The sequence below is a fragment of the Gossypium hirsutum genome, chromosome D03 (genome assembly GCF_007990345.1).
Source record: "Gossypium hirsutum isolate 1008001.06 chromosome D03, Gossypium_hirsutum_v2.1, whole genome shotgun sequence".
Lineage (NCBI taxonomy): Eukaryota > Viridiplantae > Streptophyta > Magnoliopsida > Malvales > Malvaceae > Gossypium > Gossypium hirsutum.
The window spans coordinates 37,581,566-37,642,513 of record NC_053439.1 but is presented as its reverse complement, the minus strand read 5'-3'; the positions used below and the strand labels follow the sequence as shown (position 1 = coordinate 37,642,513).

Here is a 60,948-nt window from a genome sequence, read left to right as displayed (position 1 = left end):
GGTTAAGAGCAAGATTCCTTTCCCATTAACCCAAGTTTGAGCCACACTCTTCCCTTTTCATTTATTTTTTATTCTGGCCAAAATTGGTTAAATTGCCATGCCGCCCCTAGGGTTTCCAAAACCCTAGGTATTTAGCCATATTTTCCTAATTAGATTTGGCTTCTTGTTTTATCTTTAATCCCTATTAGAATTTCTGTTCTCTCCCCCTATTCCTTATTTCTTTTCTTTTCCTTTTCTTTTCATCATATTTTTATTCCATTGTTGTTAATTATTTTTGGTTGCCTCGAAATCAAAACATTCTTTGTTTACTCATGTTTTTATTGGTTGTCAAATTTATCATCATTAGTATCCGTAATTTCTCCAAAGTTCGGTAAGTGCATTTGTTTCAATTATTAGAATTTGTAAATACCGCAATAGCACCGATCCACATAAATCTTTCAATTCGATTACTAAATATTTTTCGGTTTTTACCGAATATTTCGAAAATCTTTGACAAATCTTGAAACCAATCGTTAACTCATGTATAAATTTCATTTGAAGGACATGTTTTAGGTGCATTGAATCAGATTTGACCGTAAAGAACGTCGATCGGGCTCTCAGTGAAATGTGTGTGTTCTTTTACAAGTGAATCGGGGCAACCGTGCCTAGTATTAGGGCCACATGGTCTCTCATATGGGCATGTGGACAACATAGGTAGACCACATGGCCCCCACACGGCCATGTGCCCTAGAAACCTTAGGTTAATTCATGAACCACATGGCCAAAACCCTTCCACACGGCTTGCCACACAGCCGTGTCTCCCTTGTAGGTTAATTTTTACACTTGTCACACTGCCACAGTCTGTTACACAGTCTGGACACACGGCTGTGTAACCCTCTCATACGGCCTATAGCCTCTCACACGGTTGTGTAACCCCTGTTTTACAGTTTTGCCCAAAATTTTGTGAACCATCCAGTTTAGTCCCTGTATAATCCCCGAACTGTTTCTAAAAATTTTATTCACTCGATTGAGTCCCTGATATTATGAACATGCTAATATATGTTATTTGATGATTGAACTGCTACTGTTTAGTGATTATATGTGAATATTTCATATCTATTGTCATTGTTTTTCTGATGAACTGATAGTGTTATTCTTACCACTGTATTACTAGTTGCATGTCTACTGTCACTATTGAACCGAATACATGTTAAACATGCCTACTGTTACTATTGAACCGAATACATATTAGCATGTCTACTGGTTCTGTATTGTCTTGTTACTAGCATGTCACACTGAATTGCATTGGGTGGGATGATTGAAATGAGGAAGTACTAGCAGTTTAATAATCTGCAAACACTGATGGTTTATCCACGAATTTACTAGCATCTTTTATCTACAAATACGTTGTGTATTCATAACCTACTGGCAGTTTATTTGCAAACACTGATGGTTTATCCATAAACTTATTGCCAGCTCTTATTTGCAAATATGTTGTGCATCCATAACCTACTGGCAGTTCATCTGCAAACACTGGTGGTTCATCCACAAATTAGAGTGTCGGGATAAAAGAGTTTTGGGGAACTCTTACTTTGGAGTGTAATGGTGGGGTAGGATCTTTTCTAATAAACTGAAATTGCATTGCATTGACACTCATAAGCATGCTTGAATGAACTATCAATTCCTGTTATACTATACGTATGCTATTGAACTGAAAACTATTATTATTGGTTTATTAATCTACACTAGTTTACTTGTGATCGGACTCACACTGAGCTTCATAGCTCACTCCCCTTTTAATTTCCATCCTTACAGATAACCCACCAGGTTAGGACGCGGACACAACATACAGAGGGCTCGAAATCGTTTTATTTATATAAAAGTATTATTAAGTTTATTTATATAATTCTTGTTATTTCGAAACTGTATTGTTTTATTTATATTGTGGCATAGAACTTATGTTTAGGGATTGTTTAACATGCGTGATTTTTAATTTGAATTTAGAACATGGAATTAGATTTGGTTATGCATTAAATAATTTTGATTTAACTTATTTAAAACTAAATTGAATATCACTTTTTCGCTAATGGTTAATAACTAGATTTTAAGTAATAAATAAATTAGGAATTAGTTAAGTTTTCAAAGGTAATCACGGTTACAAGAAAAATGCTAAACTTAATCAGTTTTTAGTTAACTCATGGATTTTTCTGAAAATAGGCTCAGTTTTCTTCTAAGATAAACAAATGTTTTAAAATGACTATTTTATAAACACCGTTAGCTTACCGAGTCATTTCGGTGGCCAATGTAGTCTTCCGAATTCGAGCCTAATGTGTAGGTCGGGTTGAGGAGGTTACAAGCTTTTCTTGTGATAGATTAGGATTTTTATGCAACATTTAGTTTTTAATTTATTGAATGATTTTCTGATATTGATTTTGTCTAAAATTCCTAAGATTGTAATTAGGTAATAGTTTTTAGAAGTTAATTAATACAAATCATTAAAGAAATTAGGATTGATTGTATTTATAATCTTTAATTTTTTGAATATTGATTAAAAAAATTAGCATTTTTATTTAGAATTTGTTGTTGCTAGTATGATTATTGTAAATCTTGTATTTGAAAATTGATATATTGCATTCTCATGGCACCAAAAAACACTTAAATGATTTTTATTTTTGTGAGCAAAAATTACTAATTGTATGTTGGCTTCATGAACACCTTTATGTATTTAAGGCTGAGGTTTATTTGTTCTAAATGTTTAACAAAAATGAAAAAAAAGATTAAAGAAACTCTACTAGTGAAGTAGAGGAAAAACAAGAAAAAAATTATACATTAGTTAAATGACTTTAATAAATATTTTAATTTAAAAAAAATTTAACTTACAATCTAAATTTCCTGACTCCTCCACGGTTAACACATATCATAATATATGTTTTTAAATAACACCACGCAACAAAAGAAATATTTAATAACTTATAATAGTTATTGTTATATTTAATAAAATTTAATCATTTATAAATTTTTGAACAATTATATTCAAATAATTCTAACTTTATGTCACAAAGTAAAAATGTTATTAATTTAAAGATTAAAAGATCTAATCTATTAAAATAATTAATTGTTCAAAATTTCCAATAAATATTCTAGCTTGTAATGTATGCAAATATAATAGATGTTTATGATATATATAACATTCATCAAGAATATATTGACCAAAAATCTAAAATAAAAAGCACAAGTGAGAGTGTAGTTCTAGAGTCACAGAAAAAATAGAAAATATTTATATAATTTTTAAAAATTATAAAATTTTTATATTTAAAAATATATATATTTTTCATAATTTTCTATTTTAAAAGTTTTTTTTAACTTTTTAATTTTAAAAATTAAGACTAAATTGATATAAGATAAATTTATTGTTTTTTTTTAATTAAGACTCAATTGGTAAAATCTATAAAGTTGGAAAATTAAATTTATTATTATGCTAATAAAAATTACAAGGTCAGCTTCCAGTTAATCAATTAACAAATGAGTGACAAAAAATAAATAAATGTCAATATCGTTAGTGACTAAATTTTGGAGTTGGGTGATAAAAAAAAACACAGTAATATATATATATTTTTTTTTACAAAGAAAACCTTAGCGCAGGGTTAGAAGGAGTAGCAAATGTTGGGAGTTCAATCCCACATCTTTTCGACACTATCTCTAAAATCAAATAAACTAAGCTTCAAGTTTTGTTACAGAAAATTATGGATCACCTGAACAACAACACAAATCTTATCTTCAACCCCATTCCTTTAGAAACCTTCTGTAAGTGCAAAAACTCGGCCAGCCAGAGGTGAAGGCAGCGCCGCAATTGCTTCCTGGATAGTCTGTCAGGACAGCAATGACAAATTAGCTTCTTAAGCCCACCAGGTAACACATACTAAGGTATCATTTAAGACTATGATTTGAGTCCCTTCGAATTATTATCAAAGGTCGCAGATAAAATGAACCACATACACCAGAACTGGATCAGCCTGGACATACCTCTAATGCATACCGAGCTGAGAAGTGAATCAAAAGAATTGCTCTGTTTTTGAACTTGTCCGCGTAATTAATTATCTAAAGTCCAATCCGTTAAAAAGACAAGAAAAAAAAAAACAGGGTTAGGAATCGAAACCTGAACAGATACAGTTTTCGTATGCATAAAATAAAAGACGATTTCTAGAGTGGGGAAGTTTTACCTCAGACAGATGAACGTGTCCATAATCTCTGGCATGCTCAACCGATACTGAGTTATCTACAAATGTGCTCTGCAAAAGAAAACCTAGTAATAATCATTCCCGAAATCTTTGAAACTAAAATACATCTCCTATTTGGCTCAAAAGCTAAACTGCATTTTGTTTTGGACTTCTGTCTTTGAGCTAACATGAAAATTTCAAGAGTCCAAGGCATTTAATGACTATATTGCGGGTGGGGAGGGGGTTAACTAACTCTTGAAAACTACTGCCAGGTTTGCTATCACTGCGAATCAGCACACCCAACAAAAGGGATGGAAATGATTGAAGTCATCACTATCCACAAAGTCAAACTAAAAATCTAAAACCATTTAATACATGCAGGATTCTGAACAGGATATCATTGAAATAAGAATCATGAATTGCATAATTACGATAAACTTGCAGCCTATGCTTAATATTTATACAATTCAATGTTGCTTTTATGAAAGTGGTTTTCCAATAGAAATCTATGTTTGAGTACCCTATGGCTATTGAGGAGACTTCATAAGAATAAAGCAAACCAACATTTCTAACACAACAAAAGAATTTTAGTAACTCACCTCCACAACAAGAATCTTTGCCCTCAAAACATCTAAATTAGCTTCATCAACTATGAAGTCAGACATTGTATCTCCAGTAAAGGCAACTTCTGGTGTCGTAGTAGTGTAAGTAATCTGCCAGTGCATGACGTCAACCAAGTTATATGCAAGCTTTATAAGAGAACTTTTGACTACAATAACGAGTAAAAACACTAGTTAAAACCCCTTTGAAAAAACCACTTTGGTTATTTTACCCATTATTATCATATATAAAGTTCTGGAGAAGAAAACGTACTGCAAATCTTATAAAGAAAAATGAATAAAATTAACAGGTTTTTTCCTTCTTGAAAGCACATTCAACTTAATATGAAACCTACGGGAGATAATAAATTACTAAACTCTTCAGCAGGTTCTTGTAAATACAGAGAAGAAAAAGGAAACAAGTTTTCGGTTAAGGAGAAAATATATAAAAAGGAAAGCATCAGGTATAGCAGTAAAAGAAGCAAAAGGCCATCAACCAGCAGTGGAATTTTAAAAAGGTTGTACTCATGATAATCAAGACAGACCTCCACACCTGATGACTTCAAGTTCTTGATCTCATTTCCAGAAAGCCCCATGTACTCGTCTTTAAGTTTTTGTTTTACAGAATAAACTACATAACCCTGCAACAGTTACACTATGCAAATGTCAAGCGTAAAGACAAGTAGGAAGCCAGGAAAAAGAATACGAAAACAAAAAATACTAGGGCCGCATTTATTCACCTGGCTCGGTATGACATGGTAAGTTCTAAAAGCTCTTACTTTTAGATCCCTTCTCAAGAAAAACTCTTCTCCTGCAAATACAAATGATATGCATTTGACAAGAAAATATATACAAAAGGAAGTGATTAAAAAGGATAAGCTCTTAAAAGTTAAATAAAAGTTGCACATTACCCACATCCAAGCCGATTAAATTATGCTTAAGCTCTGATTGATCCATCTTTCTATGCACCTCAAAGAGTTTCTCTACATCTTCTTTTATACAAGTAGGTACAACAATTGTTGGGGGCTTCATGCCATATAAACCCCGTGTTGCGACATACATTGGCAGGCCACCCTGTTAAACAAATAGACAGTATATCGTTATTCTTCATACCAAAGCTTATCGGTTTAGGATCCCTGCGATTATTTTCATGTTCATTACTTTTCAAAACAACTTTAGTCACCCTTCATATGTATGAGTTTCACAATCGATAAGTGGTTCTCATAAATATAAGTGGTTGACGAATGTATTCAAAAGTAATACACAAAAAATAAGGGGCGAGAGCCTAATATGAAGAAAATAGCACATTGAAAAAAAAAACGTAAACATCTACACAATTTGAAGTACCTAAGAACAGAGATTCATAAGAAGAAACTTCCAATTCTACCTTCAAACAATAAATTCTTTAAGCAGAGTACATTTCTTCAGTAATCACCTGATTTTCTAATATTATTATCAATTCAGCATCCAATAAAAGAAAAAGAGGAAAACCAATAATTAGACTACCAAAAGCAAGAACAGGAACACAAGAAAGAGAAAGAGAGAAAGGAAAAAACTAACAATATGGTCCATATGGCCATGAGAAATAAAAAGGAAATCTTGAGAAAGGGCACGTTGTGGGCATCGACCGATATCAAATGCTAAGTTAAGAGTGGGGAAAATAATGCAAGTTTCATGCCCTCCTATTGACAACCCTTCCACTCGGTACCCTTCAATTTCCAATCCCTTTTTGCTCTTTTTCTCATCGTTTCCTTGGTTTCCTGGTTCTGGGCTCTTTGATTTTGCACCCCTTTTATCCATTTGAAAGTTTTAAGACGAAGAACAAACAAGAACTGGCTTGGCTTCAGTTGGGAAGAAACGCAAAGCTGAATAAGCTTTTGGGTTTTTTTTTTTTTTTCTTTTTATGGTATTGAATAATTTTATATTGTTTTTCTGAAAAGTATAAAAAAATAGTAATGTGAAATTCTTTTAAATGGATTAAAATAGAAATTATATTTTTAAAATTATCGTTAAAAATGTTTTTATTACGAGTAAATTCAACCAATAATCCCTAATTTTATTTAAAATTACATTTCAAATCACTCAACTCAAATATATAGTTAAATTTAATTTTAAAAATTACTTAATTATTATTTTTAGCTATTAAAATAAATTTTAAAAGTATTTTTCAATTTAATTTTATCTTCATTTTTTTAAAATTAAAATTAAATCAAATTTTAATAGCAAAATTCAATCAAATAAAAAAATGTAAAACCAAATATATAGTTAGAGTGTAATAATAAATTTACTTTAACTTAAAAGTACGGTAACAAATACTAATCAAAGTAAAATATAGGGTAAATTACACCAACAGTCACTTAATTTTGAGTAGTTGACAAAACAGTCACTTGGATTTCATTTCAGTAACTCAACTTTGAAAAAATAACAGAATAGTCCTTTTAATGACATGGCATTTAACGGTAGACTAGTTGTCATTTAAACAATCCTTTTTAACCCTAAACCCATTTAAGAGTCTTGGACAGTAGAAGAAGAATAAGAGAAGAAATAGAGGAGAAGAGGAAAAGAAGAAGAGAAAATGGAAGGAGCTTTGTTCTGCGATAGAACTTGAAGACCGTAAACTAAGAATTGTTAAACACTTTGCATCACAACTGTAGGTAGGAGCACATACCGAGATAAAACTTGAAGACCATAAACTAAGAATTAAAGATGCAAAGAATGCAACATTTGCTGCCATGGATGAAGGTGGTGCAAACCCGGTCGCATCATGTTTTGATACAACTCGCCGACATCAGAATTGGCCTAAACTTGAAGGGCCCAAGTGCAAGATGAAACATCTCATAGGCCTGATTGATTATTGGGTCAATATTTTTAAGGACTTTTTAATTTAATATAGTTTTATTTAAATTAATAAGTTTGCATATTTTTAGTTTTAGACTTGCACTTTGTGTGTTCTGTATTTAATAAAGTCATGCATTATGTAACTCACATGTTAGTTTAAGTCTGCATCATTAAATTAAGTCTTGCATAAAGGAACTCATTTAGTTTGCATTTCAAACAATGCATTTAAGCATCTTAGTTTAATAAATTAGTTGCTGGACATTTATTCAACTCATCTTAGTTTAATTAATAAGTGTTTTTGTTGAACTTTATTTAATAAGTGTTGCTCTTAATTAATCTAGTTACTAGGATTATTTATTGATGCATGAGTTTAAGTTTATGCTTCTTTAATTAACTAGTTGCTGGAATAATTGATGCATATGTTTAGCTCATTTATTTAAGTTAAGTATTTATCTTTGATATGTTTAATTAGTGTTTAAATATGTTTAATAAGTTCATTCTAATGTGTTTATTGCAAGTGTCTCTTCAGCTTATAACCGTTACAATTCAAGACTGTTACAAATTAAATAAAGTGGTTGTTCAAGTCATTTTCAGTTACAAAGTAAAGGGGCTGTTATAAAGGAGGTTTATACATCATTTAAGGAGGTCTTAAGGAGCATTATATCATCTATTTAATTTTGGTAGCAACCTTTTAAACTACCAGCCCGTTTTTGCCATTTCAAAAGTTAATTCAAGCATTCAGACACCATTAAGGAGCTGGTTAATAAGTTGGTGTCTATTCGGCTGGCCAATGGCTAACTCAAGAGTCATTTTTCAAGCAATTAAAGTCATTCATTCAGCTGAATTGAAGTGAATTCAAGAATGGAGTTATTTGGCTCAAGAATGTGAAAAGACTTGAGTTTTATTTTAGTTTTTAAATGGCACATTAAGTTGAATGTTTGTGACCATTCGACTAGCCTATTTTAGCACTATAAATAGATGAAATCAACCTTTGTAAAGGACTTTTAGACTTTTGCTAAATTTTTTGTCAATTTGTTTAATGAAACTTTGTTTCTGTGAGGTTAACTTCCTCTCCAATTTCGTACGAGTCTCGAGTGACTTATCTAGCGAGCTAGTGGCGTCATCCTGAACTTGTTTCTAAACTTATCACCAACTCTGGTGTAGCGTTCATCCATCTAAATATACCTTCGGTTCCTACTCTGCTAAGTAACGGGTCGAGGTCCATCAACCTATTCCCAACTGTAACCTTAAACTATATAAGATTTGGGGCGATACTCGTTATAATATCGAATCTTTCTTGATGTTTAAGTTCTATTATTCATCTCCATCACTTATTTTTTCTATCCTACTTATTTGTCAAACCGAGCCCATCCAAAGTTATTCCATCTAAAATTCATCTATCTTTTTAGCCACCTTGAACTTATTCCAACATACAATTCCATACTTAACCAAAATTCATCCATTTTCGAAACTGAACGAAACTGAACGAAACTTCCTCGTCGACGATCGAGCAACTCAAATACGACACGACTCAATACCGAGGCGGATCGTATCAGAAGGGATAGTACCTAGTGGTGGTGCAACTTATATACATTTGTCAAAGTAGATTCACACAATAAACAATTCAATGGAAGATTCAGATGAACAGATTAGTGCTGATATTATAGCAAAAGTATGTGATTCCTTGAGACAACTTTATTTTGGAGTCAACCATCTATTTGTATGTATTGAGAAGTTATTGTCTATTGATTTTTCATTATCTTTTTGGTCTTATTAGATTGATCACTGGATTAAATTTTGACATTTTTGTCTGATGGACTGTAAGCACTCCTTGCAACTTCAAAAGTAATTGCAACTAATGCATGTGTTGACAGAGAAATTATAGTGGAGAAGACTAGAAAGCTCGATTAGAAAATTGGCTACAATGCAATGTCAGGAAGATATGAAGATCTAATCAATGCGAGAATTATAGATCCTTGTCGAGTCTCAAGGTGTGCCTTACAAAGTTCTGTCTCTGTTGTTGGGGTAGTTCTAACCACTCAAGCTATAATGGTAGAGAAAATAAAGACACCCAAGCCTGTTGTCCCTCTTGTCCCAGGAATTAGTCCTTGAAAAAAAAAGGTGTAAAAGAAGATATTGGTAGGTTAAAGCTGAAGAAGAAGCCAGCAAAAGTTGTATTTGCAATGGTTGAAACCAAGCTGAAAACTGGTTGGCTTGGTTCTCGAGAACCAAAATGGATTCCATCATGTGAGCCTCAAATACCCTGGTACATGAGTGCCTACTGAATTGCTTTCTTGTAGCTGCAGTACATTGTATTCTTCCTGCATCCCCAGCAGCCAGTAGCTCAATTTTTTTAGCTGTTTGTAAATTTTATCATAATGTAATAGAAAGGTCCTGAAATGAGATGATTGTGAATTTTCATTCCACTGGCGTTGTGGGTGGCATTGTTGTTATTGAATGCTTTGCAGGGAACATGAAAAGCCGATGGGTCCCTTGGTAGCCTTTCTCATGCCATTTTTCATTACAATGTCTTCTGGTTTTACATAGCTGTGTTTCACTGTTTTATTAGTTAAACACCTTGCATCACAACTGTAGGTAGGAGCACATTCAGATTGAAAGAAAGAGACCCAAATTTAGGAGATGGTAAAAGACGAGGTTGAGGGAGAAAGAAGATGAAGAGAAAGGAGAGAAGAACAAGAAAAAAGAAGAAGAAAGTATTAGAAGAAAGAAGTTGAGGGAGAAGAAGATGAAGAGAAGGATGAGAAGAAAAAGAAAAAAGAGACAGAAGGACTAATCATCTTTTCTTTTCTTTTTGACAGAGAAGGACTAATCATCTTTTCTTTTCTTTTTTACCCTTTGACTACTAGTTTATCGTGGCAAGTTAACGTTAATTGGCTACATCAGCTAGTTAACTGGCCACCTCAGCTATCCCGTTGAGCCTGTGACGGAAAATGTTAATGAGCGATTGATTTGTCACTTTTCAATAACGTTAGTGCACTGTTTTTTTATTTTTTCAAAGTTGAGTGACTAAAATGAAACTTAGGTGATTATTTTGTCAGCTACCCAAAATTGAGTGACTGTTGGTGTAATTTATTTTAAAATATATTGATAAATTTTAAATCATTTCAAGTATAGCGACAAATTTACACATTATCCTTAATTATTTCTATCTCGGATCTACATTTAAAGTCATGTGTTATATTAAATGAATGTAGTAAGATACATTTTGCTTTTAAGAGAATTTATAATTTTTTGTTCAACACAATATTATTGAAAAAAAACAGTCCAGAAATGGATAACTAAAATACCCATAGGATTGGGTGTCTTAGTTGGAGATTGTTGGGGGACTTGAGAATTTCAATAAATGTAGTATGTTGTTGATTTTCACTGCTATGTGGTCGTACTTTGGCTTTCACTTCAATAAAATATCAATGGCTTACAAAAAAAAAAATACATATTCTTCTCTGTTTTTGGAAATTTTTTTTGCACGAAAGCAACCCTAAATTTAAGCATAAGACTACAATGATGAGGACACTTCCTCTCTGACGCTACAATTTATGTCTCTATACAGTAATGCAGAATTGCTGATCAACAGGGTTTGTGTTCGACGCAGTTGAGAGCCCCTGCAAAGCGTGTTAGCCTGCCTGCAGAAGCTCCTGTCTTTGCATTGATCACGTCTTTCTCGTTTCCCCTACTAATTGGTCCCCCAGATTCAACAAAGAAGGCCCCATTCATCATCAGATCATTCACAGATTTCCACTTCCATGACTTCCATACACTCTCTGGTGAATACTCCCTCTTGGTAATCTACACAATACAAATACCATATCACATGCATTTCTAGATCTGAAACTGGGTTTCATCCTATTTTACTTGGAACTTAAAAGTGAGTGTTGACACACACTGCATTCCCAAAGAGAAAACAAGGGGTAGCCATGAACTTGAACATGGACACTAAGACAAACATGGAAGATTTAAGAAAAAGGTGAGTGTTGGGCAGGGATTTTTTTACCTCTTTAGCGCGTTTGTCTGGAGGAGCAATGAATCGGTTGCCCTCACTTAGGATGGTAGGGTTTTTGCTACCACCAATGGCATACATTAGCCAATGAGTGTAGTCATTGTTGACGACATGAACGAATCCCCATCGGACCCTTGGCATCCTTTGCACCAATCCTTTGCCAAAATGGTTGAAAGCAACCGTTACTTGCATGATTTGATCATCTGAGAAGCTATCACTACTTCCAAACAGGAAGACCTGTAACATTTTAATTTTAGATTTTCCAGTTATGTTGTTCTGATTGTTGATTTGAAAATGTAGAAACTTACATCGTTATGATTAGTAAAATGGCAGTTAGAGATGGTAATGGCCGTAGACGCCATAAGAATATCGATTAATCCATCGTAGCACTTGGACATAGAAAGGTGATCGATCCAAATATTGTGGGATCCAAATATCGTGATTCCATCACCGTCACTCATCGTACGTTGACCGTAATGATCAACGGAGTCTCGTATCATGCCACCATGAGCTTGTACCGAATTACGAATGTGAAGGCCATGGATGATAACATTATTAATGAACTGCAATGTGATTTGAGCACCACCCACAATGTGAATTTGAAATCCTCGACCGTCTATGGTCTTGTCACCAGCCATAATCAGCTCTTGGTTTAACCTAATCACCATGTGATGAGCAAATATGATCCAAAGAGGTTCTTTTTGGATCACTGCATGCCGTAAGGTTCCGGGTTTAGGGTTTACCATATCGTTGTCCGACGGATCTGTTACAACATAATATCGACCTGCCTTGCCTCCGGTGGTTTTGCGGCCGAATCCTAGGACACAGTTAACTAGCTTCTTGCGGTCTTTAGCCCAGTTTGGATCACATCTCCAGCATCTGTCAATAGGGTTAGTGGCTAGGCATGGACCATGGTGTTTATATAGTCCTCTCCTTGTGTTATTCTGACCTTCCAACACCCTGCATCATAAATTAATCTTTCATATTTTGTATGTTCTTTACAAATATTTTTTATTTTAATGGAAAAAAGAAGTATCTATACTGTACTTTTGAACCGTGTTTGACATGTTCAACTAATGATTTATTAGACGTGATAATAATTTAACATCTTGGTTGGATTTTTTAATAAAAACGAAATCACAACGACTTATTTGTTCTTCAACTATAAAAAGGAAATTTTATTTTAGCCCTTTATATATTTTTCGCCTTTTTTAACCTTTAAACTTATGTTATTTATCAAACCACCCCAAAATGAATATAAAAATTAACACTTGTTAACTTTACTGACGTGACATATATGTGGATCACCACTTGGATGCCACATCAATAATTAATTAATTAAATTTTTAAAATTTAAAAATTCAAAAAATTTATAAAAAGTGTTTAAAATTTAAAAATTAATAAAAAAGGTATAAAAATATAAAAATTATTTTTTTAAAAAAATTAATTAATTATTAACATTAACTCTTTTTTTCCACAATAAACACCCAAAAAATCATCCTTAAAAATCAAACATGAAGGACAACCCAAAAATAACTTCAAGCACCAAAAAAACGAAGAAAGAAAAGAATGGGAAACACCAAAAAACCATAGAACATCAACCTTCACCAAACAAAACAATGCAAGTTCAAGGGTTAAAATAGGTGAAAAACTAAATGAGAGATAAAAATGAATTTTGTTTTATAAAGTTAGCGGGCCAAATAAGTCATAATCCAAAGGGAATACAAAGAAATCATATGTTTATTGGATAATATGTAAATGAAGAATAACTTATTTCTTATGGTTGAATAATAAAAAAATAATGGAAGATTTATAAAATAAAGTCTATCACTAGTTTTCTTCTTTTACTCATTAGTAATCACATATTAAGAAATGAAGAAATTATTTTAGAAAGAACTTACTTCTCAGTTTCGCGGTTGAAATCACTGGTTACATTTTCGGGATTAGGATTGTAGGCTTTGAAGGCACCTTTCTTTGCATTTTCAGCTCGTTCTTGCCACACTTCATCAAAATGACCAATGTTACCTTTAACTATGGGACTATATACAATTAGCCCCAGAAACAATACAATCTTAACAACTTTCATAGTCATCGTTTTTTTTTTAATAACCTACTTTTCACTCTCTTTTTTATTTTTTATTTTTTGGGAAATTTCAAGGTATATTTTTTTAACCCTACGTAAAGAAGAATGGAGTGGGTTTGCACGTAGGGTCTTGTTGTTGTTGTTGTTTTTTTTTTGTTTCTAAGGATTGAAGACAATTAGAGGTTTGGAATTCATATTCCAAGGGTTTGTTTTAAATACAAGTGAATGAGATCCCAAAATGAGACGTTGTGAGGGAAATAATGGAAACCACTTCCCATTCTTGGTCAGATTTTGGTCTCTTTCTTACATTTCTCCCCCTTTTGTGGTATTTACAACTTTTGAGGTTTCTACTCACATTCTCAACTTATGCCATGCATATTACCATTTTATTTTACCAAAACAGAAAACTAATGATTTTACATTTTCATTGTTTCTTTCAAAATCTAATTCATTTTACTTTTGCTTCGTTTATCTATTATTTTTATAAAAATATTTATTAAAAAATTTCTATTTCGTAGATCTTTTAAGGTTTAATCCACAAATTAGTACTTAAATTATATTCTCTTTTTTTTCATCTTGGTACTTAAAGTTTTTTTTTTTTTGTTACGAGTGATACTTAAACTACTTTTTTCCCCCTAAATTGGTACCTCCATTAATCAAATAGTTAAATTCATTTAAAAAAAAGGCTTAACCCACAAATTAGTACTCAAATTATTCATATTTTCTTAAGTTAATACCTAAACTTCTTTTTGTCTTAAGTGGTACCTTATTCTTATGTCACCCATTTTACACTAAAATTTTATATATGTTAAAAAAATTACAGCTAATAATAAATTTTCATATCATATAAACTTAAAAAATATAATTTTTTTAAATTTTCCTTTCTTTTTCCTTTTATAATGTCTGAAAATATTAACGATGCTCGAAATTTGCCCTCTCGAGATTTAGGCGCTTGTGACTTATCTTGCTTTTAAGCTTCACTGTCTGCTTGCTCTACCTAATGAGATCAAAAAAAATTATTTCATTGATCAAAACCAATGTTTTTAGAATTGTACCAACTGGACCAGGAACTAATTAGAGTACTAGTCCAAAGATAGAGGTTGAATTGATTGATTCGCGAACTGATATAGATCGATTGAATCAAGCTAAAAAAACCAATTGAACTGATTTTCTTTATTTTTAAATATTTTTTTATTTTATGAATTTTTAATAATTTATATGATCAAACTTGAAGCTGGTCAAACCAAGAATTGGTGGCCAAACCAGTTCAACCATCGATCTAGTTTTGAAGAAAGAAAAAATAATATAAAAGAGAAGATTTTTTTTAAAAATATACGTAACGGTTTAAGTAATGATTGAACAAATAGAGGTATCAATTTGAGAAAATATAGTTTAGGTATCACTTGCAACCAAAAAAACTTTAGGTACTAATATGAGAAAAAATGATATAATTTAAGTACCGATTTATGTGTTAAGTTATATATCAAAAAAAAAAAACTTAAAATATTGTAAAAGGTAAAGAAACACATGCAAAGATGGTTGTAAGACTGAATGAAAGCATGCACAGTTAAGTGAAGAGAATCCATACAAATTCTGGGTTTCCAAAAAGAAGAGATTCAATGCAAATTTGAGTCAGTCCTTTACATATTTTAAATAAAAATAAATGAAAAAAAGCAAGTCTTGATAGAGAAATAATCCAGACAAAAGTGGATAAATAATTCTTCTTTTATTTTTCATTTACAGTAACTTATTTAATTGAATAGTCTATAGCTTAAATATAAAATAATTTCTTACACAATATATTTGGAATATGCATGGGATTACTCAATTTGAATGTATGAGTAAAAATAAATTTTGTGACTTATAATGTTAATTTTTGTGACAACAATAAATTTAAATGCATTTTTCTTCTATTTTCTGAATTCGGGAAGATTTTATGATATAAAAAAATCTTATTGGTACCAATAATAAATATTTACTTTTGAGTGTATCTAGTTTATGAAAAGATATTTTATAGGTAAAATAAGAATAAATAGCTTGAGTCTTTGTTTGAATGGAGCAGTTCAAATAGTTTGTGAAACTAAAAGATGATTTTATTTTATTGGAATTTTGTATTGAATTTTTCATTTACATTGTTATCAAAATACTACATTTTTTGAACTTTTTAGAAAACCATTAAGTTAACGTTTGTGTTTACAAAAGTTCACAATAGATAGCTTCCTACGCATAATCACTTATGTTTATATTTTTCTATTAATTTGATTTTAATTTTTTACTTGAATTTAGTCTTCGCACTATTAAAAAGAATTAAATTTGACCATCAACATCTAAAAAAGAGTCTATTTGCTATTTTTTTAAATTGAAATACTTATTAAAACATTAAATTTTTAAACATGACAGGAGCGAATCTAGAAAATTTTAAATCGTTTTCTACTTTTAATTTCAGGAATTTAATCCCCTCACTTGCTTCTCATTTCAAGAATGTAGGAAAGAAGGTGAGAAAAAGGGTTTAATTATATTTCAATCCCTGTACTTTTCAAGAATATGATGAATGTTTAAAACAAAAAATATTTAAATAATTAATTTTATTTTTAATATGAATCAAGTATAAAAATGATTTTTCGATTTGCTTTCAAATTATTTTATTATATATTTTTAGGATTATTATCCTATCAACGGTGACTTAGGCTGTACTTGAGAGGGAGTGAAAGAAAAATAAGCTTTCAGTATGTTTGGTTGGGAAGAAAAGTGAAAAGAAAGAAAATAAGAGAGATGAGAAAGATGTGTATGTTAGTTCAAAATTATGCATTTTTAGGATTAATGTCTAAATTTAACAAATTTGAAAAAAAAACTCTTTATGAACCCCATGTGATGATTTGATGGTCAAAGGTGTTTACCGCCCCAGGTGTGGCCTGGATTTGAATTGTGTTAGTCGCGTTGATTATTCAGATTTTGTCCGGTTATTGTAATTCACCAAAAAAAAAGTATTTTACTTTAAATTATGTATTTAAAATGATTGCGAACTCGCAAATTGATTTAATAAAATTAGGGAGTCCTAAACTATTATATAAATATAAGTATCATAATTTAAAAAAAGAAAATAAAATATCATAAATGAGTAGTAAGTATAAATGGAAGAAACTGAGAAGATCAAAACTTTGATTAATGAAAAAAAATTATAACTTACAATAAGGTGCAATAATATGTAATTATGGGTAGTCAATTATAGCTATTTGACCTGCCTTATTCCAATTTACATTCTTAAAAGCTATTTTTAGCTTCGAGCTTTGATTTAATATCAAACATTCCTAGGCATCTTCCGAGGCTTGGATTCCCTGAAACAAACCATTTCTTTTAAACAATATCCACCATTAATTAAACTCTATTAATCTATACCCATTAAAAAAAACATAAAATTGTTGATTGAGTCTTAATTCGATTATCAGTATTGTTGTCAATGCAAGAGGGCGTTGAAATGTATTATTCTCTTATTTAAGGGTTGAGGAGGAGCTATGAGTAGATTTGTCCATGGTTTGGGTCGGGTCTTGTCAAAATTTTAGGCCTCTTTGCTAGGCCTAGGCCCGCCTGACCCGAAAAATAGGCTTAAAATTTTGTCCAAACCCGACTTGGATAAAAACGCTAAAACCTGGACCCGCCCGAATTAGTTTTTTCATATTGTTTTTTATATAAAAAATTAAAATATAATACATAAAAAAATATTTAAAACATTAAAATAAATGTTTCTCAACAAATTGAAAATAAATTAAAAAATATTTATACTTAAATAACAATAAAATAAGTGTAACTTAACAAACAAAATTAACAATAAAACAAGAGTAATACAATATCCAAACAATAACAACATAATAATAGTAACATAATAGTAATATAGTAGCAAAGCAGTGAGAAAACAACAAGAAAAGAGCATCAAAACAACAAAAAAGAAAGAGAGAAAAGAAAATAACAAATTTGTTTTGTCCTTTTGCTAATTTAGGTCGGGTCGTGCCTGAGCAAAAAAGCCTTACCCGAGGCCTGATCTATTTTTTAAACGAGCCTTATTTTTTTGTCTAAACCCATTTTTCGGACCTATATTTTTGTCCAAGCCCTCCCACTTTTCAGGCGGAGACCTAACTATTGGTAATTCTAGGCATTGTATCAAAATGAGCAGATATGATAAGAGTTTAATGTTAAAAAAAACCAATCATTCAAATTTTAATTAAAAACTAAAAATAAATGCAATACGCTCAACAAATATATTAATAAATTGGCATAATTACTTATTTGATCTTTCAAAATTTTTTTTTAAAAAAATTTTAATTTTCTATTTAAAATTTTCCTCAAACCACTCTAAAAATAGATAAAGAAAATTAAGTAGCAAAATATATATTGTTTTAATTTATGAAAAAGGATCCTATTATTACAATCATATATATTATACATTACAACCATATATATGGTTGGTGAATAAGGTAATTACTTATTATTATGGTTGTTAAATGTTCCTTAATTTTTGCACATTGTTTTCATATGTCTAACCATTATTTTAGGGTTTATTGATTTACTGTCAACTACAGGGAAATAATTTTTATACTTACTTCTTTTTATTTTCTCCCTGCTTCTTCAAATCTCTCCTACACAAAAAAATCACAATACGTTATTCCTAAATTTCAAAAAACATATTATAATTTTTTTTAATAAAAATTCAATATATATATAAAATACTCGTAGATAGTCATACATGCTATCATGTTTAAAATCAGGACAGATACATGCCTCTCAAAAATTGGAAAATTACAATTCTAACTCCCTATAAATGATTAAATTATAAATTAATATAAGGGAGATTTATGCTTTGCGTCCTCCAAAATGAAAAGTATTATATTTAATTTTTTTAAAAATGATAATACATGATACAATCTATATTTCACATATAAAAAAATTAGTAATTCAATTTTGCCGCCCTAAAAAGATTTTCGGATTCACCCTTCTTTAAAACCTAACATTTTAGTAGCATTTTCATTAAAAAAACAATAAATCAACTTTTTAAAAAAATTAATTGTCAATTTTTAAAAGATTAAAAGCCAAATTTATCTTTTAAAAAAAAAGAAAAAAGAAAGGGTAAAAAAATATAAAAGTGAATAAAAAAGAAGTTACTTGTGAGCTTTATGAGCTTGGTGGGTTTTGTGGTTGAGATGATTGGCTACATGATGAGGATTGGGATCGTAGGCTTTCTCAGCAATTTGCTTTGCTCTCTGAGCTCGTTTTGCCCATACTTCATCGAAATGAGCAATGTTAGCCATCACTATCCCACTATTTGCTATCACAATCAGCCCCAACGCCAATATTATCTTCACTACTTTCATTTTGGGCAATTGTCTTCTTCAACCCTACGTAACCAAGAAATGAGTATTGCACGCAGGGCTTTCCTTTTATTCTATTTTAATTTAGTTTTTTGTTTGATATTCCTCAAATGTTTCAAATTCCCATTCTTCTTTAAATACAAGTGAAATGAGATCCAAATTTCATGCAAACCACTACCCATTAATGGTCAGATTTTTGGTCTCCCTCTTCAATTTCTCCTCATCTTTTGGGTATTCGCTTACTAGTTTTAGTGATATTCTCTATAAATAAATATATTTATAATGTCTTATGTATTTAACAATAACGTAATTATAATGTGTTTTGATTTATAATTATCCAAGATTTAATTTGAGAAAATGTATATTATTTTTTAAAAGTTGGCATAAGATTGGGATAGTAGCCTTCTTCTATAATTTTATTTGATTTTTTAACTCGTTTTTTTCTTTTGCCACACTTCATCGGAGTCACTGATAATTAGGAGATTTTTTTTATTAAAGTAGTCAATACAATATCGGTAGATATATCGTTTTTATGTTGGTACTGATACTTATTGGTACGAACTTGTTTTGATGTATATTTCAAGTTTATTGATATTAAATATTTTTCATATTATACATACATGCAAACATATATTCATTGCATACATATTTAAATGAAAATTTAGAATTATTAATTAATTTCAATAATTTAATAAAACATTTTAATTATAAAAATAGTTAAGATAAAAAAAATTAAAAATAAACTTGTTGAATTACAATCAATTACTGTCACAAATTCTTCTAAATAGTTACTTAAAAAGTTCTTCAAATAATCAGCATACTGTTTTGAATATCATGAAACTTTGATTTCATTTTATCCCTATTCTCACAATTTTCTAAGTTCTCAATCAAATGAGATAACTAGAGTTAATCATATTCAATTAATAATAAATTTATGTCAATTAAATGCTTAATGTTTCTTAAAAAAAATTCATGTCTATCGCTTCAAGAATAATCAAATTATATCATATTGAATTCAAGATTAAATTTCAAATTGCAGTATAGGTAATAATTAAATCCACAAAAATCCAACATAAAGATGTCTTAAAATCTACTTTATAGAAAACTATGCACCCAATGTTCTTCACAACCCCTTTCAGGGCCATACCATATATACAAAAAAATATAAAAAAAAGAAGAAGCAACCACAGCTAAACAAAATGGCACCAATAACTAAACAGACAAATACCAAAACTAACTAGTGTCCGGAAAAAAGAAAAACAAAGCATGCTGGCCTTAAGCAAAACCCAGTATAAGTGTATTAGTTACTGATGTGCAGCCTGGAGGAGTCCCTCGCGAATCTGAGTGGCGACATCACGAACAGCTCCAGGACCATGAGGGATGAACACAGCCGAAGATTTAGAAGCAGCACCGATTTCTTTCATGGTGTCAAAGTACTGGGTGACCAGGACCATGTCCATGACATCCTTTGCAGTAGTCCCAGGGACGTTAACAGAGAATCCAAGCACACTATCTCGTAGCCCATCAACAATAGCTTGTCGCTGGCGAGCAATACCCAGCCCTGACAAGTACTTAGATTCGGCCTCACCTTCAGCTCGTTTGATTTGCAGAATTTTCTCTGCCTCTGCCTTCTCGTTAGCTGCCACCCTCATCCTTGCAGCTACAAATACAACACAATCAGAAAATTATATTCAAGGGGAGGCATTATTAAAACCCAATTGATAGATATTCATCCTAGTAATATACTCTAATGAATCTAAAGCTAAAACGATTAAGAAAATAACAGACGGCAAGAAAGTTGAACATGGCTGTCAAAAGGCAAATTCATGAGTTCCAGCAGTTTTTACTTTTTGGGGCTGAAAATTTCATTATGCCAAATGTTACTCTCATATTTCTGTAGTGGCTTGATTTATTTGATGCATATATGGGGAATATAGCTAGGCAATCCGGTATACAGTTAGCCTGTCCTAAACAACATCAAGTTTGAAAGAGTAAGAACCAAGTAAGAGGTACTAAATTTTACCAGCATTGATTTCATTCATTGCGCGCTTCACATGCACATCAGGTTCTATGTCCACAATAAGTGTTTGAGCAATCTCATACCCATACGCAGACATAGCCTGTAAGAGAAATAAGAGTCAACAGAAATAGAAAAACATATTTACATATCAATGTACGTGTAATCAAGTTGAATACCTTCTCAAGTTCTTCCTCAACAGCTTTAGCAATTTCAGTTTTTTGTTCAAAAACATCATCCAAATTTAGCTTTGGAACGCTTGCCCTAATAACTAAAAATTCAAAAATGTTAGTTTCTGTCCTTCATTTGGAACAACTAACTGAATATCAGAACATGAAAAATGTTAAAACATGTCCCATATAACTTTGGATTTATGTACATAAATAAAAGTGTGCAGCATGTGTTCATATATTAGCGTGCAATGTGAATATATACTCTTCATATCATACCATCAAAAACATAGGCTTGAATCTGCTTCCTTGTATCGGTGAGTTTGTAGAAGGCATCACTTGCCTTATCTGCCAGTGCCCGGTATTGAATAGATGCAACAACATTGACAAATACATTATCCTGATATGATGGCCATAAAGACCAGTTAGTTTCTGCTGCACAAGGGAGGCATAATATTGTATGCTACGTGTGATATGAAGTTCCTTGACAATTTATTAATTCATGATTATGCACTCGGTCCCGCCCTACACCTTTACCTTCCCTTGCAAACTGATGAAAGACAAACATGGCTGCATATGCTATAGTTGGAGAAAAGAATAAAAATACAAGAACAAAATGGTGATCTTTTGGGATGAATTCTTCATCCTAAAGTCTAAAGAGTTATACAAGAAAGAAGAGTCATAAACTGGAAAACTACAACATAAAAAAGCAATTGATAGACCTTAGTCTTTGTCTCACAACGAACATCCAACTGCTGCAATCTTAGTGACAGGTGGCCGGCAAGCTGACTTCCAAGAAACCATGGTAGGCAATGGCATCCTGGCTCAAGAACATCCTCAAACCTGCCAAATCTCTCCTTGATGGCTACTGTAGACTGGCCAACTTGTACGCAACAGAAAAGATTACCCATTTTCTCTTAGCTCTGAGAACCCAACAGGTTATATATCAGTTTAAAAGAACTCAAACAAATACCAGCGCTATCTCTGATCTACTAGCACATATCAGCATCAACAAGTACCATAACTGATGATTTAGACAATCTATAGGACACCAATATTACCCTTGAAACATGAAAACTGATATCAAATGGTAAAACTCAAGAATGAAAGAACACAAAACAGGAAATACATTATCAGTAGAAAATGTAAAATAACTAATCTCACAACCTTCCCAAAAAAACCCAATTAACTTCAAGTGCCAAATAAAAGACTAGCTTAGCAGATTATCACCCCAGGTTTATAAAACCAGTCTAACTTTCAAATCATCTTCAGGATATCATAGAGGCAAAAGATAAGAACATATAAAAGAACTAAGAAATCTTACAAATTGATGAACAGAAGGATTAAAAAGCAGAAGAAAACAAAGAAAACTAATAAAACATAGAGATAAAAACTCAACTAGACATGAAATATATAAATATACTATCACAAGTTGGCTTGGAAAACAATTTCAGAATAATTGCTACAACTTCCCCAAAACACATTAATTCCTTTTGCAATTTCATTGAAATAGTATGGCAATACAGAATATTAACATTGACCCACAAAAGTCAACAGATAATGTGACCCACCTACATTATTTTCTAGTATATGATAACAAAGAAGTCTTAATGTTTAATATGCCCGGCAAAATTTCCCAAGAGGGTTCACCAATATGAAAAAGAAAAAAAAAACCCATCAAACTTTGCGAACCACGAATAGTTGTCCTTATTTGAATGGAAAATCTATGTTACCATATAACACACTTAACAACTTTAAAACCTTGAAATTCTAGTCATGGGTTGCAGCTATGAACACAAATTCATGGAAAATGAAAAACAAGGAATCAATAAGTTCTCCAAATAATATTAAACTAAGAAAAACTTATAAATATTGGATTGTTACAGCTAATCTCTTCTTTGCCAGCTTAAACAGATAAAACTACAAAATGGGTTTCTTGAATTTGGTCAATTTTCATTAGTTTCATTGATAAAATCAATTATAAAACCTTATATTATGATTTAATTGACAGATAAATAAGAGGCGCGAGAATGCCAAAAAAAAAAAAAAAAGAAGAAAAAAGGATTTTGTAAAGAAAACGGAAAATTCAAAGAAAACATATGTAAATTGGAGATCGTTAAGAATAAGGGGAAAAACAAGAACGGTAAATTCCCCTGACTTAATTGCAATTTTCTTTCGAAGGAGAAAAGTTGTAGTTCTTACTTTTTTGGTATCAAGAAAGAAGATGAAGAAGAATCCCACAATGCGTGGATTTTCAAAGAAATATATTTTCCCCTAACTTAATTATCAAGCAACTTTTCTTACCAAAGATAATTACCCTAAACTTTAATTTATCCCAATTTTGTCCTTCAACCATTACATTTAATATTTAATTAACTTTTTAATATTAATATTATAATTTACTTCCACTAATTAGCATAAAATAATAATTTTATTTGAATTATTAAATATAATTAAAATATATTAATTTATTAATCTAAATATTATAAAAAAATTAAATAATAATTAAAATATTTTGAACTTATATATTCAACACACCCTTTATCTAATTAATATAAAATAACATTATTTAAAATAATTATTGTTAACATAAATTAACTCTAATATTAATCAAGTGATAATTAATATGCTTAAAATTCTATTTGAATAATAATTCTATTTTACATCAATAAAATTAGTACTTGTTTACCTCAGTATTTTTTAAATTAATAATTATAAATTATAATTATCACAATTTTTTTTCTATATTTTATACTTGAAATTCTATTCAAATAATAACTTTATTTTAAGATTAGCACAATTATTTAAGGAATAATTGTAATTTAAATTTTAATTATTTATAAATGTATAATTATTAATTAAATTGTGATTATTTTTAAATGTGTAATTATCATAACTTCTATTTTATTTCAACCTTTTAACTAATGATTCTAAATTAAATATTATAATTATTTTTAAATGTGAACTTAGTAATAAGATGAAAAATAAATGTATTCTCGTTAGCTCAAAATTTTTTCCAAACTTGTGCTTAGGTGTGTTCAAATTTTGATTAAAACTGAATTAACCTACTAAACCAGTTTAATTTGGTTAATCGATCGGTTAACCGATCTAATTCGTTTAGAGATCAGTTAATGTATTTTTGGAAGTTCAGTTATAGGTTAATTCGGTTCGAAATCGGGTAATTAACTGAACTTAATAACTAATAATACAAATTATATGTAGTTTTAATCCAGTTAATTCGATCAAATGAACATTATTAATTTTTTTTGATATGTTTTATATTTTTTTAACCAAAAAATAAAAAAAAATATAAATTTCAGTTAATCGATCGAATTAATCGAAATATTACGGTTCTGTTAATTTTTTTTGAAAAAAATTCGGTTTGGTTAACAGTTAAAGGATTAAAAGGTTCGGTTAATTCGATTAATACTAGTTTGGTTCGGTTAACTATTTGAACACCCCTACTTGTGCTTATATATATTGTAATACCCTTAATCCAATCCAATTATCTGAATTCGGATTTTGGGTATTACCAAACAAATACAGACACAAGCTTGGTTTACTTATTTGATTCATAGATAATAGCAACTTACTTAACTTACAAAATTACAAACTAAAATACATAAATAAATACAATGAGTAAATACAGATACAACACGAGGTAATTAAACTACAATGGTATCCAATCGAAACCCTAGTTTATTACAGATACCCTAAGTGAATTTCTAAGGAGTATTTTAGTCTTTGATCACGCCACCAAACTTACTTTGTATGCATAATAGCCTAATATGCCACTTCTTTGATGTAGTCTTGGCATCGTCCCTCTTGGAGCAGATTCAGGTCAACTCACCTGTAACAAAACACACCCAGATAAGTTCATAAGAACTTGGTGAGGAAAACATCATTTACCTGTGTCATTTGCACATTTCAACTTATAGTTTATTTAGATGATCTCACTGAACCTTCAACTTAATCACTGGCGAATAACCCCCCCAATTTCTATTCTCTTTTACACATCGGATACCATACCTTGCTTAGAACTTATTTCTCCCCCTCAATGCATTTGATACACCACTTACACTCTTCAATTTGAACTTTCATTAACCTTTATTCATTTCCTTAACAGAGGTCCATACCATCGAAACATCATTACTCTTGCACACATAACTCCAAACCATCGTTCCATCACAATTCTTGAATCATTACGTACTTGGGTAGCAATTACCTTCTTCGAATGTAAAATGTAGGTTCCTTATTCAGAATACACTTTTCTAAATTTCTTCAATCTTCATAATTGTGAATTGAATTATAGTCTTGTATAATACTTTACCGTAGTCTATTGAAACACTGTGCCTTACTGATCACAACATACGAACCATGCTATGTAACATCCCATTTTTCAGTGGTTCCGGGACTACAATTTTGATTAGTAAGTCAATGTTTTATTGATTATTTAATATTTATAGGAATTCTATAATGTTTTATTCGAGTTAGATTAAGAAATTTTAGCGTTTAGTTTGGTAATTAAGTAAAAATGACTAAATAATAAAATTTGCAAAAGTTAGTGGTTATTAGTTAAAAGTATTAAATGAATTTAAAAACTTTAATTGATGGCCTTATATGGTAATTAGACCATTACAATTATAGTGCGATCTAAGGGTATTAAATTAAGAAATTTTAGTTAATTTTTAAGGGTAAAAAGGTAATTAAAGTAAAAACAAATTAAACAAAAGAAAGAGGTTGTCGTCTTCCTTTTGTAATTGCCGAATTCTAAGGAGAAAAGAAACCATTGAAAAAGCTTGGATTTCGGCTAGGTTTTTCTTCATTGCATGGTAGGTATTTTGCATCTCTTTTAAATAATTTTTACGTTTTTGATATCGTTATAATTAGGCTCAGCTAACCCAGGTATTGTTTCACAAAATTTTTGAATGTTTTGACTTGTGCCATTGTTGAATTTATGAGATTTTTGAAGTTCTGAGATGGTTTTGTAAACTTGATATTTAAATCATATTGTTTTGTAAAGTAATTTTGGTGATTTTGTTGATTAGGGACTTACATGTTAAATTGTAAAAGTTCATGGAATTTTTATGAAATTGAGAAAATTTATGGGTTGCTATAGAGTTATAGGAAATTCGATTAGTTGGGAATTTGTCTTAGGGATGTCAATTGATTAAATTTTGAGGTAAGGATTAAATTGTATAAAAGTTCATTGTTGAGGGTAAATGTGTAAAATATAATTAAAGGGTGAATGATTTGAACTCAAGTATTTTATGGTGTTTGAATTAGTTAATTGAATTAATTTATTACATTTAGCTCAAGAAACGAGTGGATCGGTTATTAATCGTGGGAAAGAGAAGGTCGTCGAGTAATCGTCTTCGGTTCTTGGTAGCTATCGCAATTCAGTAAGTTTCTACGATTATTTTGGTTATAATTCATTATTAAATATTGTTATTGATGTTTATATATTTTTGTAATTGCTGAAACAAATTGTTCTATGTTAATTATATTGAATTTATGAAATAATTCTGATGGATCGAGTAAAAGTTTCTTACATGAGATTTCTGATCTGGACCGAGTTCCTACATGTGTTGCATATTCAGATGTACATGTGACTTATATTTAGCCTGGACTAATAATCCATTGTCATTTTACATGTATACATAGCCCTAGCCAGACTAGTTTATCTATGTTATCATTGGTTTAGCCCGGACGGGTAACCTGACATATATAATCTGTATCTAATTTGCTCTTACGAGCATTATCTGCTTTGGACTCATGTATTTGAATACTTTTACAAAGGTCCATCGGAAGAACAAAGACTAATTGGTATGAAACTATACCAATGAAATAAGTAAATTACTAATCCTAATTATCTGTACATTTAAGTGTTGTTGATATGAAATTGTTGGATTGTGTTGTAATAAGGTTGAGGTTTATTTGGTATGTGCAAATATCATTTAAATGAGTTTGGTAAGTTAATAAGTTAAATTGTGAAAACTTACTAAGTAATTTATATACTTACTTTGTTATTATTTCTATAGATTTAGAACTTTTGGAGTGTGTTGATCGGATCATCGGAGCTCACACATATCATCGATTATCATCAATAGATTTTGAAGTCTTGGTTGGTGGTTATATGTGGCATGTATATAGGATGCTTATTATGTGAATGTTGGACATTTTTTGTATTAGGTTGCAAAGGCTTGTATGTATCAAGTAGATATATGTGTTATAAGTTGGTTCTTTTGGTAGTGTGTTATAGGTCATGTTGATTTAATACTTAGGTTGATATATGGCATGAAGTTGTGATTATAAAGTGAATAGTTCTTGATGTTTGAATGGATGACATGTATGAATTTGTTAAGTTTGAATGCCAATTTTATTTGATGATTGAATTGTGGTGTCCATGAGGGCACATTGGTTAGGCACATAGGTTGTGTGTTTTTGACATGTTTTAGACTTGTTTAAAGGTGTTTCTAATAGTACATGTAACACCCTTAACCTGTATCCACTGCTGGAATAGGGTTACAGAGCATTACCATACAAACTGAACATAAATATACATTTCATATATTGACGTAAACATGATATAAATCATTCAATCACATACATATCATCCCTAAATCGAGCTCTCAAGGCCCAAGAAATACATTAGAAATAATTCGGGACCAAATTAGAAACAATTGGAAAGTTTAAGAAAAAGTTAGAAAAATTGGATTGTAGGGGTCCCTATCTCGTGTAACTCTCTAAGTAGGTCATACGGTCGTGTCACACGTCTGTGTGCCAGGCCGTGTAACTCTCGAAATAGCCCCACACGCTTGTGTGCCAGGCCATGTGTTAGGCTGTGTAACAGCCTGACTTGTATGCAATAAAACCTATAGGGGACACACAGTTGTTTCGTTGTGTGTCACACATGACTGAGTCACACGCCCGTGTCTTGGGCTATGTGGACATGAATTTGGCCAAAAATCAAGCCATTTACAACATCAACTCATGCAACCGCCTAAAGGCCTTTAATACACATAATAAAATCATCAAAACATGACAAAAACCTACATGAGATAACCAATTCAATAGTTCAAAATCAATCAACCAATATGCCATACAAGGCACCTCAAATGCATTCATCCACAACTTACCTAAACATGCATATTATACCACTTTTCATTATTCAACTACAAATTCCAATGCCTTTCAATACATACCATAATCTTACCATATTCAAACATGCAACATGAAATAACGCAATGAAACAAACCATCAATATTACTAATAAATCATTCTCATCCATTACACAAAGTGACCAAAGGTACCTTCTAAAACAAGCATTATAGCCTATTATGCATATATGTTACCAAAACACAAACACATTTAGTTATTTTATACATGTTCATCAAACACCACTTTCAAAACATCCTAAATACATTTCAACCATAAATTCTACTACCTATGTTTATACATGCCACTACCCTAGGAGATTCAAAAACTACCAATATCGTTAGATAGTGTGAGCTGAAGATTTGATCAGTCCAAAATGTCAGCAACAACGATTTACAAAACAATTCACAAGAACGAATAAGCTTATAGAACTTAATAAGAATGTAGCATATCATTTAATCTAACAATAAATTGAATACAATTCATATATTATTCAGTTTAGAATTACCGAATCTAAACAGGGTACAAAAGTACATCCAAGGGTACTGAAGTATAAACAGAGGCACGTATGTGCAATTCAGGGGTACCGAAGTACAAACGGGGGCACGTATGTGCAATTTAAGGGTACCGAAGTACAAACAGGGGCACGTATGTGCAATCTAGGGGTACTGAAGTACAAACAAGGGCATGTATGTGCAATTCATGGGTATCAAAGTACAAATAGGGGCACGTATGTGCAATTATGGGGTACCAAAGTACAAAATAATTAAAGCATTATAATATAAATACACAAATAAAAATTCATTTACATATTAAAACACTACAAACTTACCTTAATGACTAAGGCGTAAAACGAAGTCGAACTAGTCTAAGGCTTTAGCTTTTCCTCGATCTAAATTCGTACGCGGTCTATCTTGATCTAAATAGACAAATTCAATCCATTTAATAAATTTATTATTCAATTCAGCCCATATTTCATATTTTTGCAAAATTTACTATTTTGTCCCTAACATTTTAAGTTTTCACAATTTAGTCCTTAAACTTATAAATTGAAATTTAAACATTTTAATCTCTTCTCATGCTAGTCGAATTCTTTAGGGACCTAAATCAATCCATATAAATCATCATTTCATATATTCACCATGAACTTTTACCATTTTTCAAAATAAGTCCCTAAATACAATTTCCATAAAAAATTACTCTACAAAACTTGTTTATTTATCAAAAAGGACTCATAATCTACCATTAAACATCAAGAATCACACAAGAGCATTCATGGTAAAACCCTAATTCTTTAACAGTTTTACAAATTAATCCCAAGGCTAACTAGATTAAGCTACAACAACTTCAAAAACTTAGAAATCATTAAAAACGAAGTTAAAATTCATACCTATTTTCGGTGGAGAAGAAAACTCATGAAAATGAGCACTAAAATTTTCTTTTATTTGTTTTATGATGATTTTACTAATTACCTTATTAACCTTTATTTTTAACCTTTAAAAATTAACTAAACCATGCCCATTTTTGTCTGTTATCCTTATGAATGATATAATTACCATTTAAATCCATTCAGTTTAAAGTTTCATATCCATTTGACCCCTTTAACAAGTAGAACTCTACTTTTACACCTTTTTCGATTTAGTCCTTTTTCCTTAGTTAAGCATGCAAATGTCAAAATTTCTTAACGAAATTTTAATACGACCTTACTAACATCCCATAGACTTTAAAATAATAATAAAATAATAATTTACTCATCGTATTTGTGATCTTGAAACTACTGTTCTGGTTTAACTGAAAACGGGTTGTTACAGTACATAAGGGTTGGTTTTAAGCTTAGCTTGGTACCGAAGTAATGTGTGAAATTTGTCTTATTTTAGAAGAAATTTTAAGTGCACACAGTCTGGGATATGGGCTATCACACGATCGTGTGCCACACATGGCCTCCTCACACGGTTGTGTGTTATTTAAATTTTAAGTGCAGGATTGTTCACATGGTCTTAGAGAGTTACACGGTCTGGCACATGGTCTGTGACACGGATGTGTGACCATATTTCAAATACACACATGGTCTGGCACACGGCCTGCGACACGTCCGTGTGACCCCCTTTTGAATACCCACACGGGTGGACACATGGGCTAGGACACAACCGTATGTCCCATACTTCGAATTTTACACAGTTGGCCACACGACCATGTTTTCGAGCCACACGGTCTGGGCTATGTCACATGGCCTGGCCACACACCCATGTGACCCCTGTTTCCAAAATTTTACAATTTTTCTAAAATTTTCTGTTTTGTTTCAAATTAGCCCCTGAATGTTCCCAAATCATTTTAGAGCCCCGTAGGCTCGGTTTAAGGCCCGTAAGTGTATTTATGCTATAAATGAAATATGTATTTTTATTTTAGTAATTAATTTGAATAATTATTTATGTTTGAAGTTAAATGTTTTTAAATGTATTGTAATGCTCTGTAACCCTAATCTGATGATGGAGACGAGTTAGGGGTGTTACATGCAAAATACGCCAAAAAATTCGACACAGGATTCGCCACAAAGGACATCCTTTATAGTTCGCCATTAAGAGTCTTATCATTACACGCCAAGAGCATTTCCTTTCAGAATTCGCCACGGAAATAGTTCTATTAATGTGCGCCACAAGGGAGATCGCCACAAAGGCTTTCGTTTCGTGATTTGCCACAAAGACTTTCTTTTCATGGTTTTCCACAAAGGCTTTCATTTCATATTTTGCCACAAAGGCTATTCTTTCATATTACATCACAAAGGCTATTATTTCATATTACGCTACAAAGGCTTTTCTTTCATATTACGCTACAAAGGTTATTATTTCATATTATGTCACAAAGGCTTTTCATACATATTATGCCACAAAGGTTTTTCTTTCATATTACGTCACAAAGGCTATTATTTCATATTACGCCACAAATGCTTTTCTTACATATTATGCCACAAATGATTTTCTTACATATTACGCCACAAAGACTTTTCTTTCATATTACGCCATAAAGGCTATTCTTATCTGTCGTGTTTTTGCGATATGGATTTGCCTAAACTCACGTTATATAAGGTTTGCCCATCATCGTCTTAGGACACGCGGAGAACCCCATTAAGTAATCACCATTAAGTAATCATTGTCTTTTAGTTCCTTTTGGAAGGTTCCATGGCCATGGGCTTTTCGTTTAATATTCATATCAGAGATCGTGTTTTTAGTCCTCAAGGACCCTTTTAGACTCTACTGCGGTGAACAGACACAAACTTTCTTGACAGACCCTTCATGCACTAACACAAGTCACATTCATCTTTAGCTCTACAACTTACTCTTAGTAGAGCATGCCCATAGCATACATCTATGACGCACATATATGACCAAACCTAAACTTCTCAGATTCTATACCATAACATGCATTCTATCCTTAGCATTCATTCATATAGTTGCATGACACTCATACGATACTTTTCTAGCTTCGATTTCATTGTTCAATTGGTTTCTACAAAGATATCTCATGTGAACAATATACATGCAAGATTCAATATAGAGAATCACCTTATTCTCACTTACAACAGCTTAAAACTCCAGATCCAGACTTCCATCGCATAAATCAACAACAATTACTACTGCAAAACATGGAAACCCATTAAGATCTATTCATATACCTATTTTTCCATCATTTATAACGTTGGAAATCCCCTAGTAAGACCTTATATCTTTATCTTACTGATTTACTAGATCCAACATACTTACTCTTAACAATATAACAGGTAGAGTCATAAATCTTACCTTGACATGGAGTAATCACTGGTGAATATCCAGATTTACAACTCCAGCTTGAAGGAGAGAGAAGTATTGTAAGTTCTTTAAGATTCAGGTAACAATACTTCTTGATGAGGGAAGAAGAAAAACTTCCCCTTTTTCTAACATGAATATCTATATAAGCAACGTAATCCTTTATTGGAACTTGACACGTGTCTTAAACTTTCAAGACTGCTTTAATAAAAATGGTTTATAGTTGCAAATGGAAATTTAACATTTTATATTTTTGGCCCAACCCTTCATTCTATCCTTACTACCTCGTTAGTACATAACTAACTCGATATCCCAATAAACTGGGTGTACAATACCTTTGGCGATAATCCAATTCACCTAAAAATCCTCATAATTCTTACCAATCTCTTCTTCTTTACAACTCAACACATTCAGAGATCAATCCTTGTATAATACTCTAATATCAACTATGCGCTCGACCTATATGCCAAAAGTGTCTACTAGGCAAATAAGACTTCGCCACTCAAACTACTTTTGGGTTACCAGCCAAACTCAAGACCGGCCAAAACTGGGTGTTACATATATAATACGTAAAAATATTTGGTACATTGCCAATAAAGTTTTTAAACTTCACAAATAGAGTTAGAGGGTTGACTAGTGTCTTATAGGAGTATAGTAAAATATTAAAAATAAATATTTAAAAACAAAAGAGACACATAACAATTTTTTAAGGCTGCTTGTGGAATAAAAAAAGTACATTGCCACTGTACCAAATACTAACTCATATAATATATTATAGATTTAGCTATCAATTTTTTTTTGTTAAATTTGTCCATCAACCTTTTAAAAGAAATCAAATTTGACCATCAACCTTTCAAAAGAGTTAAATTGATATTTTTTAAATGGAAATACTAATTAAAACGTTAAATCTTTAAACATTTCAACCCACATGGTAATCAACATGTACTCTATGCTATTTTTTTTAATTTTACTAAACAATTTTATTTTTATTTTTTGAAATTTTTAATAATTTTTAAATTATTTGTTGACATGGTACATAAGAAATAGTGTCATGACAGCGTGTAGAATACGTAGATTGCCACACAAATTGCCATGCCAATGTCGTTAAAAAATTAAATTTTTAGTCAGCATTTTTGTTAAAAATGATTTCACTCTTTTTAAAATACTAATGGCCAAATTTATCTAAAAATAAATAAATGTCAATTTGACAAAAGATATAAATGTCAAGGACTAAAGTTAGCATTATACCTTAATTAATCTCATAAGTTTATTGCATGAACTTTATTAATAAAATACTAAAATTTTATTTTAAAAGAAAATAACAAATATTTTAAGGTACTTTTATTTAGTGGTGTGTTTGGTTCGGTTTGATCTAATTTTTAATAAAAATTAAATTTAATTGTTGTATTTAATTTTTTACTTTTGAAATTGAAACTGCATTAGCTAAAAGCCGAAATATATGAAAATGATAATTTTGGCTCAATTCAACCAAATGAGTTTTGGTAAATTTGAACTTTGTTTGTCAAGTTAGACATTTATAAAATCAAACATTGTTTTGAGCCCAAAATAAATCATATAAAATTGAAAAATAATATATTTATTTTTGAATTTCACATTTATAAAGAAAATTAAATAATTAAGTCAATCTCATAATATTTTACAAGACGGTTCAAATAATTTATGTTAAACTTCAAATTTGAAAAGTTAATAATAAATAAGTCATTCACATACATAAATTTAATCATTCAAATGTTCAACTATCTTATATAAACATACAAAAACTATCTTCTAATATCCACCACCATAATCCTGAACAAACAAAAAATTTATTGTCAGGAAGCATCATGCATTAAGAAACTACAAGAAAAGAAAAACAAGCACTAACCTTAGTTTAAAATAATGAAAAACAAGTAACAACATCATTTAAGGACATCTACTATGTTTAGTTAAATTGATTGACCAAAAAGTAATTTCATCCACCACCATCCTAATCCAATAATTATTTATCAAACTACAATTTCTTTCTTTTGGTAAATTTGCATTTTAGTCTTCAAATTTTTATAATTTTTTTATTTAGTCCTTACTAAAATACATCTATTCATACTTTCTCTTCCAATGTAACATCCTTGACATTTCTCAAGAAGAGAACAATGTCAATTCAAGTTAACACGTGGTTGAAATCTTCAAAGAAGACAAAAATGGAATAGAAATTCTCTCTCCTGAGTATTTAAAGAAATTCTCTTACTTTTACTATCAATCATCACTCCATGTTCTAACAACCAATCCATTCCAAGTATCACATCAAATTCACGAAATAGAAATGCCATGAGATTGGCCAAAAATCGGTGGTTTTGGATCTCTAAAAAACACATTTTATATACCTTATTCATTCTATCACTCTGCCCAAAAGGATTAGTAACTATGACATCATTATCAATAAACTCTATTAGTAACTCCCTCTCTTTTACGAATGCAGTACAAAGCTATGAATGTGTGGATCTGGGATCAATGAATGCAAAAACAGGAAAGTCAAGTAAAGAGAAAGTACCAATGATCCCATCTAGGGCATCCACTTTTTCTCTAGTTTTGATTGCGTAAGCTCTAGGTGTCTGAGATTCAGGTCAGATGGTAGTTTCTCTTTCTGACCCCTGATCACTCATTGCTTGCATCGTTGATCGTCCCTGGTCTTCTACCTCTTTGCTGAGTCAAAATATTTTTCATTGGTTGACCAAGTGCATTTTCTACCGCTTTCGGACAATCTCAGACTAGATGATCTTTGGAACCACACTTGAAGCAAGCCCCAAAAATCAACTAACATTCACCTAAATGGTTCTTACCACAATGTTCACATGGTGGTATCAGTCTCCTTCTCGTACCCTCAGTACTAGCAATTGAGCTAGTCTGCTGAGATGGTCTCTCTTGACTTTTTGGTTTCTGCTTCATAGGCGGAGATGAGTATCTAGAACCTCTGATATCTTTAGCATTTTTTGCAGATGGTAAAGACATGGAACTAGCTGTCACCTTTTTTCCCAAGCTATTGTCTTTCTGTTTGCTTATTCCTTCTTCAATTCGTTGGGCTCTTTCGACTAAAGTAGAGAAACCTTGTAAGTTCTGAGCTATGACAATGATAAATAGTTCTTCATTTAGTTCGCACTAAAATCTTCTGCATGTCTCTACTTCAGTAGCTACCAACTCTTGAGCTTACTTGTTCAGCTTGACAAACTCTTTCTTATACTCGACCACTATCATATTGTTTTGCTTCAGGTTTCTAAACTCTCTCTTCTTTCATTTAATATATAGTTGACCAACATATTTATTCCTAAATTCAGCAAGGAAGAAGTTCCAAGTAATCATTCCAATAGGATTCACTCTTCTAACGATGGTCCACCATTGGTATGCTCCATCCTTTAATAAAGATACAACACACCTTAACTTATCATCGTCGGTGCATTGTAGTTCTTCAAACACTCGTTGGTTATTCTCTAACCAATACTCAGCTTTAGTGAGATCATCCTTTTTATTTCTCTTGAATTCTTCAGCCCCATGTTTTCTTATTTTCTCAAAGGGAGATCAATGACTAGAAGTAGGTGAAGGAGGCTGAGGTACCGATATAGGTGTTGGTTGAACCGGAGGTAGAGGCAGAGCTGGAGATACAGTAAAAGCTCTCATGAACTGTTAAAGTAACTGGTTTAAGGTTTGGAAGACTGCCTCATGCTTTGGTATTTCTTCCCTAGATGGCACTTGTTCTAGCTCAACTCCTAGGTTCCTTTCAGGTTCCAATCTCTACTCTTGCCTACCTTCACTAGCAAGCCCCAAGTTTACAGGCTCTCTTAGATTATTTTGAGCTCAGGGCAATGGTCTATTGCCTCCTTGATTTGCATTAGAGGCTTTACTTTCAACCTCTTCATTATTTGCTTTTCGAGAATTGTTCAACATTCTTCAATTTCTATAATTCACAATTTTAAATTTCATTAGCAAAATATCATCTCACCACATTAATATATCATATATGGCATGTACTTCTAGATTCGTTTTTGAACCAAGAATCATAAATCCTAGCTCTAATACCACTTGTAACACCCATAACCCATTTTCATCGCCACAATAGGGTTACGAAATATTACCGTATGAAATGGAACATTTTATAACAAATATCATTTAATTTTCAATTCAGTTAATACATAAGTAATTCAAAAATAAAATAAATCTTACATTTATGGACCTTAATCGAGCCTACAATGACTTAAAAATTTTTCTTCAAAGTTTTGGACAAATAAACATTTAAAAAAGCCTTGAATTAATTTAATTTTTAACGAGTTTTTGAAAGTATGAAGGATTTCTACCGATACTTAGGTAGACAAGTACTGGTAGAACTCAAAATGGAAAGACCTTGAAAAGGCTACAAAATTCTACCGTAGAACTAGGAGTTCTACCGATACAACTTTGGGTTCTATCGATATTACATGGAATTATATTGGTCTAACGCACTCCAGTGAGCAAGGTAGTTTTGGCTTGGGACTTCTATCTATACCTTGAGGACTTCTACCGAAACAAGTCAAGACAATAACCAAAGTTCAGCGTTGTAACACCCTAAAACACATCAAGGACAACCAAAACATGCCAATTAGGCTCACCTAAACTTAACTAAGTTGTCTTTCAAAATTTATATAACATAGTACTTATAATCTTCATCTCTTAACTCAAACATACAAACCACCATACACACATTGAATTTGCTAACCTTGACCTCAAACACTATGCCTAGATCCAAACCAATTACTACCATTCATGATCAAACATTGACCACAACTTAAGAATTAACATGGCATACTATAGGAATTTCTAAACTTTATATCATCCAAAGCATACCAACCAACCAACACATAGCTATAAACTTATAACAAGTTCATTAGCCCTACTATAGCAGTTCGTATTCAGTGAAATCAGAATAGTGGTTTCAGGACCACAAATTCGAGTCCGTAAGAAAAATTATTTTAAAATTATTTTATGGTCTACCATATAATAGGAATATCGTATAAAAATTTTGTTAAGAAAATTTTACCAATTACATGATTAATTGATAAAAGGACGAAATTGCATAAAATGCAAAAGTTAAATTCTAGTAGCTAAAAGGATCAAATAGCTATGGAATTCAAAATTGGAGGTTTTTAAATGGAAAATAGACTATTAAGAGGAGTTAGTAGATAAGCTTGATTATTCATTCATGGAAAATTAGAAAAAGAAATGGATAAAATTGGAAAGATGAAAAATAATGATAAATAATAAAATAAAGAAAATATCCTCATTTTATCATCATCTTCCCCAAATAAAATATGGAAACCCTAGCCATGGAGAATTGAAGAAAGAGAATACTTATTTGGCCTAATTAGGTGAGTATTCAAGTTATGTTTTAGTAATTTTTATATTTTCGAGATCATAATAGCTTAATTTAGCTATCTCGGGGATTAATTTGCAAAGTAATTAAAGTAATAGGGTTTTTACATGGATTAATATACATGAATTATGAAATTTATGGTAGAAAATGAAAGGTTATTGATAGATAAACAACTTTTGTAAAGTGAATTTTCATGAAATTGTGATTTAGGGACTAAATTGTAAAGATGTAAAATTCATGGAAAAATTTTAAATTTTATGAATTAGACGGGCTGAAAATGTTATATGTAAAATTGGTTAGGCTTGGAATAAGGATTAAATTGCATGAATTTCATTTTCTGAGCCTAGGGAGGAAATTGTCATTAATTAAAAGTATAGGGGCAAAATGGTAATTTTTCCTAGGATGAGAATTGAATTGAATTGAATAGGATTGAATTGAATTGAATTGAATAGGAATTGTACTAAAGAAAAAGTAACGAATTATAGCATACAAGGTCATGAACATTGTCGTGGTGAGTTCGTGTAACTAAATTGTGTATATTTATATTTTTGAATTAGATGTTGTATATATGAAATTTATAAATGCTATATATATGAAATGGATCTCATATCCGACAATGTTTGATAAATATTAAATCCCGTTTAAAATAAATGAGATTTAATGGATATAGGGTTCCCAAATTGGTTGTGGTCTTGTATATGTTGCGGACACACCATAGCTTGAAAGAGTGTCCCGATATTATCCCTCTCAAGCTTCCCGTTATGTGGTTCTTGCAAGCTTCCCGTTGTATGGTTCTTGCGTGCTTCCTTTTAATAGCTCTTCGGAGCATCACGATCGATTATGACTCTGCATATGTTGTGGGCACACCGCAGCTCTTATGAGCATCCCATTATATGGCTCTTCGTGAGCTTCCCGATTAAAGGCTCTTTGTGAGCTTCCCAATATAGCTAGCTTGAACTTCCCAATAAATGGCTATCCAGAGCTTCCCGTTAATGACTCTTCAGAGCTACCTGTTATTGGCTCTCATGATCTTCCTGATTATGGCTCTTATGAGCTTCACGTTATACAACCCGAGTAAGCTTCCGTTACATGGCTTATGTGAGCTTCCTGTTATATCGCTCGAGAGAGGATTTATCGTTTATGTACTCGTATGAGCATTCTCGAATATGAATTGACGAAGTATAGACTTGTACACTTTATGTGTACTACCCGAGTATCCATCAATATTTTAAATTATTCAACGGGTAAAACCCTGATATGAGAAAATAAATGAATTTAAAGTGAATTGTTACTTGTATATTCATGAAATACATAAAAATTTGGTATTGATGATCTCATACACAATTCTTGAAATTCATGTGAATTAAATAACTAACATGTTTGATGAAGTTGTGTGTTTTAGGCTATTAGCCAAATTGCTTGGATGCATCTTATATGTTTATTTTAATGAAAATGAATGGTAAGTTAATTTCCTGTTATACGAACTTATTAAATAGTAAGGAGCACCTTGTTTATTTCTTCAGTTTTATAGTATTCGAAAGCTTATAAAGGTTGGACGCGGATTGGAGCAACATCACACTATCCTTCAGCTTTTTTTGGTATAAAGAGCAAAATTTATTTTGGATATAATGGCATGTATAGGTTAAATTGGCCAAATAATGACATATAAATATTTAGTTGAAACTAGCCATTGGTGTGGCTTGTGTTTGGTATATTTTGATATGTAAATATATGGCCTAAACATGTTTGATGTGTGTGTTTGAAATGGTTAAATGGTGGAAAGTTTAGAGATCTATTGATGATTAGGTTTGAGATGACATAATTAGTAAAATATGCCTATATGCACATATGTGTATTTGGTAAGTTTGAACACTTGAACATATGTGATAATATGTTATGCATAAGACTTAGTTTTGGCCTGATTTTAATGTCTTGAATTGGTTGGTGAACGTATTAAAGTGTTGATGTAGGTGGAAGACAAATTGGGTGAGAAATGTGTCCTTGGAAGGGGATTATTTTCGTCCACACGGGCAGAGAGACGGGCGTGTGTCTCAGCCGTGTATGACACACGACCTAGCACATTGCCGTGTGTCTTGGCCATGTGACCCCTACACCTACACACGGCCTAGCACACGGGCGTGTGACTTGGCCGTGTGACCCAAGTCAGAGAGTTACACGGGTACAGACACGGGTTGGGACACGGCCATATGCCCTAATTGGAATGCCCAAGCTACTGGACCACACAGGCGTGTGTTCCCTGCACCAAGGTAAAATTTTAAAATTTTGTGAAAAGTTTTCTGAGTACCCGGTTTAGTCCTGACTTATTTTTATTGTGTGTTTTGGGCCTCAAGGGTTCATATAAGGGACTTATTGAATAATTTCTGACATAATTGTCATATAATCTGAAATGTTTGTATTTGATCTGTATATTCTAGTAATGCTCCGTAACCCTGTCCTGGCGACGGATATGGGTTAGGGGTGCTATATTTATTGGTATCAGAGCTATGGTTTAGCCAATTCTTGGACTAACGTAGCATTTACGAGTCTAGCTATACATGCCATTATATAATTTGTAATAGTGTGATATCTCTTGACCATTTTAAACATGTTTTTCATATAGTAATGTCATCCAATCGAGCTAAATCCAAAGAAGGTGAGAGCAATGCTCAAGATTCAGTACAAAGAGTAGCCTCGAGTAGTAGAAGTCCCGTATCTGAGGGCCGAGGAGAAGAGGCTAAAGAAGCCTTCTTTCAAATGATAAACGAGTGGTTTACAGATTTTGTAAGAACAAACCCGGATATACAACAACCTCCACCCCCTCCTGTTTCTCAACTAGTTCCTGATATGCCACAAGGTACAAAACTTGTTAGAGCCGGTAAGCCTCCTGTTAATAAAATTCGTAAATATAGGGCAGAAGAATTCTGAGCTACAACCGAATATGATCCTGAAAGAGCTAGGTTCTCGTTAGAAAACATATTAGGGTTTTAGATGAATTATCTTGTACACCAGTCGAATGTTTGAAATGTTCTATATCTTTGTTAAAAGATTCGACTTACCAATGGTGGAATACATTAATTTCTGTTGTATCGAAGGAGGTGGTCACATGAGAATTTTTTTCAAACTGAATTCAGAAAGAGGTATATCAGTCAGAGGTTTCTTGATCAGAATTGAAAAGAATTTTTGGAACTCAAACAGGGGCACATGACTGTATTTGAGTATGAACGAGAATTTGTCAGACTGAGTAAATATGCTGAAGAATGTGTCCCGACTGAAATCGCAATGTGCAAGCAGTTTGAAGAAGGATTAAACGAAGACATAAAATTGTTAGTTGCGATTCTTGAATTAAAAGAAATTTTGGCACTGGTTGACCGAGCTCATAAAGCTGATATTGAAGCCCAAAATTCAAGTAAAAGATTTATGGAAAAGTCACAATAGTCAGCTTCAAAGAAATTAAAGAAATATCATGACCGTTTTACCACTTCTATGGGGTATTCTAGGAAAGACAGAAGTATTCAATGCTTTAATTCGAGATCTTAGGCTACATCTGTAGCGAGTGCAAATAGTTTTAGAAACACCAAACCCTGGTGCAAACACTGCAATAAATTTCATTTTGGTGAGTGTCGCATGAGAAGCGGAGCATGTTTTAAATGTGGTTCTTTTAACCACTATCTCAGAGATTGCCCAGAAAAGCCTGAAAAAGATATTGTACAAACTTCAAAGCCAAGTAACTCCGCTCCAAGAGGTAGACCACCTCGTAACTCGGATAATATTAGTGGTAGTCGAGGTACGACAAAAGATTCAACTATCAAATTTGAAGCACGATCACCGGCAAGGACATATGCTATTCGTGCATGTGAGGATGCCTCTACACCCGATGTTATTACTGGAACTTTTTCTCTTTTTGATACTGATATAATTGCTTTAATTGATTCTAGTTCAACTCATTCATATATCTACACGAATTTAATGTCTATTAAAAATTTAGCTGTCGAGTCCACTGAATTTGTGGTTAAAGTATCAAACCCCCTAGGCCAGTATATGATGGTGGTTAAAATTTGTAAGAACTATCCGTTAATGATACGAGGTTTTTGTTTTCCGACCGATTTGATGTTATTACCATTTGATGAGTTTGATGTAATTCTGGGTATGGATTGGTTAACTCAGCATGATGCCCTGGTAAATTGTAAACAAAGTATATTGTACTGAAATGTCTGAATGGTGAATTGCTCTGTATTGAATTTGATAATTTGGATGAGTTGTCTAATGTGATATCAGCTATGTCAGCACAGAAATATGTTAGAAAAGCCTAAGTGTTGGATACTAAAATATCTGAATCAAAGATTAAATCGGTGCCAGTAGTCTGTGAGTATCCTGATGTGTTTCTAGAAGATTTACTCGGATTACCACTAGTCAGAGAAGTGAAATTTTCTATAGATCTTATTCCGAGTAAAACACTGATATCTATAGCACCATACAAAATTGCCCCTATGAAATTAAAAGAGTTGAAAGCACAGTTACAAGAACTGACTGACAAAGGTTTTTCTCAACCTAGTTCTTCACCTTGAGGTGCACCGGTTCTATTTGTTAAGAAGAAAGATGGATCTTTGAGATTATGTATTAACTATTGTCAGCTCAACAAAGTTACCATTAAGAATAAATATCCACTGCCTCGCATTGATGATTTGTTTGATTAGTTGAAAGGCGCCACAATGTTTTCAAAGATTAATCTTCGTTTTAGTTACTATCAGTTACGAGTGAAAGACGCAGATGTACCAAAAACAGCCTTCAGAACTAGGTATGGACATTATGAATTTTTTGTGATGCCATTTGGCTTAACAAATGCACCTGCGGTATTTATGGATCTGATGAATAGAATTTTTAGACTGTATCTAGATAAATTTGTGGTAGTATTTATTGATGATATTCTGATATATTCCTGAGATAAAATCGAGCATGTTGATCATTTGAGAATTATTCTGCAAACACTGCATGAGAAACAGTTGTATGCTAAATTTAGTATATGTGAATTCTGGCTTCGAGAAGTTGGTTTTCTTGGACATATAGTATTTGCTGAAGGCATCAGGGTGGATCTGATTAAAATTTCAGCAATTGTTAACTGGAAACCACCAAAAAATGTATCTAAAGTCAGAAGTTTTTTGGGATTAGCCGGTTACTATCGGAGATTTGTACAAGGGTTTTCGATGATAGCTTCGCCGATGACAAGACTATTGCAAAAAGATGTGTAATTTGAATGGTCTGATAAATGTCAGAAGAGATTTGACAAATTGAAAGCCTTGTTGACTGAAGCCCAGTTCTAGTTTAGCCTGAACCGGGTAAGGAATTTGTAATTTACAGTGATGCATTATTGAATGGTTTACGTTGTGTTTTGATGCAAGAAGATAAAGTGATAGCCTATGCTTCTAGACAACTTAAACCACATGAAAAGAATTACCTGATACATGATTTTGAATTAGTAGCTATCGTATTTGCATTGAAAATCTAGCGACACTATCTGTTTGGTGAAAAATGTCATATATTCACTGATCGCAAAAGTTTAAAATATCTGATGTCACAGAAAGATTTGAATTTGAGACAGCGTAGGTGGCTTGAGCTATTGAAAGATTATGATTTGGTAATTGATTATCATCCAGGAAAAGCAAATGTAGTTGCAGATGCTCTGAGTAGAAAGTCTCTGTTTTCTTTGCGAGCAATGAATACTCGATTATCATTGTCTGATGATGGTTCAATCTTAGTTGAGTTAAAAGCTAAGCTGACATTTTTACAGTAGATCTGTGAAGCTCAGAAAAGTGATAATGAGTTGCAAGCTAAATGGGTACAGTATGAATAAACTTTTGATTCAGATATTCAAATTGGATCCAATGATTGTTTGTTGTCCAGATACAGAATTTGTGGTCCAAAGAATTCAAATCTTGTACAAAATATTTTATATGAAACTTATAGTGGTACTATGTCTGTGCATCCGGGGAGTAATAAAATGTACAATGATTTAAAACAAATGTACTAGTGGCTGGGAATGAAGTGTGATATTTTTGAATTCGTATCTAGATGTTTGATATGTCAGTAAGTTAAAGTTGAACATCAGGTACCTCCGAGATTGTTACAGCCAGTCACGATACCGGAATGAAATTGGGAAAGAGTTACCATGGATTTTGTATCAGGATTATCCCTATCACCGAAAAAGAAAGATGTCATTTGGGTAATCGTCGACCGTTTAATGAAGTCTGCACATTTTATTCCGGTACGTATGGATTTCTCTCTGGATAGATTGGTTGAATTATATATTTCTGAGATTGTCAAATTACATGGAGTGTCGGTCTCTATTATTTCCGATAAAGATCCTCAGTTCATATTTTAATTCTGGAACAAGTTACAAGAGGCCCTAGGTACACAATTACTGCATTTCATCTACAGACTGATGGTCGTCCAAGCCTGTTATTTAGATTCTTGAAGATATGTTTCGGTGTTGTGTTTTAGAATTCAAAGGTAATTGGGAAAAATATCTGCCATTAGTCGAATTTGCATATAATAACAGTTATTAGTCAAGTATTAAGATGGCACCGTATGATGCTCTTTATGGTCGTAAATGTAGAACTCCATTGTATTGGATTGAGCTCAGTGAGAAAAAGGTACATGGAGTTGATCTGATCCGTGAAACCGAAGAGAAAGTGAAGGTGATCCGAGACAGTTTAAAAGCAGCTTCTGATCATCAGAAATCTTATGTGGATATTAAATGAAAAGAAATAGAATTCCAAATTGGTGATAAGGTATTCTTGAAAGTTTCGCCTAGGAAGAAAGTTCTTCGATTTGGTCGTAAAGGAAAATTGAATCCGCGGTTTATTGGACCGTATGAGGTTATTGAAAGAATCAGACCTATCGCATACCGATTGGCCCTACCGCCAGAGCTTGACAGAATTCACAATGTCTTTTACGTGTCTATGTTATGGCGATATTGGTCAGATTCTTCACATGTTTTCTCCCCGACCGAGGTTGAGATTCAGTCTGACATGACTTACAGTGAGGAACCGGTCAAAATTTTGGCACGTGATACAAAAGAGCTAAGAAATAAAAAGGTAGCTTTCGTAAAAGTTCTTTGGCAACGACACGGATTACAAGAAGCTACCTGGGAACTGGAAGAAACAATGAGGAAGCAATATCCAAACCTCTTTACTGGTCAGATTTTCAAGGATGAAAATTCTTTAAGGGGGAGAGTTGTAACAACCTGTTTTTAGTGAAATCGGAACAATGATTTTGAGACCACAAATTTGAGTTCGTAAAAAAATTATTTTAAAATTATTTTATGGTCTACCGAATAATAAGAATATCGTATAAAAATTTTGTTAAGAAAATTTTATCAATTACATGATTAATTGATAAAAGGACCAAATTGCATAAAATGTAAAAGTTAAATTCTAGTAGCTAAAAGGATCAAATAGCTATGGAATTCAAAATTGGAGGTCCTTAAATGGAAAATAGACCATTAAGAGGAGTTGGTAGATAATTTTGATGATTCATTCATGGAAAATTAGAAAAAGAAAAGGATAAAATTGGAAAGATGAAAAATAAAGATGATAAATAATAAAATAAAGAAAATATCGTCATTTTATCATCATCTTCCCCAAATAAAATATGGAAACCCTAGCCATGGAGAATTGAGGAAAGAGAAAACTTATTTGGCTTATTTAGGTGAGTATTCAAGTCCTGTTTTTAGTAATTTTTATATTTCCGAGATCGTAATAGCATAATTTAGCTATCTCGAGGATGAATTTGCAAATTTATTAAAGTAATAGGGCTTTTCCATGGATTAATATGCATGAATTATGAAATTTATGGTAGAAAATGAAAGGTTATTGATAGATAAACAACTTTTGTAAAGTGAATTATAATGAAATTGTGATTTAGGGACTAAATTGTAAGGATGTAAAATTCATGGAAAAATCTAAATTTTATGAATTAGATGGGCTGAAAATGTTATATGTAAAATCAGTTAGGCTTGAAATAAGGATTAAATTGTATGAATTTCATTTTCCGAGCATAGGGAGGAAATTGTCATTAATTAAAAGTATAGAGCCAGAATGGTAATTTTTCCTAGGATGGGAATTGAATTAAATTGAATAGGAATTGTATTAAATTTAGCTAAATTTATTCGTATAGATCCGAATAGATTAAATACGGAGCTAGATCGAGGTAAAGAAAAAGTAACGAATTAGTAGCATACGAGTTCACGAACATTGTCGAGGTAAGTTCGTGTAACTAAATTGTGTATATTTATATGTTTGAATTAGATGTTGTATATGTGAAATGTATAAATGCTATATATATGAAATTGATCTCATATCCGACAATGTTTTATAAATATTAAATCCCGTTTAAAATAAATGAGATTCGATGGATATAGGGTTCCCGAATTGGTTGTGGTCCTGCATATGTTGAGGACACATCATAGCTTAAAAGAGCGTCTCGATATTAGCCCTCTTGAGCTTCCCGTTATATGGTTCTTGTGAGCTTCCCGTTAATAGCTCTTCGGAGTATCCCGATCGATTGTGGTTCTGCATATGTTGTGGGCACACTGCAGCTCTTATGAGCATCCCATTATATGGCTCTTTGTGAGCTTCCCAATATGGATCGCTTGAACTTCCCGATATATGGCTATCCAGAGCTTCCCGTTAATGGCTCTTCAGAGCTACCCGTTATTGGCTCGCATGAGCTTCCCGTTATACAGCCTGGATAAGCTTCTCGTTACATGGCTCATATGAGCTTCCCATTATATGGCTTGAGAGAGGACATCCCGTTTATGTTCTCGTACAGGCTTTCCCGAATATGAATTGACGAAGTATAGACTTGTACACTTTATGTGTACTACTCGGGTATCCGTTGATATTTTAAATGATTCAATGGGTAAAAAGCTAATACAAGAAAATAAATGAATTTAAAGTGAATTGTTAGTTGTATATACATGAAATACATGGAAATTTGGTATTGATGAGCTCATACTTAATTCTTGAAATTCATGTGAAGTAAATAACTAACATGTTTGATGAAGTTGTGTGTTTTAGTCTATTAGCCAAATTGTTGGATGCATCTTATATGTTTATTTTAATGAAAATGAATGGTAAGCTAATTTCTCGTTATACGAACTTACTAAGCATTAAATGCTTACCTTGTTTATTTCCTTTGTTTTATAGTATTCAAAAGCTCGTAAAGGTTGGACACGGGTCAGAGCAATATCACACTATCCTTCAGCTCGTTTTGGTATAAATAACAAAATTACTTTTGGATATAGTGGCATGTATAAGTTAAATTGGCCAAATGATGACATATAAATATTTAGTTGAAACTAGCCATTGGTATGACTTGTATTTGGTATATTTTGATATATAAATATATATGGCCTAAACATGTTTGATGTGTGTGTTTGAAATGGTTAAATGGTGGAAAGTTTATATATCTATTGATGATTAGGTTTGAGATAGCATAATTAGTAAAATATGTCTATATGCACATGTGTGTATTTGGTAAGTTTGAACACTTGAACATATGTGATAATATGTTATGCATAAGACTTAGTTTTGGCTTGGTTTTAATGTCTTGAATTGGTTGGTGAATGTATTAAAGTGTTGATGTAGGTGGAAGACAAATTGGGTAAGAAATGTGGCCTTGGAAAGGGCCTTGAAAATGTGTGTCTTGGCCGTGTGTTCCTTGCATCTTAAAATTTCAAAACAGAATGCTTAGGATTTTTCACACGGTCTGGCACACGGGCGTGTGGCTTGGCCGTGTGACTCCTTCACCTACACACGGCTTAGCACATGGGCGTGTGACTTAGCCGTGTGACCCTAGTCAAAAAGTTACATGGGTACGGACACGGTCGTGTGCCCTAATTCGAATGCCCACACAGCTTGACCACATGGATGTGTGTTCCCTGCACTAAGGAAAAATTTTAAAATTTCATGAAAAATTCTTTGAGTACCCGGTTTAGTCCCGACTTGTTTCTAATGTATGTTTTGGGCCTCTAGGGTTCATATAAGGGACTTTTTGAATAATTTTGACATGATTTTTAAATAATCTAAAATGTTCGTATTTGATCTGTATATTTTGATAATACTCCGTAACCCTGTTCCGACGACGGGTATGGATTAGGGGTGTTACACCTACTACATGCCATATAAGCCTAGATGTTTACAAAATCTACCAAAAGAGTTCCTGGGATAGTGTGAATCTTCGAGTTGATCTGATCGCCTGATTGTCTACGAAATTCTATATACAAGAAAGCACAACAAAACACGAGTAAGCTTTTATAAGGCTTAGTAAGTTCGTCGATTAAATGATAAGGCTGACCAAAATAACATAATAATTCAAACAATTAGTTTAACGAACAAACTCCCTGTCACAACCCAATATCAAAATTCCTGTCAACACAGTTCACAGCCAGTAAGAAATACTCAAACATTAATACAATTCAATAACCAATGCCCAATGAACAATATACATATACGAGTACACGGTTAACCATCCAAGAACACGCCAAATGATCATATGAGCTAATCCAATCGATAACATGCCTCCGTACCAAGTGCATAGCCCGTCGGCTAACAACCACCCCTGAGAACATGTTAGAAAACACTGAAGTATAGCATAATAGTCTGCAACAAATGCCAGACTTCGGTATATTCAGTGAACAGGAAATAAACAAGAATCATCATTTTATCTCAAATTAATCTCATACAACGCGTACTTTAACCTATTGGCATGTCAATCGTACTATATTCTACATTCATCGGTTCAGGAGATTTCAATGATAATCAATGCTATAATGATTTTTCATCTAGTTCTCATATGCATACATAACAGTAATATCCAAGCCACATCAAATTAATTCATCAAATAATGTAATTAAAAGTATTAGAATTAAACCGAGCGAACTTACAGGACTAATTTGCAGTGACAACAAATGTATAATGACTATTTTGCTATTTTCTCTTTTTCGCGGTTCTCAACGCGTTCTTGATCTAGAATAATAATTTCATTCAACTAACTATATCAACAACAAAATTAAATCATTTCATGCAATTAAGTCCTTTTTGACATTTTACAAATTTACGCTCACATTTTACTTTTATTTTATTTAGTCCCTAGGCCTTAAACATACAAATTAACCATTTTTAATTTAAACCCACCTTGACCGAACCTCTTAGGGCCTCTCTAAAGCTCCTATTTGTTGTTATTTCACAACAAATCCTTGTAACTATTCACTTTAACAATTTAGCCATTAAATGTTAAAATCATAAATACTTTAAAATATAATTCAATCTAACAACAAAGCTTACTAATCATCCATAAACATTCAAGAAACAACTCAACTCTTCAATATCAAAAGTTATAACGTTTGACAATTTTACGAGTTGGTCCTCGAATTAGCTAGATTAAGCTAATATGAGATCAAAAACAAAAAAAAATACTAAAAATGGACGAAGTTTTACTTACCTATTGAGGAATCAAAGTTGGTCGAATGGTGTTCTCTTCTTCTCTCTAGGGTTTCGACTAAGAAAGAAAAATAATAGAAAGAAGATGGTGGAATTTCCATTTCATTTTAATTTAATTTAATTTAAGCTTTTTTAAATAATTACAAATTTACCCTTTTAATTCCACATGAAATTTTAGATAAATGAAAGCCAAACAGTCCATTCACCTTCCTAATGGTGTAATTAACAACTAAGCACCTTCCCTTACTTATCAATTATCATCCTGAACCTTTAATTAATGGAACTCAACTTTTGCAGCTTTTACAATTTAGTCATTTTACTTAATTAACTATCAAAACGATAAAATTTCTTAACCAAACTTTAATACGACACTAATGACGTTATAAATATTATATAATTAATAGTTACAAACTGACACATTGGAACCACTATTTCTGACAGCATTAGAAAACGGGCTGTTACACCACCAAATATAACACCCCTTACCCAATCTGATTATCGGGTCAAAGTATTGGGATGTCACATTCGTTGCTGGAGCAAATTTAATATTACCCTACCAAAAAAACATTCATAATGCATCAAACATATGATTATCTAGCTTAATTGAGCTTAAAACGAGCTTTAGAAAACTTTCGAAGAAACCAAAACTCAATTCGAGACAAAAGCATAAAAACTCAAGCGTTCAAGAGCTCATCGCGACGTTAAGGAGATCCCTCATCATGATGTGACTTACTGACTTGAGCTCATCATGACTACAACATCTTGTCATCACAACATCGATTGCTCATCACAACGTTAAAAGCCCCTCGTCGCGATGTCGATTCTGTAACATTCAAACCTGCACACTTTCACTTTCAAATCACCATTAACTAATTCCGAATGCCTTAACCCTTCCAAATAACAAATAATACACTACAAGTACACTTTTATTAAACTTTAACCTTACCCAAATTATCATGAACAACTTTAAATATATCCAAAATGAAAAGTTTACAAATTAACCATGACATCTATGTTTTTCATAACATGCATCCAAAATAAATCTAACATTATCCAATTGTACATGCCATAACAAATGCCTAAAATTTAGTTCATGCTCTCTTCAAACTTGACTTGTGATGAGATGAGTTGAGAATGCCCTTCAACTTCTAGCTTCAAAACAAACTTTACCTATGCATTTAAAAGAAAACGCGTTAAGCTCACGAATGCTTAGTAAATATATCAAGTATTATACAATATAATCAAATTTTAATCTATACAAATTCCTGAATAAATATATATACATGATCATGTGTATAATACTAGCATTAATCTCTAACCTCATGCACAAGTTTGTTTTAAAAAATAACTACAACCAGGTGCCAATTCACACCATACAAGCCACTTACAATTACTCACTTAATGTAAACTTATATATTTTTTTAATACAATTTCCCACTTGTAGACTTAATAGAACATGATAGGATATACAAAAATGTTGGTAAGATGCACCGAAGTGCCACTATTCTTCACACGGACGTGTGGACATCAATTTGCACCGAAGTGCCACTCACTTGTACTATAGTGTTACTTTCACTTGCACCATAGTGCCGCTATAACTTGCGCACTTAGTCACTTTTCTAATGGCATGCCATTTATATTGTAATAGCGTGTTTTCAGTGGTGTTAGAAATAGCGGTTTCGAGATCATAATTCTGACAAGAGATTCAGTATTTTATTATTTATTTAATGTTTATGAGCATTTATTAGTCATATTAAAATTTGGTTAAGAAATTTTAACATTTAAATAGTTAATTAAGTGAAAAGGACTAAATCGTAAAAGTTGCAAAAGTAAGTTTTTATTAGTTAAAGTTGTCAAATGGCTAGAGAAAGATAAAAAAGTGGACTTAAATTGTAAATATCCCATACCATTAGATAATGGACAGTTGAGGCTTGGCATTTGGTGAAATTTTGTTTAATTTGAAAGGTTAATTTTGTAATTAGATAGTTTGGAAATTTAAAACAAAAGATGAAAAAATCTATTGTCATCTTCTTCCTTTAATTTACCATAGTTAAATCCTCTATTAGAGAAACTAGAGAGCTTCGGTCAATACTTTTTCATGCATGGTAAGTGATTTTGACCCCGTTTTTAATGAATTTTATGTTTTTGTGAATGTTTTAGCTTAATCTAGCTAACCGGAGGTCAATTCATAAAATTGTTAAAAGTTTAAGGATTTACCATGAATGATTTTTAGGTGGTTGTGAACTTAGTTGATAGATTCAATAGTTTGATTACTAAAAAATAAGTATTTTGTTAAGTGATTTTTGGTAATTTTCATGTTTAGGGATTTATTTGTGAATGTAGTAAAATTTCATATAAACATTATGATATGAAGATAAATATGGGTTGTAATGAATATATGTTTTTGGTTACTTGTGTATGCCTTGTGAATATAGATGGCTTATGGTTTATTGGAATGTGAATGAAATGGTTAAATGTTGTATGTAAAGTATGTTTAAGATAGGGATTTATGATATTAAGTTGAATTGTTTTGGTATATGAATTGTGGTGCCAATTGATGGCATATTGGTTAGACATATAGGATAATTATTTTTACATGTTTTAGGTATGTTTGAATGTGTTTTAACCATTTGAATGTGATTGGAAATGGTTTGGTTTGTTGCATAAGAAATGGAAGTTGAGATGGCTTACATTAAGGGTCATTTTGGTAGCACACGGCTTGAGACATGAGTTGTTACATGGCACACACGACCACGTTTCCTATTTATTTTAAGTGCAGGTTGGTCCACACGGTCTTAGAGAGTTACACGACTTGGCGATACAGTCGTGTGATCTTAGTTCGAATATTCACACAGGTAGGCACACTGGCTGGGACACGACCGTGTGACCCATACTTCGAATTGAACACGATTAGCCACACGACCATGTTTCTAAGTCACACGACTGTGTAATCCTTGTTTTCAAAATTTTTAAATTTTTCTAGAATTTTTTATTTTGTTTCAAATTAGGCCCTAATTGTTTCCAAACTATTTTTAAGGCCCCATAGGCTTGGTTTAAGGAATGTTAATTTTTTAAAAAGTAGAGGAGTTTTCCAGGAAAATCCCCCCACTCCACTCTCACATCTCTCACTCCATTATTCCTTTGTGATTTTGAAATTTATTTCACGTGGGTTTCATTTTCTTCCATTTACCTTTTTTTTTTGGTTTTTTTTTGCTTTGTTACTTCTTTATGAATTCTATCCACTTCGCTAGTTTTCGCCAAATCAAATTCTATTCACAAGATTGCTTGTGCTTTTGTGTTTCGAACCTTGAGGGTGGTGAGAATCTTTTTGCTCGTGTCTTCGTGGGTATTCTAATTTTGTTTGGGTAAGAGATCGATTCATCTTTTTTACTTTTGGTATTTTTTTCTTTTATTGATTGTTATGCTCAATCTAACAAGTGGTTGTTATATTGGATTTGCTTTTAATTGTATTGATGTGCTTTTAGGAGAGGATCAATGGACGTTTGGCGCTCCTCCAGCAACTCAGGATTCGCGTAGTGCTGTTCGTTTAAAGGTAAGTGTATGGATGGGTTTAGGGAGGGTTGTTTAAGCACAGTTGTGGTTAATTCTTAGGTTCTGGAATTCTCATGAGTGATTTCACATCAAAATTAGACCAGGTGTGTAACGAAAAACTTAAAAAACAACGAATAGTGAAAGCTGAAAAAGTGGACTGTTGACGTTACATGATCGTGTGCCCGGTCGTGTGGTGGGCCGTTTGTGACACACGACCTTGTGACAGGCTATGTACTGGACTGTGTGAGACACACAGTCTAGGCCAATCGGGCCATGTCGGCCATACAGGTGTGTGGGTCACACGGGCGTCTGTGAGATCATGTGGACAACACGGGCTGGCCATTTAGGCCGTATGGGACACAGGAGCACGTGGGCCCAAAATTCTAAATTTTTTCTTAAGATCGTAAACATTGTTTGGATCGATCGTAGGCTTTCCATAAGGTTAGTATGTTATAAATTAAGCTATAAAACACGAATTTTGACCATCTGTTTGTGTAAAATTAGATATAAATACACATGTTTGAAATGATATAAGATAAGTAAAATATGTAATATGCTATGTATGAACTAAAAAATGTTATGTATGGCCTGATATTCGATAAACATGACTTGAGTTTGATTTTGAACATGTATGACATATACATATCTGACATTTGGTATATTTGTATTTGCATTTGGGATGAGATTTGTGTATATGGAGGAAGTTTGGGTAGTATAATAACCTGCAGTATTTGGTGGCTCAGCCACACATATTTCTGTAAACGGCAATAAATCGCCTAATGATCTGGCAGCTAAGCTATAAATATTTTGAAAAATATCATACAGACACTAAGCAGTGTGTAGGGTTGGATGGGTATTTAATACCCTATATGATGTGTAGGGATGGTCAGAGATGGTGTGTAGCGGATGGGGGTAGGATTGTAAATTTGCATCTGTTTCTGTTTTTGTATGTGATATATGTTTTGTATCTTCTCTATTACGAATTATGTCTGAAATTTAATTTGTGATACTGATTTAAAAAGTTACACACTAAGTTTCGAAAACTCACTCTCTGTTTGTTTATCACTTTCAAGTAACTCTCAGACTTAGGCGAATCGGTGTGACGGGAGCTTGGTTATAATATTTTGCTACGTTTGATTTAATTAAATATGGAATTAAGGTGTTTTGTAAATTTTGGACTATTTGGACACTTGGGACTGTTTTGGTTTTGGACTTTATTATCGTTTTTTTTTCGCTCAAAATTGATTAACCGTTTTTATTGACGACGCTTGATTTTCCTACAAAATAATGGATTTTCAAACAATAAGTGGTGTTTTCCAAAATCTAACGCGCTGAAGATTTCCGTTGCAAACTTATATGTTTTAGAAAATGTAAACAGACAACCGTTTCACAAATCGGTTAAGAAAGATATGTTCTTAAATAAATCGGATTTTCCCGTAACAAAAGCTAATGACGCATTTTCAAAACCAACGAATTCTGGGTTTTCAAATGAACTTGCAATAACATCTCTAGATTTGGTCATAACGTCTAGGCCGGGCTTGGGGTGTTACAATTCAACCCTTCTTTCAATTAAATTTCATAATACAAGGCATCATTTTAATATATAAAATAAGATTACATGATATTGCTAAATTAATTCATCAAATTTTCATAAAAGGTTTAAGTAATATAAAGTAAATTTCTTGATATACTTGTAACAAAAATACTTGGATGAGTGTTTCTTCTTCCTTTTTTTCTCTTTTGCAACCCCTTTGCCTTTATCTCCAATTTGTCCTTCACCCTTCGTCTCTTTCTCTTCAATAACATAATACGCCTACATATCATTCAATATCAAAACAAGAACCCTACACTATTTTCATTTATTAGAGTGAAATAAACAAGAAATCTTTAAGAAATTTCATCGTCTTACCTTAACTTTTCTTTTCTCCTCAAAGTGTATCATTGTTATCACCACCAAAACTAATCATATCATGAAATTCCTATGGTTTTTTTTACTAAAACCTTTGGTAGGATTTAAAGTTTAAAAGCTTGGAATAGCTAAAATGGTGGAGAAGGACTAAAATTAATAGAAAGAAAACTTTTCTATGGATGGGAGAAGGTAACAAGAGAAGAAGGAGGAGAAAAGAAAAAGAAAGATGATGGAACATTCTACACTTTTCTAATGAAATATTTATCCATCCTCCAATTTTTTTAACATTTAATTAAAATAAAGTATATTCATCATTATTATTATCACATCACTATGTACTTCATGGTCAATTTACACTCTAAGTTCTTATTCTTTTTCTCATCCATCTAATTCCATCATATCTTACTTTTAAATTTTGCACTATGGCCCAATACTTCTCACACTATTTTAATTCAATCCACTTCTTAATTTAATTTCTCTAAACTTAAAAGTCATTTTTAATTTCCCATAGTATTTAATTATTTTCTCCATTGATCTTAATATATTCATTTCTGTCTTCTTTGATGATTTTGAACACGTGTCAACGCGAATTGAAATTGGAAGGGAAAGTATGAATAGATGTCTTTTAGTAAAGACTAAATGTTAGTGATGTTACATCCAATGTCTAATTTATCTCTCATATACTTTATTCAATTAATCTCAATCAAATTTTAGTAAATCTAACATATATATTCCTAGAACAATACTTCCAACAATTATAACTTACTATACATTGATGAACTAGCCGCTTCATAAATTGTATCTTAGGCTATATTTATTTCAATGAAAATAGTTTTTGGAAAATGATTTCTGGAAAATAAATTGAATTTTTGGAAAAGTTGATATTTTATTATATTTAGATGATTCTGTATAAAATATTTTTCATTGTTTGACAAATTTTTCTGAAATCATTTTTTAAAAGTTGTTTTTAGTGAAACAAACACAACATAAATATATTTAGTACAAAATAGTATAATAACATTTCCTTTAGAAAATCAAATTGTATTTTATAATAAGATAATATTTTATAATAATTTATATCATATATAAACTTAATAATGAATTATGTCTAATTAAAACTTAATTTAAATTACATAGCTTACATATATATGAGTGAATAATGACACATTATAGTTGAAGAGATAAGTAAAGCTAAGCATGATTTAAACAAATACTCATATTTATATAATTAAAATATTCATATTTTATACTATAAAATATTTATTATTAAATAATTATTTATTATTAAATCACTAATATAAATATTTTCAATAATATATTAAGAATACTATTTAAAATTTAAACTTTAAAATTATTATTGTTAAAATTTATTATTAATATAAAATTTTAAAATTAAATAATTTATTAAAATAATATATTATATTAATCATATTAATAATATATTATATGATTAACTATAAATAATTTTTTGAAATGAAATATAAATAGTTAAATATGTATTTAAAATAATATTCAACATTATAATATTTTATATTAACATTTAAAAAATTAAAAAATATTTTTTATTAATATAATAATATTAAGCTTGATTCAAGTTAATTTTTATATAAAATAAAATAACTTATAAATAAGTTCTTTTCCGAAAAATAACTTACGTTTATTTAAAGAGTAAGTCAATTTATAATAAAATAGACTTATTTTTCATTAACTAAGATGCTTTTTATGAAATAAACATAAGAAAATGGAAAAAATATTTAAACGAAGTCTTAGTATGCAAACACATAAGTGCGAAGCATACTTTAATAAAGGCGAGATAAAAAGTTTGAAACTTGAAAAGTAAGGGGTAAGGGGAAGAAAGTTCTTGAAAGAACCATACAATAAAGTTTGTGAATTTTAATTAGCATTTTATTTATTTATTTATTTATTATTATAATTATGAAGATGATAAATGAATTGGATATTTGAATTGTACATACCTTTTAAAATAGGCTAAATTATGAAAAAAAAATTCTGATTTTTAAAGAAATTTAATTGTTTAGGTCGATTTTTATGATATTTATCGAAATAGATCGATTTTGGAAAGATAAAGTTGGACGCATTTTCAGTAAGGTGTTTAGCCACCTTGTGATATTTTTGACAAATTATCTATTTTGGTCAGATAGTTAAATGTTACTATTTTTATCCTTGAGCCTTGAGTTCAATTTCTCTCCTACTCACATTTGTATTTTTTTTTATTTCATGTTGCGTCAAGCTTCTTTTTTTTTAATTAATATTTTTAACATATTAGTTCCTTTAGTTAGATGATTAGATAATTGAGATTACATCCTTGAGTCCCAAGTTCCATTATTTTTATAAGCATATTAATGTATTTTTTTATTTCATATTGTTTCAAGCTTTTTTTATTTTAATTAATGTTTTTAATCAATAATTATATTATTTTCAAGTTTTTTTGTTTTTAATTCATCTTTTAATTAATAAATTTTTATTTATAAAATCAAATAATTATTGCAAATATTTCCGTTTGTTTCACTGAAAATGAATTCTAGAAAATGACATACTTTTCTGGAAAAACTAATTTTTTTCTTTTGTGTTTGAACGAATTTGTATGAAATGTTTTCTGTTACTTGGCAGATTTCCTGAAAACATTTCATAAAAGTTGTTTCCAATGAAACTAACATACACTTGAGATTTATGATAAAGAGTTTTAAATGAAGTAGTGAATTGATTACAAGGTGATGTTAATGTGAAACTATAGTAAATAATGAATCTTCATGATGTTAAGGATTAAATTGTAAACTTTTTGAAATTTATAATTGAAACAAGAGAGGTGATATTCATAAAAAAAATTTATGTGAAATAAGATATTATAATGAATTATTTTATTAAAGTGCTTATATGGTAAAAAATAAATTACATGGCAATAGGGACTAAATTGAAACATGTACAAAATTTTAAGTGTGAAACAATTTAATATGTGAATAAGGAAATTATGATAAAAGTTTAATGAATGTGTTATGAGATGATGAAATATACATAAAGCATTGTAAAAGTGAAATTGTGGAAAAATATGGAATTTTTATGATGACAGTGACTAAATTGTTAAATTTGAGAAGATATGTGTGTAATACCCAATTTTAGCCCGGACTCACAAAAAAATAATAAACCCAAAATAATAAAACAAAGTCTAAGTCCAGTACAAAATTATATCATTTGGCCCGATCGGAATGGCCCATTACTTGAAAAGGTTGAAGGTCCATCTACAAGCTTATGGAAGCATAATCTTCAAGGATATGCAATCTTAGATATGATATATGCAATCTTGGATATGATATGCAATCTTAGAAGATCTGATTTTGTAATCTTAGAGATTTAATTTGTAGATACCCTTTAATCTTAGCTGTTGATGTAATTGATCTGTACCGTTGGATTTGGGGAGGCTTAGCTATAAATAGAGGCCTCTCCCTTCATTGTAAAAGGAGGAGAAAAATCAATAAGAAAGGAAGAACGATTGACAGTTTTTTAAAGGTGGCTTACTCTTTTCTTTTCTTTTTTCGATATTTTTTACTTATTTACGATTTTAAAAAAAGGAGAAGGTGATACCACTGCGAATTTTATTTATTTATTTATTTAGCCCAAATAAAGTGACGCGTTTCAAAGGATAGGGATATTTTCTCATTCGAGCCTTATGAGTTATTCGCGCCTTTTAATTAGGCCCTTCATTTTTTTCCTTTAATTCTATTTGGAGTTCAATTTAAATCCTTATTAATTCAATGTGCTTGATTTCTTACTCCACTATTTTAAAAAAATATATATATATTTAATTTTGAATCTAATACTATTTTAATGATTAAGCTTAGTATTTTCCATTTTATTTTACATTTTATATGTATTATGGCTATAAGTTTATTGAATTATATGTATATATTACCCTTTTTAAAAAAATTATAATGTATCATTATTTTGAAATTCAATATATATTGCTATTATTTTGATTTATCACACTTTTTTATATTTTAGGTAAATCCAACATGATTTGTATATATTCTTTGATATTCCTATTTTGTAATGTATTTTCGAAATTCACTTTACATATTTATATATCTTAAAGATTTATATGAAAATGTTTTTATACAATACTATTTTATATATACATATATAATTTGTAATAAATTATTTTTATTCTATATATTATTGATTTCATATTATTTCAGCTATTACCTTTAAATTCTCTCTTAAATAGGTTTATGTATTTTCTTTCGAATTCATTTATTATTTATCATTCATTAGTGTATGTTTTATTTACGAATTATCGCTCAATGTTGTATATTATCATTTACCGCATTCTATTCGCTTAAAAGGCTATGTTCGATATCATTCAAGCATCAAAATCATTTTATTCAAAACTTTCCAAAATAAAGATAATACTCGTATTTAGGATTTTCAAGAAAATTGAGCCCTAACGTATTGGGTTCCGATTTTCTTCGTTAAATCTAATAATCGAGAATTGCTCTTTGATCAAAATAAAAATGAAAAGGCTTGTTGTTGGGAATTTAATATGTCGTGTCCTAATGCATTGGATGTGACGTATTGATTTCTCGAGACAAAGATTTTTTTAAAATATATATATTAATAAAGGAAATATTTAATGTTTGGGATGTTGAGAAATTGTGCCTTAATGTATTGGGCTGCGGTTTCGTCATAAATCTTAAACACTTGAATATTCTTTTAAATTTTATCACACAAATCTTTTGGACAAACTCATCTTGAAAAAAATAAAATATCGTGCCCTAACGCATTGGGTGTGGCATTTTCTTTTTCAAAATGAGAGAGTTTTAATAAATAACTTAATTAAGGATCGTATTTTTTAACTCTCGACATTAAGACATTTATTAATCAACTTGGTACCAATTTTTGGGCGTTACGGGGGTGCTAATCCTTCCTCGTACGTAACTGACTCCCAAACCCATTTTTTTCTAAAAACTCGTAGACCAAAGTCATTTTTAGGTGATCCAATCACACCTTAATAAAAGATTGGTGGCAACTCCAATTTTCGTCGACAACTAATTTTTGTTTTTTTCCCAAAATAAAAAATGGTTTCGACAATGTGGATGAAATAATAGAAGTGAAATACATAGAAATTTGATATGTGAAATAAGATATTGAGATAAATTGTGTGGTTAAAGTGTAAGAAGAAATAAAATTGATTTAATATGATCAATTAGTGAATATTGAACTTTTATGATAAAAAAGGACTAAATTGATAAATTATGAAATTTTATAGAAAATATTTGATAAATGAAGAATGTAGTAGATAATTTAACATCCTGGTGGTTTGATCCGATATTTGGATTGGGTATGAGGGTGTTATAGTGAACCTTATTAGTTTGAAAAATGTTTTACGAAAAAAGATTTGGTAAGACATTTGACAGAAATAAGGAGTAATTTTATATTGACTAAAAAGCCTTTTACATTGACCATTTTACATTGAAACAAATGGAGTGTTAGTCACATCAACAAGACTTAATGGCCAAATTTAATCAACATTAATTAAGGGGCTTGATTGATTAAATTTTCATCTTTAAGAACTCAATTGAAGGCTTAATTTTTTTTTGGTAATAAACTTAAAATTAAACATGCAATACTTTCTGGATTTCGTTACTCTATTCAAGGCGTAGCAGGGGTGTTGCCCTCATTGACTAAATGGGAGAATTGCCTTTTAGGTCTTACCAAAAACTAAAACATTAAATTTAAGATTTTTTAGTCTTTCATTAAATGGAATAATTTCATTTTCGGTCCCTATAAAAATGAATAAATTAATTTGATTTTTAACACATTTTTGTTTAGTTTTGGCTCCTCCAAAGTTTTGGCAATTATAAAAATATGATTATAATGTTAACACCAACACCATGTTTGGTTGGATGTATTGGCATAGCCAATACACCCTTAATCGGTGGGCTCCACTTAATCCCCCTTTAATCCGTTGTTTGGTTGGTTGTATTTCCATTACGTCCCAAATCTGTTCCTTCCTTAATACACCCGGTCCCGTAATAGGTATTCCCCCCATCCAGCGCCGATTAGAGAATCCTTACCCATTTCTTATTTTCGTTTCCTTTTTCTGCCTTCATAGATTTCTGCTTCTTCTTCCATCGGTATTGCAGATCTGTCCTCATTTCTTCTGCTTTCATAACAAATCCTCAACATTGTCTTCATCGGAGGCCGATGATGAAAAAATTGGGTAATAACTTCGTCAACTCCGAAACAATCGACGATGATGAAACCATTTGTATTGTCTCCTATTACAACTACGATATTAACTGTCATTGTGTCGATTTAAGCCTTTTTAATTCAAGCTTTT

The 60,948-nt window shown here is 31.4% G+C and overlaps 4 protein-coding genes and 1 long non-coding RNA gene across 10 annotated transcripts in view; 1 reads left to right on the top strand and 4 right to left on the bottom strand.

Annotated features, from left to right (window-relative positions):
* Positions 1-3,563: 3,563 nt before the first annotated feature.
* LOC107949840 (tRNase Z TRZ1) lies at positions 3,564-6,738 on the bottom strand. The gene is made up of 8 exons (XM_016884614.2): positions 6,356-6,738; positions 5,707-5,869; positions 5,536-5,606; positions 5,341-5,436; positions 4,796-4,909; positions 4,200-4,268; positions 4,003-4,077; positions 3,564-3,845 (listed from the first exon to the last, which is right to left on the bottom strand). Exons 1-8 carry the CDS (start codon positions 6,593-6,595, stop codon positions 3,771-3,773), a joined length of 903 nt encoding a protein of 300 aa, XP_016740103.1. The 5' UTR covers positions 6,596-6,738; the 3' UTR covers positions 3,564-3,770.
* A 4,290-nt stretch (positions 6,739-11,028) lies between these two features.
* On the bottom strand, positions 11,029-13,920 carry LOC107949925 (pectate lyase). The gene is made up of 4 exons (XM_016884686.2): positions 13,553-13,920; positions 11,960-12,611; positions 11,646-11,888; positions 11,029-11,440 (listed from the first exon to the last, which is right to left on the bottom strand). The coding sequence occupies exons 1-4, from the start codon at positions 13,741-13,743 to the stop codon at positions 11,222-11,224; spliced, it is 1,305 nt and encodes a 434-aa protein (XP_016740175.2). The 5' UTR covers positions 13,744-13,920; the 3' UTR covers positions 11,029-11,221.
* A 2,946-nt stretch (positions 13,921-16,866) lies between these two features.
* On the bottom strand, positions 16,867-19,264 carry LOC107950850 (pectate lyase). Its single transcript, XM_016885790.2, has 3 exons — positions 18,889-19,264; positions 18,330-18,365; positions 16,867-17,069 (listed from the first exon to the last, which is right to left on the bottom strand). Exons 1-3 carry the CDS (start codon positions 19,095-19,097, stop codon positions 17,033-17,035), a joined length of 282 nt encoding a protein of 93 aa, XP_016741279.1. The 5' UTR covers positions 19,098-19,264; the 3' UTR covers positions 16,867-17,032.
* A 909-nt stretch (positions 19,265-20,173) lies between these two features.
* On the bottom strand, positions 20,174-23,587 carry LOC107949841 (hypersensitive-induced reaction 1 protein). 4 transcript variants are annotated; one of them, XM_016884615.2, is made up of 6 exons: positions 23,484-23,587; positions 22,004-22,204; positions 21,561-21,681; positions 21,291-21,382; positions 21,118-21,214; positions 20,174-20,754 (listed from the first exon to the last, which is right to left on the bottom strand). In XM_016884615.2, the coding sequence occupies exons 2-6, from the start codon at positions 22,190-22,192 to the stop codon at positions 20,399-20,401; spliced, it is 855 nt and encodes a 284-aa protein (XP_016740104.1). In that variant the 5' UTR covers positions 22,193-22,204; positions 23,484-23,587; the 3' UTR covers positions 20,174-20,398. The 4 variants fall into 4 exon arrangements, with proteins under 4 accessions (XP_016740104.1, XP_016740106.1, XP_016740105.1 ...); XM_016884617.2 differs by lacking the exon at positions 23,484-23,587 and adding an exon at positions 22,606-23,297; XM_016884616.2 differs by lacking the exon at positions 23,484-23,587 and adding an exon at positions 22,681-23,296.
* Positions 23,588-60,604: 37,017 nt separating this feature from the next.
* LOC121215475 (uncharacterized) overlaps positions 60,605-60,948 on the top strand; it is a 1,197-nt gene continuing 853 nt past the window's right edge. Inside the window, exons 1-2 of one of the 3 annotated variants that reach the window (XR_005911323.1) lie at positions 60,605-60,644; positions 60,752-60,828. This is a non-coding gene — a long non-coding RNA (uncharacterized lncRNA). The other 2 variants (XR_005911322.1, XR_005911324.1) reach the window with 2 other exon arrangements.

What these genes read in the sequence shown, in the direction of transcription:
- LOC107949840 (XM_016884614.2), bottom strand. Translation starts at nt 6,595, where the DNA reads ATGGATAAAAGGGGTGCAAAATCAAAGAGCCCAGAACCAGGAAACCAA. An exon ending in GACACGTTCATCTGTCTGAG is followed by an intron (nt 4,078 to 4,199) that starts GTAAAACTTCCC and finishes ATTGGACTTTAG; the next exon opens with ATAATTAATTACGCGGACAA. An exon ending in CAGCTCGGTATGCATTAGAG is followed by an intron (nt 3,846 to 4,002) that starts GTATGTCCAGGC and finishes CTGTCCTGACAG; the next exon opens with ACTATCCAGGAAGCAATTGC.
- LOC107949925 (XM_016884686.2), bottom strand. Translation starts at nt 13,743, where the DNA reads ATGACTATGAAAGTTGTTAAGATTGTATTGTTTCTGGGGCTAATTGTA. An exon ending in TTCAACCGCGAAACTGAGAA is followed by an intron (nt 12,612 to 13,552) that starts GTAAGTTCTTTC and finishes TTTATGATGCAG; the next exon opens with GGTGTTGGAAGGTCAGAATA. An exon ending in CAGACAAACGCGCTAAAGAG is followed by an intron (nt 11,441 to 11,645) that starts GTAAAAAAATCC and finishes TGTATTGTGTAG; the next exon opens with ATTACCAAGAGGGAGTATTC.
- LOC107950850 (XM_016885790.2), bottom strand. Translation starts at nt 19,097, where the DNA reads ATGAAAGTAGTGAAGATAATATTGGCGTTGGGGCTGATTGTGATAGCA. An exon ending in CAAGCTCATAAAGCTCACAA is followed by an intron (nt 18,366 to 18,888) that starts GTAACTTCTTTT and finishes TTTTTTGTGTAG; the next exon opens with GAGAGATTTGAAGAAGCAGG. An exon ending in CAGGGAGAAAATAAAAAGAA is followed by an intron (nt 17,070 to 18,329) that starts GTAAGTATAAAA and finishes GGTTTGTTTCAG; the next exon opens with GGAATCCAAGCCTCGGAAGA.
- LOC107949841 (XM_016884615.2), bottom strand. Translation starts at nt 22,192, where the DNA reads ATGGGTAATCTTTTCTGTTGCGTACAAGTTGGCCAGTCTACAGTAGCC. An exon ending in GTTGTGAGACAAAGACTAAG is followed by an intron (nt 21,682 to 22,003) that starts GTCTATCAATTG and finishes CCATCATATCAG; the next exon opens with GATAATGTATTTGTCAATGT. An exon ending in AATGAATGAAATCAATGCTG is followed by an intron (nt 20,755 to 21,117) that starts GTAAAATTTAGT and finishes TTGTATTTGTAG; the next exon opens with CTGCAAGGATGAGGGTGGCA.